General features: G+C 39.9%; 4 protein-coding genes across 16 annotated transcripts; all 4 read right to left on the bottom strand.

The window, feature by feature from the left end:
• Window positions 1-1,824: 1,824 nt before the first annotated feature.
• Window positions 1,825-4,647, bottom strand: LOC115757445 (exopolygalacturonase-like). Its single transcript, XM_030697656.2, has 5 exons — window positions 4,307-4,647; window positions 3,387-3,707; window positions 2,985-3,274; window positions 2,553-2,778; window positions 1,825-2,333 (listed from the first exon to the last, which is right to left on the bottom strand). The coding sequence occupies exons 1-5, from the start codon at window positions 4,499-4,501 to the stop codon at window positions 2,085-2,087; spliced, it is 1,281 nt and encodes a 426-aa protein (XP_030553516.2). The 5' UTR covers window positions 4,502-4,647; the 3' UTR covers window positions 1,825-2,084.
• Window positions 4,648-28,488: 23,841 nt separating this feature from the next.
• On the bottom strand, window positions 28,489-31,781 carry LOC125312540. 10 transcript variants are annotated; one of them, XR_007198912.1, is made up of 6 exons: window positions 31,622-31,781; window positions 31,298-31,494; window positions 30,968-31,177; window positions 30,758-30,850; window positions 29,810-30,483; window positions 28,944-29,721 (listed from the first exon to the last, which is right to left on the bottom strand). XR_007198912.1 is itself a non-coding variant. In XM_048281265.1 (6 exons), exons 1-5 carry the CDS (start codon window positions 31,761-31,763, stop codon window positions 29,829-29,831), a joined length of 678 nt encoding a protein of 225 aa, XP_048137222.1. In that variant the 5' UTR covers window positions 31,764-31,781; the 3' UTR covers window positions 28,944-29,721; window positions 29,810-29,828. The 10 variants fall into 10 exon arrangements, 4 of the variants coding, with proteins under 4 accessions (XP_048137223.1, XP_048137222.1, XP_048137219.1 ...); XR_007198914.1 differs by having other exon boundaries at window positions 29,810-30,287; XR_007198913.1 differs by having other exon boundaries at window positions 29,810-29,965.
• A 28,382-nt stretch (window positions 31,782-60,163) lies between these two features.
• LOC125315642 lies at window positions 60,164-60,870 on the bottom strand. Its single transcript, XM_048281270.1, has 2 exons — window positions 60,832-60,870; window positions 60,164-60,743 (listed from the first exon to the last, which is right to left on the bottom strand). Exon 2 carries the CDS (start codon window positions 60,735-60,737, stop codon window positions 60,393-60,395), a length of 345 nt encoding a protein of 114 aa, XP_048137227.1. The 5' UTR covers window positions 60,738-60,743; window positions 60,832-60,870; the 3' UTR covers window positions 60,164-60,392.
• Window positions 60,871-60,883: 13 nt separating this feature from the next.
• On the bottom strand, window positions 60,884-62,805 carry LOC115731937. Of its 4 annotated transcripts, none has more exons than XM_048281267.1 (4): window positions 62,321-62,805; window positions 61,991-62,200; window positions 61,781-61,873; window positions 60,884-60,987 (listed from the first exon to the last, which is right to left on the bottom strand). In XM_048281267.1, exons 1-4 carry the CDS (start codon window positions 62,360-62,362, stop codon window positions 60,940-60,942), a joined length of 393 nt encoding a protein of 130 aa, XP_048137224.1. In that variant the 5' UTR covers window positions 62,363-62,805; the 3' UTR covers window positions 60,884-60,939. The 4 variants fall into 4 exon arrangements, 3 of the variants coding, with proteins under 3 accessions (XP_048137224.1, XP_048137226.1, XP_048137225.1); XM_048281269.1 differs by having other exon boundaries at window positions 60,909-60,929; XM_048281268.1 differs by lacking the exon at window positions 60,884-60,987 and adding an exon at window positions 61,283-61,309.
• Window positions 62,806-71,903: the final 9,098 nt, after the last annotated feature.

Raw genomic sequence — 71,903 nt, 5'->3', positions numbered from 1 at the left:
CCTGAGCCTGAGGCCGGAGAGGGGAGGGGAAAGGACCTGCTGGAGAGGGAGAGGAACAGAAGAAGGAAAAAAAAATCGAAAAGAAAAGGTAAAGGGAAAAACAAAAATAAAGGAAAAAATACAAAAAATTAAAAGACCAAAATGCCCTTTGGCCAGGCCCTTTTTTGAAACGATTTGTGCATTTCAGGCCCTTATTTGAAACGAGATCCACTTCAGGCCTTTATTTGAGAAAATGAAGGTACTTTGGACCCTTATTTGGAATTTTCCCAGACATTTTCAACCAATGAATATTTGAACAACACCCCACCCCCCAACAAAAAAAGGAATACGACACTAAAGATGACGTGGGCACTGGAGATGTGAAATGAAGAAGAGATGACCAAGCACCATGGTATAGGTATTAGAATAATTTATTGAAAACCCCGTGAACTTTGGCACAATTGCCCCATAGTCCCGAACTTTGAAATGTTATCCTCCCTTAAACTTTGGTTTTTGTTGTTGTTGTTTGTAGTTTTTTAGTCTACACGATCATTAAATGTTACCTAATAATGGGCCTAATTTCCTAAAAAACTCATAAACTTTAAGTCCAATCCCAAATCTATCCCATACTTTTTTTTATCTCAGAAAAAATCCCCCAATTTAGGTGCGGGCCCAAATCTATCTGAACATTTTTTTTGTCTAAAAAAAAAATCTCAAACTTTAGGTACAGTCCCAAATTTACCTTGAATTTTTTTTTTGTCTTAAAAAATCACAAATTTTCAATGTATTTTCAAATCTACCTTGTAGTCAATTCCTAACTTGACGTGACATTTCCACATTAATAAAAGACCCACGTTAGTAAAGTAACATGCAATAGGTACGGAGTGGCGTGACATTTCTACATGGATATTAAATCCATCCCAATAGAGAAAGTCTCCAAAATGAAACCGTTTTAGGATATGAAAAGTAGGGACGACTAACAACGATTTTTGGATAGAGAGCTAATGGAGGAAATTTGAAGTTAGAGTAAAAATTGGTGATTTTTTCTTAGACAAAAAAATTTTAGGGTAGATTTGGGACTGAAATTAAAGTTTAGGGTTTTTTCTGAGACAAAAAAAAGTTTGGTGTAGATTTTGGACTGACCCTAAAATAGGAGGTTTTTTCTAAGATAAAAAAAAAAGTTCAGGGTAAATTTGAGACTTGATCTAAAGTTGGGGTTTTGTTTTTGGGAATTTGGCCCCTGAAAATGGCCCGACTCATTTTTCTTGATCAAAATCTTCTGTTATATCGTTAATGACGTTAAGAAAATAAAGAATGATGCATGATTAAAGGTTATTTGGTCAAGAAAAATGAGTAGTTTTATTTTCAGATAACACTTAATCATGCGGAAGGAAAAACTAGCTGCTATAATAAAAATAAAAAGTTCAAAGGGGGTAATCCCTAAACCCTCAAAATTTGGGGACTATCATACAACGGTGACAAAGTTCAGAGGGGTCTTGAAAGATCATCCCTTAATATTTCGTAGCTTTTTCCTATTTAACATAATTTGTAGCCATTTAAGTAACTTTTTGGAGCCAAGGAGCATTTTCCATTTTATTTGTAAATGCCGCACCTTTTAACACATTAATTTATATTTAATTTCCTCTTCCCTACTTTATGCTTTCTAATTTCACTTACAATTAGATATAAATGTGGAAATAACAATGCTCGTTCGTTGAATGAGGAAAGAGCAACAAATTTCACCCATTTATCATTGAATTGTAAATTGGTGGACAAGAGCAAAAAAATAAAAAAATAAAAAAAATCCAATAACATTATAGAAGCAAAATAATAACATTTTGGCATATTAAACGTGAGTTTTAACAAGTGTTATCTTAACCACATGTGATTAAAAGAGATGTCGCTTTATGCACAGTAGAGAATTAAATTAGTGGGAAGGACAACAATCATTCTTTTCCGCCACATCTTTCTCATGGCATTGCATGAATCATAGTAGTTCAATTTTCTAAACAACCAATCTAGATCCAAAGTTTCCTTTACGCCCCAAGAAACTGCCACCTTCCTCCTCCTCAATCTATACAAATTGAGACGATCCAAAGATAACCCTAATGGCAAGCTGGAGGCTTTTGGATGCCTCCATAGAACAGTCCTTGTGCATAACTACATGCGGAAGTGCCACCGGGAGGCAAAGCTGTCACTGGTCTTCCCACGTAGTCCAGGTTTATGTTGTAGAAATGGATGTTTTGACAGGGAACTTTTTTGCTGCACACCACCTGAACCGAAACGGGTGATGTCGATGTCCCCCTAATGTTGTTGAAGTGAACATCACTGATCTTGACTAGCGATGGATTGACCTACACAATTCAAAAGAAGAAGGAAATAATGTCAAATTTTCTGATATCTGAGTAGACAAGTAGGCAAGGAACAAACTTAAAACGGGAGAGTTTAAAGGAATAGAATTTCGGCCGAGTCGTCGATTTAGGCACTAGCCGAGGGATTGCAAAAACTCAGGTGTTAATCAATGTAGGTTTATTATCACCAGCTCGACTTTGAGAACTCCGAATCAACAGTACCTGGTTCTTGCCATGAGCATTGTACTCTTGGTCTATGATGATAGGATTCTTCACATTGTTCATAACAATGTCCTGAAAAATTAGGCTTGAAGCTTGGCTTGCTATTGCCTTTGGACCTCGCATTGTCTTGATTCTGACTCCATTATCTGTGTTTGAAAGTGTGCAGTTCGTCACAATGACCCCTCTAACATCTGCCTCATTCTCGTACTTGCCAAGGCTGCCAATGCTGTTAGGAAAATGCAAAGGTGAACTCTTTCGTCAGCCCTTCAGAAAGGCACAAGAATCATCTAACTCGGGAACCGCTTCATGGTCTACATACTTGTCTTCTTAATCAAGCGATTCTTGCTATTGTTTGACGCACGACAGTTTCTTCATGCCAATTCAAGAACTAGAACTGAACGTACGTACTCTAGGAATAGTCAGGCCACATACCTTATACCGTGGCCCGGGCCACATGTTACTTTTTTGACGCTAATGTTGGTAGAACCTTGAATCATGCCGATGCAATCGTCCCCGGTTGAGATCTGGGTTCTTGCTATCTTCACCAGGTTGGATCTGCTAATATGGATCCCATCGGTGTTTGGGCTATCTTCAGGCGCGATGATGCGAAGGTTGTACAATCTGATGTTGTTGCACTGGACGACTCCGATGTGAAATCCTTTGGGGTTGACCGAAGAGAGCTTGCGGACGATCGCGTTGCTGACTTTCTGGAACATCAAATTCTACAGGACAGAGGGGGACAAACGGCAAGGATCATTAAGAATTGGGCATATCTATCCTTCCCGTTGTGTTCTTCTTCGTTCTCTTTTCTTGGGTAAGAATTGGGAAACTTACAACTGGGAGGCCAGGACCTTGGTTGCTATCAAGAGAGTGTGGCCAGACAGAAGCACCTTGGCCATCAAGAGTCCCTCCTCCGATCACAATAAGCCCGTGTATGTCGTAGAATTGGATCCAATTGTCGACGTCCATGGGAAAGTCGTCTAATTGGTCTGGCGATGCAGACAGCAGCGTCCCCCTGATCTGGACAACTATGGGCTCTCGGTTTTTACATGGGCCTGTGAAAACAAGCGGGCCCACTAAGAATCTCCCCGCTGGGATCACCATCTTCACTTTCCCTGGCCACTCGCATACCGCTTTCCACGTCCTCTGGAATTGCTGCCCAACCCCCAAAAACAACAAAATTCAAATGATGAACCATAATCACAATAGCAAAACAAATCCTGTTCCCAATATCTGCTCGCTATTTTTAAGGTTCTTGTAATTGCAGTCTGTCCAAACATAGGATATGCCTGGTTGCCTCTAAACTTTTGGAGCTAAAGACAAATGGCTTCCGAAACCGAATTCCACGTCGAAAAAACAAAAGGCGAAGAGGATTGGATTGAAGTGATTCCTACATCCAATAATGCAGGTAGGAATATCATATCATTGCTGCACAGAATTGGAATAATGAGGACTTGATGTGGTACAGCTTTGATTAGGTTCAGATGCTTCTTGATGGCATTTGAAATGAAATTCCTCATTATCCAAAACAAGAAGATGGAATTGAAGGATCTCTCAAACATGCAAACCCTAATCCATCTTTCCTAGCTGCGTCAACAACGTTAAATCTTTCTTTTTCTCGGGATCCTTATCCGAAGGAGAATACTTCAGTTTTATAGGAAAATAAACAAGAGTCTGCAAAAAGGTTGATAAGAAAAAGAGAAAGAAGGAAACTAAATATCTATCCGTCTTTCGGGTATAATGAAGAGCTTCACCATTGAGTTTTCATGTCGTCCATCCGGCTTGGCTCCAAAAGTCAGGACATTAAAGATTTTCTCTCTCGGGTCAGCAATGCCGTTCATAGCTCCATGAGCTCGACGCACCAAGGGGTCGATTGCGCCACGGGCTTCGCAAGAACTAATTACCACCGCTAGACAAATGATTAGAGCCGCTCTTCCTGGAATGGCCATCACTGCCACTCTCTCAAGAAATCAAACAAGAAAAGAAAGACCTTGCGGTGCCGGGGTTCGCCGTTATCCCTTTGTTGGAGTTGTGTTGAAATTTAAGGAAGATCGCCCCCTTTGTTTCTGGGGGCAATAGAGGGAGGGAAGAAGCAATCTTTGTCTTCTGGTTACTATATAGTTGACATTTTGTTGCCCAACTGATTCAACAGTCGCTAAATCTATCTGTAAATCCGAGCAGTTTTGAGCTAATTTAGGCAATGGATTCGTTGGTTTTGGTGTTTTTCTTTATTTATGTTTGAAGTGGTGATGATTTGGTGCCTCTAAAATTGGCTGCTGCTGATCGTTGAAACTCCTCTCCGAGAGGAATTTTTTTTTATTTTTTTTCTTTTTATACCAGAATTAGACCAAACTAAGTTGCATGGACAACCCTATTTATTTGCCGCCAGCTAATGCAAGTAAAAAGGAGAATGAATTAAAGAATAAAATAAATTCTTCTTTTTTCACCTATAAACCTTTCTTGGCAGTGACAACAGTGGCCAAAGAAGTTTTTGTGGGGGTCTTGAGCACTTTTTGGCAATGACAAGAGTGGGGCATCCACAGATTCCGGAGAATCAGATCCTCAGGAGATGTGGTGTGGTCATCGTTGGATCCCAACGAGAGTAAATCACACCGGTCCATCATGTGTCTATAAATATCTTTAATGTGTCACGATATTCTGTGTCGGAGTTAAGGTAAAATGAACATGATTAGATAGAGTTGTAATAGGTGAAAGATTTATGGATGTACCCTAGAGGGTCGCATGACAAGAGAGGCCAAAAAATGGACTCATTTTTTGCTTACCGGATAAGAAGAGAATGTTTCTGTTTTTTTTTTTTGCTAAGTCTACTTTTGCACGAGAATAATGTCATATGCAAGTGCTCAAGGAAAGCTACGACAAATTCTTAGGCAGGCTTATCATGGACTCCGGGAATAGCCTTTAAGATTTCACATAAAAGGTACATTTCGTTGGTTTTAACACACGGTTCAAGGCACATCATTTTTACTCAGTGACATAGGGTGTGTTTGCCCAAGAGCTTTGAGGCTTTAAAGTTCTTTGGACAAATGCGAATGGCATTTGATTCGTTTTTTGAAAAACTTTGGTGAAATGAAACTGCATTTTCAAAGGCCTTTGGCCCCAGGCAGGTTTGAAGGTTCTTTGGAATGCTGCATTTCCATAATGCAAATACATATTTTGTCCTTTCAACTTTGCCCTCACTCAACTTTCATAATTTTAGAAATGTCCTCACAAACCCAAACTTTGCTGGCAAAGGCATCCGTGATCGTCCAAATCAAGTCGCCACCCCCCTACGATGCGAGGTCACGCCACCTAAGGCAAGGCCTGGGTCATGCGTCCTAACTATGTCGCTTGGGTTGTGTGACCTAGGCACCATCACTTGGATTCTGTGACCCAAGGCGATGCAACCTTAAGCGATGTCCGGGTCGCCCGACCGAAGCCTCAAGTGAGATGGTGAGACCTCAAGCGGCCTCACTTAAGGTGGCGCGCCTCAAGTGATGCTGGCAGGCAACTAGATCTTGCTGTCAACGGTTATTGGCCGGCGGCAATTTAGTTTTTCCCAAAAAATAGTTTAAAGATTTTTTTATTGAAAAAAAATAGCAAAAATCTTTTACAAAGTGTAGTTTTCATCAAAATTGCTTTGTGATGTGCTTTTAAAATACAGTTACTAAATGCTATTTACATGTCAAAAAACCTATTTATCTCAGAAGTCTTTGCATTTTTTCAAAATCGAACCACAACCACTACTAAGTTAGCATGAAAACACTGTTTAGGGCCTGTTTGGTAACGTTTACGTTCCTCCGATTCTGTTCCTTAGAATACAAAATAATCATAAACATGTTTGGTAATGCAAATAATTCGATTACGCTTCCAGAGAACACTTTTGGACCAAACTAAGAAACAAAAAAAAGTTGGTTCTTCAAAAAAAGAACACTTTTGAAAATAAAAAGGACAATGATAGTCTTCTCTCACTTACGTCGAGCGCCCGCGAGGTGTGGGCCTAGTCAACTAGACCCGGTCTGGATTTTTTTTATAATAAAATTTTTGAAATTAATAAAAAATAAAATGATTAAAAAATCCAAAAAGTGAAAATTCATAAAAATTCTAAAAAAAATTTGGAAAAATCCAAAAAAAATCTCAAAAATTAGGAGATAGGTCATTTCGACTGGCCAATCCTATTTTTGATGATTTTTCCTTTTGATTTGTCCTAAATAACGATTTTGCTCCCCATGGGAAAATCATTCCGAAAAATCCCAAAACTTAAAAAAAAAAATAATCAAAAAGTAGGAAATGGATCCATTTAATTGGCCAATCTTGTTTTTGATGATTTTGCCTTTCAATTTTTCCTAAGCCCTTCCTGATTTGTTGTCGAAGTACCATGTTGTATCAATGACCATCCGCATAGTATCCAAGGGTAAAACTAAACCACCTATGTAGTAAAGATGGATTTTATTCGTTTTGAGCAATAAAAGATAATCAAAGTCACCTCTTTCATCCTTGGCATATGCATAACCTCAAGAGAAAGCACGGAAAAACAACAATTTTAGCGTATCATTTTTCTAAGGAACAAATCTTAAGCATCCGTATTTTGGCCAAAAAGACATCATGGTGCAAGAAAATCGCAATTGTGAGGTTTGAGGAAAGTCATCAAATGTGATTATCTAATTGTTTGATTAACTAACAAATTGGGAAGATAAATTATTTTCCAGAACATAAATTTTGTGTAGTTATCAAATACGTTTCGTTCAGGAAACAAAAATTTTATGTAGTTACCAAACGCGTTCTAATTATCTAAAACTCATCGAAGAAACAGAATAAAAAATATTAATTCTAATAAGAATCACTTTTTTGGAACAGAAACGTTACCAAGCAGGCCCTTAATAATTTCATCTTTGAACCCTTTGCACTTAGATTTACGCGTGCGTCCTATCGATCAGTTGAGTTCTTATCTAGGTTGCGGGTTTTCCGGTCAAAAAGAAACTCTTGGGCTTTTAAAATCATTTGATAAGAGTTTGTTACATCACAAAGTATTTCAACTTTCTATATAGTACTTAATATATGTAGCATTGATTTACTTTAGGTTTCATGTCTCACTTTCTTAGTGGGATAATTATTCAAAAAAATCGTATACCTATTAAATAACGGCCAATTAGTATTAAATTTTTTGACGATTTGTTAATATAATTTTTTAGCCAATTTTGATTGGAGATGACGGCGGTTCTACGTGGCATAACCTGCATAAGACGGTTATGTCGGTTAATCTTGACATGGGCAATTTTTGCGGTGTTGTTCGAAAATTTCTAAGGGTTTTTTTTTTCTTTTTTTCATTTCCTTTCTTTTTTTCTATTTCTCTTCACTAGTCGCTAGCCACAGACAAGGGTTGCCTCGTTGACCATCCCTCGACAAGATCTGGACATAGGTGACACTCGCCTGTGGCTGGCGACCTCTGCTAGCTATCGTCAAGGCGAGGCGATGGCGGAGAGAAGAAGGAAATTTGGAAAAAGAAAAGAGGAAACAAATGAAAAAAATAAGAATTTAAAAAAAAATTATAAAAATTAGCTACATTAGTGATTTCCGGTCAAAATTGATCGAAGTGACAACATTGTCCAAAATTAAAAAAAAAATCAATTATTTTGAAATGAGTAAGTTACCGAGTTATTTATTGCGGAAAAAAATTACATAAATTTTCAAAAATTCAATTCTTATTGGATTCCAGACCCCGATGCATGGGACACAAGCATCCAGCCCGAGGTGTCCAGGTCAAACTATATTGCTCAGGAGCTAATACTTAGCTCGTATGGCCTGAAAAAGGGAAAAGAACGTTGGGCCAAAAGTATCGTAAGAGGCACACTTGAGATAAATAGATTTTAAATGAGCCAATCCCAATTACAATCTGACCTTGACTTGATCGAACTCACTCATTTGCCAATAGCGAGACTTGCATTTTAGGCTGGCTTCACACCTCAAAATCCCCTAACTTTTTCATAATAACGCCTAAGCTTTGAAAAGTTTGGGCAACTTTGACTTTTCATTCAGTAATTAGTTTTTTCGTCTGCAAAAGCGCTGTGTTACCAGAGAATGTAACTTCATTACAAACACATGACTGGACAGACTCTACTCAAACCACATGACTTGACAGACTCTATCCATAAACAAACTACATACTTGAGATAGCTTCATGTGTTTTTTCTTCACACCGAGCACCATATTACTACAACAAAATAGCTAAAAAGCTAGAAAAATCTAATCAAACCCAACGGTACTCGACGATCTTCATTCCCCGAAACAAGACGGCTGCTTTGTTGCTGTCCACAGCTTCAGCATCAGCATCGACATCATCCTCCACAGGTGGGTAAGGACTGTGCAGATGATGGTAATTACTGTAATAATGGTGATGAAGAGGGACTTCACTCCTGTGGAAAGACAGATAGCCTGGCTGTTGATACTGGTGCGACGGATGGGAAACAACATATTGAGGAAGCCTCTCGGTGATCAAAGGCACTTCGGTCAGACGGTAAACACAGGGTTGGGCCTTCTGCTGCGGTGGCGGCGGCGGCGGCGGAGGAGCATGGTTGGGCCTTCTTCTGTGGCCATAGGTCTTCTCGAGGAGATCGAAGGCTTCCCGTCCTATGTCAGCGAGATTTGCTGGGGGTGCCATTGGCATTCAAGATGAGCTCGTGAAAAAGCTCTCTATAAAGATGTTGGTGTTAGTAGATTTTAAGGTTTGGGCTTGGCTAAGAATGTTAGGGCACCATCCATATTTATAGGCATCAAGGGGAGAGGACTGATTCTCATGGGAACCCGATCGCGCTATCCTCTCCCACACACGTGTAGATAGATTTCAGATTGGACCGTTGATTTAGCATACTATCTGTTGCATGTTAAGAGATAGAAGTCACACAGCCTTAGATACTTTGTTTAGATATTTTAATGACAATAATAGCGTTCCCATCAAGTTGAATCCACCTAAAAAGGCTCATCAATAGATCGGAGTGGGATTTTTTATAAATTAAAAATGATCTTTACTAGTAACTGTCGTGTCTTTTGGTAAAATATCTTGACTGGTATGTCGGATTGTAAACGAATCATTATCCAGTCAAGTCAAATGATTCTCTTAAGTTATCTTGTAACTTGCAAGGAAAGTTAGGAAAGAGTTTATATGAATATATTCCACTCCAAAAGAACATTTCTAGAAACCAATCAGTAGAAGATGTGTCAGAACCTTTACTCTTAATTTTTAGTTGAATCAATTCTCTCATGCACTTTCGAAAAACTTAGAAAAATGAGAAAAATACGCAAATGTTGACACGCGGATACACATAATTTCTCTTGATCATTACAAAATTTATTTAATATTTCAAATTTTGATGAAAACTTTAAAATGTATTTTTTCGCTTTCATTCCACCAAATGACTAGTTAGGACAATATATAATCCTTCAGGAACAATGAAACATATTGGAATAGAAGAAAAATTATATGAGAACATCGAGAAAATGACAATAGAAGTGTCATAACTTTTGTATGACGCTTACTTTAGCAATACAATTTTTTGGAAGATCACTGAAGTGCCACGTACAAAAAATTGATTACTTAACTATCAACTCTGATTTGGGATGTTGGAAATCAACGTGGCAATATTTAAACAATTTTTCCGGTTGGTACTTTAGTAATCCGACAAAAAGTTTTAGTATTAAAGTGAGCGTTGTGCGAAAGTTGTGACACCGTTAGTATCCTTTTCTCAAAAAATTATATGTGTTGATGCCTATTGGGTTAGACAAGTCATGTTAATGTTTTTAAGGATCCCCACATTCGCCACTAGCATACCTATCTCGTCATCAGATGACGTTGGACATGATGAAGATGTGAAAGGATTTTGAATAAGAATAATATCACCAGAGACGGATAATTCCTGGCTTCTTATCCTTAGCTTGCATGAGAAGTGGAATACCCCAACACGGAAATTGTAAAGATCTGCGAGAGCTTAAAATCAGAACAAAAAATGTGCTTTCTTATCACTCTCTAGAAAGCAACCGTAACAGATTGAGACCGGAGAATTCATCCGGCCAATAATTCATTGGAATAAAAAGTTCGGTGGGGTCAAAGTTTGGCCAACCTATAATTCCTTTCCCGCCGCGGCCCTATAACTTATGCAAAGTCCTTTTTGGCCTTGTGCAAGCTTTTTGTGGCATGGTGCAAGGCCCCAAAATCCTGTGCAAAATCCCCCCACCTTATAAAATTTTTTTTTTTGCTTCGATTTTTTGGGAACTTTCCCATTTCTTAATCACTTAGCGGCGTTTGGTTATCCGGATAAAAGTCATGATATGATATAGTGTTGGCTAGCTGTTCGGGATAGAATAGAGTCGGATATAGAGGGATATAATTCGGATTAAAAAATCTTATGAGGAGAGAGTGTGATAGACCCATATAGAATTTCTTATATCAGCTACTTTTAGAAAACATTATATTGATATTTTCCTTCTCTTCTGTTAACAGGCGCGACTCCTCTATTACTAAAGTAGTGACGGTCGAAACGTCTTCTTCTCCGTAGTTCTCTGGTTCACATCGAAACTTTACGGAAGCGGTGAGAGAGTTGAAGCATCATATTTTTCTCATTCACACAGGTAAATAATCATGCTCTCTCTCTCTCTCTCTCTCTCTCTCTCTCTCTCTCTCTCTCTCATATTAAGACTCGCGCACGAAGGCCAAGTGTAGGGATTGACTAAGTGTTGTTGTAGGCACTAAAAATGATTTCAGTGCGGATTTCTTTTTAGTATTCCGGCAATTTCATTTGGAAAGAGTATTTGTATTGGAGTTGGAAACCAAGAAACTGTGAATTGCCGCCATTCCATGGGTGAAGGTTTCTTGAGTTTATGAGCAAGAAGGCATGGGCGTTGATTGGCAATTCGATATGCCGTAACCATGTGCGGTCTTTGCTATGCATGTTTTCAACTGTGAGTTTTAGTACTCTCGAGTTTATATGGTCTGCAATTTTACCTCTTCCAACAACTGAAGCCATTCGACAAGGCCTGTTAATAAGCGGTGGACAATTGGGGTTGATGTGCCCAGTGTGTCATTCAATCGTGGTATTGTTGATTCTTTATATGGGACTCCAACTAGTGTAAATGGGTCGAACCTCTTGTTGGCATGATGATCCAAGATCCTTCGGGACGGACACCAAATACATCTTGCCCGTGCATGTGAGTTTAAATTTGCCTAAGTAAGAAAGTTTGACGGAAAAGAGAGTTCTAGTGGAGATTTCTGTCTCTTTGTAGTAGGATGTTGTCTACTGAAAACAGAATGTCTATGATGATCTACTTGCATTTTAGCTTTTTGCTTATAGACAAATCATAGCTGATTTATGTGTTTGAGGATGGAAACTGAATTGACATATTAAGATTTTTGTTGTGTGGAACAAATGATCAAACAATAAAATAAACATGATAAGAAAATAAATCGGACACCAAATATACGTGATTTGGTTGTAGAGACCTACATTCACGGGAAGAGTAGAAACGAATTTTACTATAGATTAAGTGATACACAGATATTACAAACCACGCTCAAGTCAATCAAACACTCTCGGTGTTTCTCAGCTCCAATTACATTCAATGACATACACAGTGTTTAGCCTTGATTCCTCATTAAATAATCTCTCAATCTCATGAAGGAATTAAACACAAATTCTTACCACAAGAATTTAACTGGTTTCGACACTTGATTACTTGATGTAATATCATGAACAAAATGAAGATCCAATGCCAAACACTCACTTGAAAACTGTGCTTCAAGGACTCTATTTGACCAACCGAGCAACCCACGAATACATATTGAAATACGTATGTACTCTGCCTTACGATCCCAAGCTGAATTCTGAAAGGAATAATTTTGTATATTTTATTTCCTTTTATTCCTTTCTCAGAATCACCGCCACAGTCCAATTCGGTCAGAAATTGGTCACCGAAAGCCAAGTTGACCGAATATTATTTAATTCAAGTCTGCATTGCACTTTCCAATATCAGTCCAAAGATTCTGACAATCAGATTAGTCTGTTACCATATTTCCTCTTCTATTTTTCTTGATCGACAATATAGGAAAACTCAAGAAATATAATTTCCATGGCACCCCGTTGCGGGCATTCACATATGTTCAACTCATCTTGAACTTGATTTCGTTCTTGGACTTAAAATCGGGACATAATTTTAACAGTTTTAGAATTTTGATCAATTCCTTATCTATTTGGTAAAGCTGTTTTCATCTTGGGATGCCTCCTCACTTTGTTCGAAATGTGGTTGCACATGATTGAAATTTTAGTCGGGACCTATTGTCCTCAGAATGTGCTACAAGTAAATATTTTTTGAATAGATATGGGAGTTGCACATTATCAGTCTTATTCTTCGCTTTGGTTCTCAAACTGCATAACTCTCACTTTTGTTACGTAACATTGGTATCTCAGACTTGTCATGTCACGCCCCGATCCCCGAGCCCGTAACATCCCTACTAATTTGCCACAGGCCATGAAGGATAGCGTCCCGGGCACACTATCGACCTATATACCTGCGGCGCATGCGAAAACGTGAACTTCCCGGTCAAAAACCAACGTGGGATAGTAAAGTAGGAAACAGACATGAAAGTCATTCACAAAAGAAAATTTCATTTCATAAAGTCAAAGGCAGATAAGTTTTAACCCTCTTGAGCTACGGAAGATATAAATAACCTCATTTTTCGGGGCGGCTCACTAGAACCTCAAAAAGGTATACGGTCGGGTAAGGTTAAGCCCTCATCTACTCTCAAAATCTGCTCTAACAACCATGCCCTAACATCCATAGGCTCCATCACTTGGGACCTAAAAATGGTTAACAACAATGGTGTGAGAATAATCTCGGTGAGTCAATGCCTAGGCCCGGCTAGAGCGTTGATTCGCTCAGATCAACCTACCAAGCATCCATAAGGCATTAAGCACATAATTCAACTACATGCAACTTATCGGTTCTCGCCCACGCATAATGCAATGCTTAACTCAAATCAACAATCACGGCGGACAAACAACTATCAATGCATCACATCAACTTGCACACATGGGACACCACACGAAGTCCAATTATTAATAGATGAGGCAATATGGCCTGGCACACTAGACAATTGGTGCCTAGCACACTAGATAGATGGTGCTCTAATGGCGGGATCGGGTATCGTCCCATTACTTCGGCGACGATGACTACTATACCAGTGTAATTTCGATCGATACGGTACAACATAGCAGGCATTCCAAAAGGAGCGTCGGTTCGTCACAATCTGCGACCGACATCCGATCAACTCGGCGACATGGATTGACGTGCATTTGACAAGTCATGTACTTCCGATCGACAAGGCACAATCATGTCAAGAACAACCATTAAGTAACCACTCAAGCACATCCGACAACAATCGGTTAATTTCTTATCTTTACACTTAGCTAGATGCTCATACAGTCATGATAAAAGACTCGGCACCAAGCCATTTTCATGTTAAAATATGTAATTTGATTTCACTCGGTTTGCATGAATGTCCAGATTATCCACCAGACTTTACATCTAGAAAACGTGGGACTAACATCCACAATTTTCATCCATAATATCTAACAATCCAACCACAACATCCGGGCAAGCAACAATAAGGACAAATAGCCGGACATGCTCCACAAATCCGACGATACATACTAATCCAATTTCATAAAATTGAACTATCAACAGTCCAATCCAATCAACAATCAAGCGTCCACTCGGTTCTTCCCTATCTCTCGCTCGCGATCAATCAACATAATCAATTCTAATCACTTTCGCGACCCTCTCGTGCCGGCGGGTTTTTTTTTTTTTTTTTTTATAATCGAGGCGAAGAGCGAGGTTAACGAGCCACGCTTTCGACCCGGTTAGCGGTGGATCTTGGCGTGCGGGTCCCTCCCAAGACTCATTACTCGAATCGCGATGTGAAGAAGATTCTTGATATCGGGTATCGACCTTAGTGTGGTCGGGTGACATGTACATAGTGTATATGCATATAGAATCGCCACATATCAATTTTTGGAGGGTATGACCGGGAACCCTATCGAGCGGTTGAGAGAAACCGTTCGATTCTACGAGAACCAGAGATTTGGGTGTGGGGACTTGGTTACGCCGAGATTCGAATCGACGCCCTTTCGGTTACCGAAGTTGAGTAATTTTTCTAATTTAAGAATTCATGTAGATGAAATTTAGGACGAGGTAGGCTCTAACAATTTAAGGTATCATGCGGATGGGAATTTACTAACATATCGCTTACAATCAAGAATATGAAAGCGCAATCAAGATAATCGCAATCAAATCAGTCAATCAATCAAAACGAGCATAACACGTCTAATGTGGCCCTATTGGCCCATAGAAAGACCTACTCGAGTTCCGGGGTGATTCGGAAAATTTTGGGATCAAATGCCAAGAAGGGTAAAATGGTCATTTTGAGAGTTCAGAACCCAAAAGCCACAAAATACGGTTGGGCTAGTTGAATGTGGCAATTTCCCATTTTTTGTGATTTTTCAGAATTTTTTGAATTTTTTCTATTTTTTTGGATTTTTTTATTTATTTTCTAAAAAATGGGAAATTTTTCGGATTAATGTAAATCAACCCTCGGAAGCTCGAAAATTCTCGATCCAGACTATAAGAGTCCCGAATCGACCTAAACATTTTTTAAAAATTTTTTGGGAAAATTTGGGAATTTTTATGAATTTTAGTGATTTTTTGGATTTTTTAGAAATTTTTTATGATTTTTTAATTAATTTTTTATTAATATTCCGGACCGGGTCAGCCTGGTCAACGCCCGATCAACCCGACCCAGACCCGGCTCGGACTCGCTCGACCTAAAAACGACACCGTTCCTATTTATTTCTAATTTTTTGATTTTTTTTAAAACCATTTTCCTTATATCCGAAAATATAGAAATAAACGGACGGCCAGGATCAACCTTGGAATTAATCTCACTGTCAACTCGTTCGAGACTAAAATGATGCCGCATCAACTAATACATGAACAGCCACAATTAAACCTAGACTAATCTCGATTGTTGGCTCGCCCTTGACCAAAACGACGCCGCATCGACCGATGCATGAACGGCCACGATTAAACCTAAGACTCGATCCGGGCCGTTCGTTCCTTTCAAAGCCTAAAACGACACCGCATCTGCCCTATACCCTAAATGACGCGGCACACCACTTATACGAAACAACACCGTTTTTGATTTTCTTTATTTTCTATCTAATATTCGAAAATTAAAAAATCTGATCCACCGATCCACAATCAAACTAGCCTATTTATCATGACTGTTGGATCGGATCCGAGTTAGCTTATTCATGCCAACGGTTAAGGCGACTTAGAAGCGAGTTGGACCAATTGAAGCTTGCCGACTTAGATGCTGACTTGTTGACCTACCACCTCGGCTTCGTCTTCAACCTCTCGATGACGACGCTACCAACGGCCGAGAGACTCCGGCGACGATCCAACAAGGAAACCTTGATGAAATTACACGAAACTAACGCCTATCGACTCGTCTTGACTTCTAGATTAACATAACTCAGAATCAAACAATTCTACGCACTAAATCAACATGAATCGAGCTCGCACGGATCTTAGCTATAGACGATTGATCAAGCGATAGAGAGCATACCAACTCAATTCCTTTACACAAAAGCACGAAAATGAGTTGAGGAAACTTACCTCGAGCTCTGATTGAGCTCGCGAGGGCTACGAACGCCCGGCCGGTGTTCGGCGGATCGCGATCGGGTTGAAGGTTCGACTCGGGCGATTCGAACAAAATCGATGCAAAACAGGAATCGAAATATGCTCGGTGATGTTCTAGAAGCAAAACGCACACATCAATTGCATGAATCATGTTTGTGGAGGCGCGATGCCATGAATGCACAGTAAGGTGGTTCAAAGCTTGACTTACAATTTCTGGAGATCTCGAGCTGATCCGGCCGGTGCGATCGCTTCTCCTTAGCTTAGGCGAACTTCCGGTGACGATCCGCCGCCTCGATTTGGCCTGGATTGGCTGGGCTGAAGTCACGAAGTCTCGGTCTAAAACTCCGGCAATGGTGTTGCGCGAGAGCTTCTCTCTCTAGTTTTCTCTCTCTCTCTCTCTCCCCCCTCTCTCTCTCTCTCTCTCTATTCTATTATATCCACCGAGCGCGAATGAGCCTCTCCCTTTCGCGAAGCTTCCTCAATCCTTTCATACCTGTTTTGAATTTGGGTGCACACGAGCAAGCCTTCGCCGGTTCTCTCACATGTGTGCACATGCACAATTGGGTCACCGGACGGCGACGAAATCGGTTGTGATTTCATCCAAGTCCGTTAGGCCATCCGTCGAGCACAAACGAGCGTGAATTTTACTCTGGTTTGAGAATGTTGACTTTTGCTGCACCGAGACTTTGACTTCTCCGTCCGCCGTGCTTCGACGACCATTGGCCGTGATCTTGGTGGCAATCGATGCGTCTTGACTCGAGGAACAAAACGCCCAAGGTAATTGGTTCAATTAGGCTCGAATTGATCTTCAATTTGATCGCCAAAATCCATCATTCAATCTGCAGAATGGTGCTGGCTCGAGGAAGAAGATGACATCATTACGGACCGGTTCGACCGGTCCGACCAGTGGTCGGATCGGCTTGAACCGGTTCAGACGTGTAAAAATTAATTAAAATCCGTAGGGAATTTTCACAATTAAACCTCAAAATTAAACTTAGGGGCTTAAATATTATCTAGAAATGTGATTTTGCCCAAAAGTTTTCATCAATTTCTATAAAAACCCCAAATTTTTCTAAAATCCCAAATTGGGGAAAAGTTCAATTGAGTGCCCAATTGATCAAATTGGATCAAATTACCCCTGCTAATCGATTCGGAATATATGAAAACCTTATGGGGTAGTCCAATTTTGCTGTGAAAGTCCCTATATTAAAAGTAATTTCAAAAATTAGAAATTCTAGGGACTAAATTGCAAAGATATACTCACCCATCGGTGGCCGCGATGGTTTGAGCCCGGTTCTTTTCACGAGAGGTCCCGGGTTCGAAACTCGTAGGCATCGGTGAGATGCTGCGCTAGCCCTCCCGAGGAATAGTCGTGATCCACCTTTGGTTTGAGCCATAGCTCACCGGTTGCACGGACACATCGGTTACCAAAAAAAACAAATTGCAAAGATATTGGGAATTTTTGTGCAATTCGCGCAATTGGGGGTATGATTGATCAAATTGAAGTTGCAGAGGACTGAAATTGAATGTCTTGACTCAAGATGTGCAAAAATTGCAAATAAAAAGACTCAAATTGTATTTTTTAGGCAAATTCAACCCTTGGTGTTGTGAAGGAACACCTAAAATTGAATTCAATTTTTAATTTTTATTGTGGTCAATATGAAGAGGGAATTAAAAGAAAAATATAGAACATTTTTCTATATTTTTGTGACCACGGGAAGTATTTTTTTTTTATGAATTTTCTTGTATTTTCCTATTTTTTGAAAATATTAAAAAATGTGAAAAATATGAAAAATTATTTCTTGCTCAAAAATGGTTCCTTATGCTTGGCTAAGGCTACCAACTTGATTTTTCAATTTTTTGATTTTTTATGATTTTTTGTGAATTTTATGAAATAAAACTAAGAAACACTTGATCAAAAATCGGGTGTCAACAATCACCAATTAACCGCAGACGACCTAGCTAATCGACTAACTTAACTAATTACGGCCATTTAGCCTAAACCATGTTTCTATCTAATCCGACCGTAATTAAACTACCTAAACACCCTAGCTAGCCAATTAATCTAATTTCGAATACAATTAGCGTCATAACCGAGAGTTAGGGGCTAACTCACTAATTTAAAATTAGCTCGGGCGATCTCTACTCGGGTAGCAATGACAACGAACTAGGCTCGGCCAAGCGGTGACGTTCGGCGACTCGCGATCAACTCGGGCTTCGGGCTTCCAACCGAATCAAGGATGGTCTGCGGGACGTGGCGACACCTCGGGACAGCGGCACGAGGCTCGAGATGGTGGTCGAAACAATGGCGGCCGGCGGTGAACCGTGGTCGGGTAGAAACAGGGCGGTGGCTAGAACAGTGGAAACAAGGTTGTTTTGTGGGGTTTTGGACGGTTCAAGGCTGGGGGAAAGGTCAAGCGGGGTTTGGGGGTCTTCGGGTCGGTCAAAGGTGGTGGCGACGACGGATGGATGCCGTTGGAGGCGGTTGGGCAGCAGCTTAGGTCAAAACAGGGTAAGGGTGACGCCAAAATAGGGGAGGCTGGCCGGGTGGTTCACGGCCTCCATAGGAGATGGCTGGCTTTCGTAAGCCTTGAAGGATGACAGGAGGTTGAGGGCGACGGGCGAGGGTGGTTGGCGAGTGGCGGAGGGGGCTGAAACAACGGCACATAGAGATCGGGGCGGAGCAGAAGCAAAATAGGGCATCGGCTCTGCTAGACTGCTCGCGGCTTCCATAGCGGCTTGCGACGGTCGAGGCGGTAGCCGAGGGTCGGTGGGGTGGCAAGGTGGTGGTTGGGAGTGTCGGCAAGGGCGGATGCAGCTCCAATAACCTACAAACGCCGAAACAGAGCGGGGTCACGAAAGGGATGTTCCACGGCTGTCCGGCGACATGCGGCGGTCGGAATGGTGGTGGTGGTAGCAAGAAGTGGCGGACGGAGGAGGCTGAAGGCAGAGGGAGGCGGCTGTCACACAAAAATCTCCAAAGAAGGAGGAGGAGAGGCTTGGTCGGAGGAGGGGGCTCGCGCAAGGAACAGGAAGAGGAGGGGGAGCGGGCACGCGGAAGAGGGAAAGAGAGGAGGTTGATTTGACTGGTGGTTGGGGGAAAAGACCAAAAGTGGGGCCCACAAGATATTTAAATATCTTGTCCTCCAATGAATGAAAGAGGGGCACAATGGTAAATAAATAATTCGAGACCGAATAGATTTTTGGCTCAATTGACTAAGAATAAAAATTGAATTTTCCTAGGCCAGGCTTGGTCAAGAATAGGCTTGGGCTCGAGGAAATAAATCCTAAAACGCGGCAACTAAGATTTTCGAGACCTAATCTAAACCGAACAACATTTCGGGAACTGTCCAAAATTCATCACTTACGTCCTTGCTATCCAAAATTTTACGCCGACTAAAATCCAATAATTGTCCTTTTTATTGAATTCGGTCTACGACAGACTACGAATTTCCTGGGCATCTCATGTCAACTTTAGTTCGTTTCCTTCGCGTTTGCGTATATCCGGCAATAATCATGGATTGATTACGTGAAAATGTATTGATTTGAAAAAGATATTATTTTGGATGATTTAACTATTATCTAACTTGTTAATTTGTACTTGCCTAGTGTTTTTGCATTTTTGTTGTACTAGAGGAGATGAACCTACATATGTTGCGTTTACCTTACCAAAAAAAACCTACATATGTTGTTTTTGTGTATGATGTACATGATTGTGTTGTCCATTACTGCTGAAAGGCACTATCGTAACCATATATTGAAGCATTGCACATTTGGTAGAAACGATACTCGTTTAGATCACCTTGACAACCTCATTAACAACGGTGACTTGAATTGTATGGAACAACTTAAGATGGATAGACATACATTTATTCTACTATGCGAGTTGGTACATACAATTGGTAGGTTAAAAGAAGATGGACTTGTAATTATAGAAGAACGAGTGGTAATGTTCCTACATGTATTTGCCCATCATGTGAAAATCGCATAATCAAGTTCGGATTTATGAGGTTTGGGGAGACAATAAGTAGGTATTTTAACTAAGTTTTAAGTGCGGTGATAAGAATGCATAGTATTCTTCTTGTCTCGCTGAAACCAATTCCGGATGGATGCATCAACGAGAGTGTTGATATCTAAATTTTGATTTTTAGGAATTCATTCATTTAAGCATAAAATGAGAATTAGTCATAGTTCTCACAACAAAATAATTTCCCATGCATATCATATTTATTTTCCGTTAGTCATGCATTTTCATTCAAGCCATAGGTGAAGCAATTGAACTTAATTTGACATGCGACGTACTCGGACTCGGTTGGAAATTTCCAATCAAGTACAAAAGGAGGTGTGCCGAATTTTACAAGAGTGCTTGGACCTATTTTTCAAACTTAATTCAGCCCATTTTCCTTATTTGAATTATTCAAGGCTTTTAATTAATTAATTATTTAATTAGTTAAGGCTCGATTTGAGCCAAAAGAGCCCGACATAGCCTGAACTCACATAAAATTCAGCTGGCCCAACGAGATTCCAATTTGTGGCTGAAATTTTGAAGAGTTTTAACGAGATCGGACTCTCGAAAATCAAAAATTTTAATCCGAGGTCGATGATGAGTCCTAATTCAACTAGGACTAGAAAATTTTTAGTCTATAAATAGAGAGCTAAGCGAAAGGTTTGAAAAAGGCCACTTCATTGTAATACACGGCCATAGGGGGGCATTCATTAAGTGCGTAGCTACGGGAGAGACACGGGCAGAATTGTTTTCTGATCTCTCTGCACTTCCCGGGTTCCCTCCGTAATTCATGGTATATTCGGTAGTGTTCGCTAGTAAGGGTCATGCGCATACGGTTTTGAGGGCTGCAGAAGAGAAGAGGAGAAAGACGTTGAGAGGTGAGCCGAAGGTTTCTCCACGGACACATCTACTGCAATCATATTGATATGCATGTTACGCCAAAAGGAGGGGGCACATTGAAAAGAAAAGGGGAGTGGATCCTTCTTGAGTATCACATATCTGCGTTGCTCTTTGATTCTTTGACTTTTTATTTTGTCCAGGCCATTCATAGAATTACATGGCACACTCAAAAAATAATAAGAGAAGTGGGGAGCTTGTAAGCCAACACGAGGCGACTTCAAATTCCGCTGCCCATTAGGATGACGGGGCCACATCAGTCCATGCTGTGAAGTTTTCTCTTTTGCAGATCGTCCAATGAAGTCGGTAGAGCACATCCATCTATCGTTGCTTATGTTTCTCTAAGCAACTTTGCTGTTGCCCTAATTGAGAGTCTCCTTGATGTCAAGATCTCACTACGAGCCCTGGGCGAGCCTTCACAATAATCGAAACCTAGTCTTCTCGATGTGCCCAGTAGAGACGTCCACAAGTTAAATGGACATAGGAAAGATGCACGCTTCCACTTGTCCAGCATTGATGCATTGAGTTCCTCCCAGCCCAATCATGTGTGAAGAGTCAAACTGTTGAAGCAATAGGAAGGATTGATTAGACACAAAAAAAGGGTTTCTTTGAACCTTGATCAATATTATTGCTTCCCTTACCGAGAACCGGCGAGCACAACCGGTGGCTTTCCCTCTCATGACGTCAACGATACTCATTGCCAACAGCCAAGCACCACCGTCCCCCACCATCCACATCGCAAACGGCCACCACAAGTCCCGCTGTCCAGCCGCAAAACGGCCTCATTCCGAGGTTGATTCAATCTTATTTTTCATTGTTATTGCAGATCTAACATTGCTACTTATCTTTTGTTAGAGATTGGGTGAATCCGAAACTCATCTTGAGCAAAAAGGGCTATACTAGGCGAGATATACAGCTAGTGCGCGTCATGGAATTTAGTTTGGAAAGGCAATTCTTATCAACTTTCGATTGCCAATTTATGCTTGTTCACTTGGAAACTTGCACTGATGTTCTTGTACTGTCATGAGCATACTTGATTTGCAATGACAGTTGGGAAAATTAAACCTTTTCGACCAAATCCATGGCTAAACCAAAAATTGCTATCTTTAGGATAAAAATTCCGTGTTCCTTGAACAAGACTAATTTGACCATAAAATTAGTTGAATTGCATGCACATCTTTGAGAATTGATTAAATTGATTGGAAAAATCTTTTCTCAAATTTTGTTCAACAATTTTTTTGGATCAAATTGGATGAACTGAAAAATGGAAAAATCTTTGCGGAATAGGAATTAATTTTCGGCATTCTCACTCTCAATGGCCAAATTGCTCATGTGGATAGATGATGCTTGCTTTTGAATTTTATTACTTAATTGGTTGAGTTGCATTATCTTGCATGAAGTCTAATAAACTGAACTTTGTCTAATCTTTGAGGATATTTAAATTGGATAATATCGAATTTGTTGCGGATAAATCCTTTACTTTGAATGCTTATCTCTAGCATGTGGATTGTTAGTGCTTGGTTTTAATCTTATCTTATCTCTCATGAATTTCCTGAATTTATTTTAGTAGAGATAAGATTTGAACTCAGTTGGACAATATCCAATTTTTTAAGGATAATTTTTCTCAAATTAATTCGAACTTTGGATGAGGAAAGGGGGTCCTCACATCACATTTTCAGCCACCCCTTACAAATTTTTGAAAATTAAAATCAATTGGCTTATTTTTATTTTATTTTTAGTCATGTTTGTTTGATTGCTTGCTTGTTATAAAGTTTGCACATTTATAAAAAAACACGCCCATAATATGTGCTTCCATGTGCCTTGTCCCGTCGAAAAATAAATTATATGCCTTAGCCATGATCTTATGGAATAGGATGGTGATTTAGTATAAAATTTTGTGTTTTGTCCCTTTGACCAAAAGGGACGTTGTTGTTTTATACCCCTATCCGTATACTGGCTTGAATCTTTAAGGATGTAGCGGATAAAAATTCTTCTCAAACCTAGATCTTTGGGGATGAGTGAATTTTCGAAAAAAATAGAAATTAAAAGGGATATTATGGGCATTTTTGTTTATTTTTATTCAAGTTTTTTTTAATTGATTTTTTAGTGCTTTTTATTTTTGCCGAAAATACTAAAAAAATCAAACCATTTTCATAATACATGGTCATGTCACATTTTCCTAAATCAATCAATTTACATCGATCAATCAAAAAGGGATTTTTCGTGAAATTGGTACCGAAAGGGCATTAATTTTTTCAATTAATGTAACCAAGTAACCAAACTCATTTTTCTGTGGTATGTAGAAATAAAATAGTTCTCCCGCTATTTTATTAAGATTTCTAATCAACCTTCCATAAAATGATTAGTGGTGGCTCCAATTGAATATTTTTCATGAATTGAACCTAAGTTGTGATTAGATAGGACTTGGGAGAGTCTGAATTAGGTTAGTTGATTTAATTAACCTAATAATCCGTTAGCCTAATTTTTGGTCGCTATAGAGAGATGAAAATGGTTTAAGGTGTGTTTACTCCATTACAAGGTTTAATTTAATACTTTAAAATTAAGATTATTTCATTAATTTCATGTTTCTTGGGTTGCTTAGGAGCACTAGATGGCACATACATTAGGGTATGGATTTTGGAGGTTGATAAACCGAGGTACCGAAATAGAAAGGACGAGGTAGCGACTACTATGTTAGGAGTCTGTTCACGTGACATGAGATTTATATTTGATTTACCTGGATGGAAAGGCTCCGCAGCAGATTCTATAGTACTTCGAGATGCTTTAGTTAAACCAAATAGTCTGAAAATTCTCGTTGGTTAGATAAGCCTTTATAAATTTGTTGCATTCTTTTTCATGTATGTATTCACGATTATAAGACAATTAATAATGTTATTTTTTGTTATTAGGTAATTATTATCTTGTAGATGATGGATACACAAATGGGGAGGGCTTTCTTACTCCATATAGAGATATTTGATACCACCTATCCGAGTGGATAGTAGGTTGTATGCCAAATTTTCTGAGGAGTACTTCAACATGAAGCATTCTCAAGCTAGAAATGTCATAGAAAGATGTTTGGATCTCCTTAAATTACAATGGCTTATTCTCGGGAGTCCATCTTTTTATCTAGTCAATATGCAAGGTCAAATAATCATAGCTTGTTTCCTTATACACAACTTAACAAGAAGAGAAATGGATATTGATCCAATCGCGGCGTAGGTAGATGAAGTTACTAATGCCATTGAAGATGTGGAAACAATTAATATTGTTGAGAGGCCAGACTATTAGATGACATGGAGACAAAATTTGACAGTACATATGTTTAATGAGTGGAATGCAAGTTGAGGACATGAAGGAGTTGTATGATTTGACATTTTTGGAAGAATCATTTGTTTCCCATTGTTGTAAGACTTGAGTTGTAAGTTGTTTTTTTTTTTTATTTCAATTGCTATTAGGCACGTATAATATGGTGTTGGTTTGTCATTATTAAGACACATTCCTTATGTAATACTTGAACTATGGCTAAACTATAGGTTACTTACCTCCTCCAAGGCTCAATTTCGTACCATTTATCTTGCTTTCAAATGAATTAATAATACATGCTTGCTATTTTACAAACTTCGATCCATTAAAAGTGTTGTTCAATAACATAAAGAACAATTTAAATATAGTGGTATTGTGAGCCTAATTTAATTTTTTTTTTTTTGCAACAACTTTTGTAAGTCTAATTAATTGTGCACGTTTTCAACTACACTTGTGCATGATAATGTTATTTGCGTGATAATAAGATTGATATTATTTTGGGGGCACTACATAGGGATATATATGTCATCTATATTTATATACGGTTTCTACCAAATAATGGATATGACAGGATATGAGAATATCCGACTTTCAATTCATGATTCATCGAACAATGGATAGGATATGACAAAATCCATGAAATTTTTACTAATGTTAATACCCTCTGCATTTGGTCTTTCGAATTTCTAGTCAAGATAGCACTGGATATGATGTGATAAGAAAAGAAATGGATATTGATCCAATTAAGGCGCAGTTAGATGAAGTTACTAATACCATTGAAGATGTGGAAACAATTGATGTTGTTGGGCTGTCGGATCAATGGACGACATGGAGACAAAATTTTGCACTACAAATGTTTAATGAATAGAATGCAAGTCGAGGATATGAAGGAGTTGTATGATTTGACGTTTTTAAAATAATCGTTTGATTCCATTGTTATAAGACTTGAGGTGTGAGTTGTTTTTTCCCATTGCTATTAGACATGTATAATATGGTGCTGTTTTGTCATTATTGAGACCCATTTCGTATGTAATATTTGAACCATGGCTAAACTACGGTACCTCTTCCAAGGCTCAATTCCGTACCATTTATCTTGCTTTCAAACGAATTGATAATACTTGCTTGCTATTTTACAAACTTCGATCAATTAGAAGTGTCCGTTAAATAAAGTAAAGAATAATTTAAATATAGTGGTATTATGAGCCTAATTTAATTTTTTTTTTTGCAACAAGGTTTGTAAGTCTAATTAATTGTGCATGTTTTCAAGTATAGTTGTGCATGAGAATGTTATTTGTGTGATAATAATATTGATATTATTTTAGGGGCACTATGTAGGGACATAGATGTCATTTATATTTATATACGGTTTACGCCAAACAATAGATAGGATAAGATACGAAAACATCCGACTTCCAATCTGCAGTTCACCAAACAATGGATATGATATGACAAAATTTATAGATTTCTTATCTTATCATATCTAGTTCTATCATGACTAGAAATACGGATGACCAAATGCGGAGAGGATTAACACTATTAAAAATCCCAGGTCAGTACTCTCAAGATGCATTCACTCCCAAAAGATTTTCATCTTCCCAAAAAATCCTAACCTAGTACTTTACAACACTTTTACCCCAAATTAAATTTCGTCTCGCGAAAAATCCCAAATCGGTATTCCCGACCCAAATCAGCCCTTCATGTCAAATCCCAAATTTGTAATGGAGAATAGGTTTGCGATAATATTTCATGGTACCAATTTAGTATTTTTTTTTTGTCAAATGAAAATTAGTTTGAAGTATATGTGTCATGGGGTACTAATTTTTTGAGCTTTTTTGTGAGCCAATATTAATTTGGGTAAATGTGTGATGAGAAACTAGTTGATAATTTTTAATGGTATATTAATCCCTCACTTCTATCTATGTTTTCGCAAGGGAGTCGCGGAGTTGATGGAGCTCCAAGAACGCAATCTGAGGACCAGGTAGACCCAAAATCTCTCTTTTGAATGAATGATGTACTTTCGCTTATAAAAACTAGAAAATAGTTACTTTGCTGACTGATTCATTTTATGACTATGTATATTTTACTTAGTCATTATCCTACTAAATTTAGGGTTACAAATTTAAGGTTATAAACTGTCATTCTACTGAATAAGCCCAGAAGTTTGTCCAAGTGATATCAAGTGTTGTTATTCCGCTGGATTGAAAGTTGAAGTGATACCAAGTATTTGGGGCTATAATGAAGTGCTTTGCATCACAGATACCCCTCAAATAAAACAAAACCTTATATCATCTACTGAGGGTATCATGTCCAGACGGACCTATAATCTGGAGAGCTTGATGGTTGTCACTCCTGAATCGTGGTTGCACACATGTGATATGTATAACAAATAATTTTGAAATCTATATTGCATATCGCTAAAAATATTCTAGAGAACTCGAGAAGTTGTAGCAGGAGATTTGCCTGGTCTTCTTAGATTATCCACTATCCATTGTACGTTGAAACCATTTGGGCGATGCCCTTGTGGCATCTTCGGCATGGAAGGCATCAATTTGCTTCTTTAATTGCCAACGAGCTTCCTAGGTTTCTCGTCTTACTTCACTCTACAGTAGACCCTTCCATCAGATCTAATACTCTTGCTTCGGCGTGCAATACCTCTTCTGTATGACTCGATCCACATGATGGGATCAACATTTCGGTCATACGAGGTTTTTATCAAAAGAGGTGCGATTCACCTCAGTCCATATTTTCCTCATGTGCATGAAACTGTTTAAGCATACTCATATTGAACATCGGATGTACCTTTGACTTTGATAGGAGCTCCTGCTTATATGCCACCCTCTTGACTCGTTGCAACACTCGAAATGGGCCTTCATATCGACGTATCAACCCCTTGTTCACGATCTCCAAAGGACTCTTGCCCATGGACTTACTATAAGAGAACTGAGCTACATCAATTAGCTTTACGCCTTAGCCTTCTGCATTGTTTTTATATTGTGTCAAACTCCAGTAATGCATTCACCCTCTCCATTTGGCTATCGGTTTGGGATGTAGGCTCGTGGAGAAATTGAGGTCCGACCCTCACGGTTTGAAGAACTCGATCTAGAAATTCCTACCGAAGAGTGAAGCAAGTTGGGAACTTGCGGAAGCTCCTTGGCAATTCAAGAAGCAAATTGATGCCTACAATGCCTAAGATGCGATGAGGGCGTCGCCCAATAAGATGGGGAGATGTCACGGTCTAGAGGTTTTCAATGTATGAACGATCGTGAATGATCCAAGAAGACCAAGTGAACCTCCTATGGTTCTTGAGTTCTCTAGAATATTCTTAGGGATGGACAATATAAGAAATGTACAATATTCCGGAGAATTTTTGTAATTAATGCGGGTAGTTGGTAGTTGGGAAGATAGAAACCCTACTGTTAAATTGAAAGAAGATCTACGGCTGTGATAGTATATATAAGGGCCCCTCCCCTCATTTGTATAATCTCACAAGCACTAGAACTTTCAGAGATTCTCCCTCTAGTGTTTCTCACACTACGGTCCTTGTGATGAGAAAGTCTGACTTGGTAAGCAATTTCTAAGACCACACAGGTAAGGGAATGCCAGATCAACTGGCTCATGAGACTTATATCGTGCCTTAGGGCATGGCTCATGACTTAGACGATTGAGAGCACAAAATGATGTTTGGAGATCTTTCTTGCGTGTTATTATGATGATCATCCTACAATCAAATGAGTTTGTCAAAGTAGACTAAGCATTATGGGCACAAAACCAGCACACAATATCATTTTAGTGATCATTTAAACATCCTGCAGTTAAACCTTCATAATTTGGATTAGAGAGAGATTTAAGAGAAGTTTCGAGCACAGAAAGTAATAAAATTGAAGAACAGAGGGGCTCACAATTAATATGTAAAGCATATCAAAACCTAAAAGAGATACTACCTAACTGCTCTAAAAAGCTAATTCCTTAAAACAGAACGAGCAAGACGTGACCAACCACATTTTCCATCACTTGAAATAAATGCAGAGACGTGGATAGAGGAGCTCCATTCACTAAATTGCAAAATGCATAATGGTGAGGTTCATTGACACACACACAGTCGCCAAAGCAACAAACGAACGCTTCAATAAATAATGAAATGCCGTAAATCCAAATGCAGAGTTCACAAATCACAATCATTGCCGTAACCCACTGAACTCGAGAAATTCGATTGCGAAATAGAAGACTAACTTAAGAGCAAGAAGAAGAAGAAGAAATCCGTTGAGGGGCAAAAAATAGAGGTCCTGTGATGTAATCAGCAAATGGCATTAGGTAATTTAAATAAGCAGTACATCAACAGTGACCATTTCCAAGCATTTGACTGTGCCCCTCAACCACTCTCGAGTGCCAGAACCGGCAACATTTCAACTTGTCTTGAAATTAATGTTACTAGAACACTCCAAGATCAATACAGAGAAGAACAGGACAGCTCAATAGTTCCTATCTCGAAACACTGAAAGAAAGAGAAACAACACAGCAGTGATTAATAAGGGCAATCACTTGTATTCTTCAAAAAGACTGAAAAGAGCAAGGCATAACGCAATAGAAGCAAACCCAAAACATGATGTAATCACAGCTAAAAGGAAAAACATGGTTACATAACGCTACATTTCTACCTCTCTTTCAAGCTCTTCATCAAAGCAATCCGGATACCAAACTCATGTTTCAAGCCTATCCACCAATATTCCCTTTTAATCCACCTTAGTCCCCAATATCCAGGTGACTCAATATTTAGTCAATAAAACACCTTTCACTATGTTGAATTAAATGAAATTAGCTGCATACCATGTCTCATGAATTGCTGACCATGTCCAGATCTTGTGAGACCACTTAAAGTCTGCAGTATGCTGACAATTTCTCTACTCTGTTGGACATCTTTTTCAGTTGGGCCTGTAACTCTTGTACATCTCCATTTGTGGTTTTCAATTGCTCTTTTGCTGCTTTCAATTCTTCCTTTAACTTGTGAATCTCTTCATCTTTTCCATTCTCAGACCTTAACTTCTCCTTTGGATGACAACTAGAGTTGGAGGCCCTGAAGTCTTTTGGGCATGGCCCTATGCCGTAGCATCGGATGCGTCCAGGTTTCTCTTTTCCCAACACCAGAGAAACAACATCTTCATTTAAGGGGGTATCGCTCTTGCAAAGTTCTGGATATACCTCTGCGAGGTCATTCATACTTCCCTGCAGTTTAATAACATGAAGAACTTCTTAAACTACTGATTTTAGTACATATTGGGAGCAATTGTCAGCTGAACTCATAAATACGTACAATAGCCTCTGCAACAGCCTTATCCACCGGCTTCTTGCCCTTCTTTCTTTCGTGACTAAGTATGAACAAATCAACACGATTTAGCTCCCTTCCTAACTCTGCTTCCTATTAACAGAGGCAATTCATTGAATTCGATGTATCATGTGACAGAGCTTGGTTAGTCAGCATAATTGAACGAACCATATCAAAAAGGCATTCATTATTTCCCAATGTCCAGTGAAACAGGAAAAGAAGTCCAAAGATATCAAATTGAAAAAATAATCACGTCCTTCCTTTCTATGATTTTTCCTTGGTGATTGTCATATGACTTGTCATCCACCGAAACCATATGAAAACACACACTAGGAAATTAGCCTTTTTGGGTTTTAATTTTAGACTATTCATTCCAGCTCGCTCTCTATTCTTGATCCGTTCGGCTTCTGCTCATATAACTGTATAAATTCTGTGCATCGTAGTAGCAATATTGTCATTGCCAAGACTGCATAACATTGGTCGATATTAGATGAACTATATTGAATGGTTTTGCAACCATTGTGGTAAGTGTGCACGCATGTATGATGGTTTAAGTTATAGAAATCTGTACAGGTTTCATAATCTCAAGTTTACTTTACAGCTCTAGCCGCTGTATAGATCATTCGTGAATGATGATGGTGGACCTTGCAAGCTAGATAAACCTGAAATCAAGTTATGGATAATTCTAATGTCACTAGAAAATCCAAATCACCAAGCTGGAGGAAGAACAACATATCAATGCAGGTGCTAACAACATAGACAATCATGTTTTCTTCCTATCACAACTGCGGTTAAAACAAGCATATTGTCGGAAAAGTGGCAAAAAACTCTGGACTTATGTGCAAAGATTTACGACAATCTCCTCTAAAGAGAACTATTGATTTCACATTATAAATACCACCTTTAGGGAAACAGAAAGGGGAGACACAAGAGTACCTTTTCTGCTGTTATCCTTGCAAAACTTTTTTTCCCTAAGGTGTGCCGTATCTTCTGTTTTGCTCTATTAGCCTTATTTATGTTGCTCAGCTTCTGCAGCAAATAAAACAACAAAGGTAAATCACAAAACCGGCATTGACTAATCGGGTAGCAAAAGTCCATTTAGGGTGGACAAGTCATATTAAAACAATGCTAGAACGAGATTCATACCTTCCCTTCCTTTGAACTCCAAAAAGCGACAAGCTTTTTCCATTGATCTCTTCTCACCCTTTCCGGAAGATGCTTCAGATGATGTGATAATGGCTGAGAGCTATCGTAGTGAGCAGCTTTTAGATTGCTTTTCCAATTTCTCCATTTAGAGTTTATGGAATGTAGAATCCATTTTTCCATAGCTGGTATACGAGGATAATCAAATTTGGACTACAAAAAAGAAAAATTCATAATGATGTTATATACTTTATAACACGATGAGTGGAATTTTATCTGAAGACTAGCTAACAACCTCTACAATCCGAATCATAGCATGTCTCATATCTTCAGTAATTTGCTTCCAAGTTGTGAACAATGGTGCCAACTCGCCATTTCTAGCAATGGTCCCGAGAAACTCCCGAGCAAACCTCCTTCAACTCCAATAGGCTGCATTTTCTTCCCTAACAGAACCCTGGTGCGTTTCCCAGGAGGAAGATTCCATACACCCGGAAGACGCGTGAACCCGCGCTTTTGTTTTCTAGAGGAATCTATCAGACAGTAAATTCTAAAAATATCAAAAGAAGGATAAAACACTATCAAACCAGACCAATACTTGGACCACATTAGTATATCATGATGCAGAACTTCAGAGCAATATACATAGGTAGGTATTACCTGACGCGTTCACATTTGCAGTCCCTGAATTAGAGTGTAGCTTGCGACCATTGCGTTGTTTCTCAACCTTCTCTTCTAACTCGTAGCTTACCTGCACCACTCGTTTACCCAAACGTTTGATGATGCGTCTTGTGTTTCCCATGGATATAAATCACTGGACAGAAAGCATTGACAATTCAAGTACGAGATCAGCAACTATATTCGAATGTTTATCATCATATTTATTCAAGAATTTTCTGATAAGAACGGACTATGGCCAAAATAAGAAATGCAAAAACAGACCCAAACTCCTTCCGAGGGAGATCCAACACGTTCAAACCCAAACTCAGATCGAATTCTTCGAACGTTAAAAATGTAACTGAGGCATAATATGAACGATGATAGGATATCGAGTTGATTCACGTGTATTCCTCCAATTCCTAACTATCAAGGAGCAGAATACTAAGGTAAAAAAAAGATAGAGAAACCACAGTAAACCCAAGTCAGCGAGTCACTCCGTAGGCACAGGCATTGGTGAAAGGGCGACGAACGGGGAGAGCGAGAGAGAGAGAGCGCTCGAACTTACAGTGAACGACGTCAGCGATGAAGAGAGAAAAAGTAGAGGGAGAGAAGCTGAACCGTTTGGAGTGAAAACTTTTCAGAGTTGTTTCAAGCTCCGAGAGAAGAAAATAAGGGAGTGGCAATACTCAGTTTTGGGAGGCGTGAAAATTAGCTGTGATTTTTTGAAACATGAAATGGCTTCGTAAACTGCAGTACAAATCTATTTTGTTGCAGCTCAGAACTGTTTCTTTTTATTTTTTATTTTTTGGTCGAAAGCTCAGAACTGTTTGAGCAGGTAACTTTGACACGATTTGTTTACATAATAGAATACTTAATTAAATAAAAGATATAATCACAAACAAAAACTACATTGAAAATTATGGGCAAAAGGACACCTTAAATGCTAATTTTTGTGTACGAAGCTCACTTTGGTGCCAATGTTTTTTTTTTTTTTTATCACTTAAGTGCCAAATTGGAGAAAAAACAATCACTATAGTGCCAACGACAAGAAATTCTTGCGACCTCACCGGAGTTGGTACTTAAATAATCATTTTTTTTAAATGACACTTAAGTGATCCAAAAAAAGATCACTGTGGTGCCAAATTGGAGAAAAAACACTCACTTTAGTGCCAACGACGAGAATTTCCCGCAACCTTACCGGAGTCAGCACTTAAATAACCATTTTTCAAAAAAATTGGCATTTAACCGATCCAAAACAATATTAAAACTAAAGTGAGTGCTATACAAAAATATTACCACTTGAGATGTCCTTCCGCCAAAAATTATGTGGGAAATTTATAAGAAAATCTCTTTCCGATTAAGTTATTTTTATCTTGATACTCTGTGTCTATGCTACATATGATTCCCTAAGAAGTTCGTGGGAAATATTAAGGGTAAGCATGGTTCTAGGTATAATCGAGAATGGAGAACCGAATAAGTGGAAATATGGTAGGTACTAAGATATGCATGGTAGGTTTTAAATTTTAAAAATTATGGACCGACTCCGGTAGGCAAGTTCCAAGTGGGAACCCGAAACCTAGAACCCGAAGCAAGTTTTGTTTTTGTTTTTTTTATTCTATGTCTTCATGGAATTAAGTATTCTATGGCGTTTGATGATGAATATGTAATCCGAAATCATTGGTTTGAATTTTCATTCCCAATCAATGACCGAGACGTTTACTTTCTTAATGTTTCATACTCTTTGCGTGTCTAAATATGAGTTATAGTTAGTAGATTGTTACAGTAAATGGTGGTAAATAGATGTAGTAAATCACTGGAATAGTACAATTAAGAATATAGGTAAAACCTAGGTAGACCATAGAGCCTCTAATATGGTAGGTTTCAGATTCCAAAAAATAACAAATCGATTCCGGCGTATAAGTTTTAGAATTTGTTGAAACCTAGAATAGCTCACCCCTAGAAAATATGGGAGTAGGCTGAACCAACTCAATCCGCATTAAGGTTCCGATGGCCGTATTTTCAAACAAACAAATGGGTGGATTGAGTTGGACATTGGCCCAAGCAATCCTGCCCATGCCTGGCCCAAGAAAACTATTGGGCCCAAGTCAAAAGCGGCGCTTGCCCATGCAAGCCAATTTTCTTGGTGAAGTCCGCTGTCCGCTCATTTAGGACTAACCTTCGAGTTGGCCAAATTCATTAATCAGGTCAATTAATCACTTAACAAGCACTTCAAAAACGCTCATTAACATAAAATTCCTCAAATGTTGAAACAAGAATTTTTTATAACCATTTCTTATTGTTGAAACACAATACCTGTGTTCATTGAACAAAATAAGGAAAATTACAAAAATAGTCCTAAATCTATGATAATTGTACCAATTCAGTCTTAAATCATTATTTATTTTATCAATTGAATCCTATACCTTTTACAATTATGTCAATTAGTCAACTTTATCGATCGATGATAGCGTGGACAATTTTAATAATATTTTTTTTATTGTTTTCTCTTTTTATTCCTATTGCTACTATAGCCGGCAAGGGCTTTGTGGCCCCCGCCCAGCCTGGGTGAGGCCATCATGGCCATAGGTGAGGGTAGCCTTGCCATGGCCTTCCCGGCCGCGGGCAAAGGTGGTCTCGCCCGCGGCCGCTCCTCGTGAAGCCCTTGTCGGTGGTTGATGGGCTCTGATGACCTTTGCTAGCCACAACTTGCCTGCCACAATAGTAGAAGGAAAGGAAAAAAAAATAATAAAAAGAGAAAAAATAAAAATAAAAGATAGAAAAAAAATTAAATTTTCAGGAAATATTAAAAAATTATTAAAAAATTATCACGTTAGCGCCAACCGAAAAAGTAGACTGAATTGGCACAATTTCAAGAATTTTAGAACTTAATTGTTAAAAAAAAATTAGGACTGAATTGATAAAATTGAAATAGATTTAGGACTTTTTTGGTTATTTTTTTTATAAGAAAACTTAAATTGTGTACTAGTCAATTAACATAATTCATGTGTATGCGATTCTATAAACCCAGCCGTCGACAAATTGTTTTTCGATGTTTGGGAATCCTTATATGTGAAAGTTGAAAGAGATACTCATGCTTGACTATTTCCTCAAAGCAATAGATGAGAGAGCAGTTTTTTCCAATCCGGCCTCCTTGTTTTTTTCAATAGGCACTTAAGTGATCATTTTATTTTCGAATTGAGCATGGTACTGAAGTTATGACACTTTTAGTGTCCTTTTTCTCGCCATTGTTCAATTTATGTACAAACTTTCCTTGTTACTTGTCGGGTTGAAGAATAAATTTTGTGATATAATTCAAAATGTACAACGTGACTAGCAAAAGAGGTCCCAATCTACGATCTCTCGATATCTATCAATGAGGGGCTGTTGGACAGATCAAAGAATTCATTTTTTTGGGTCTAACTCCCTAGTTCCCTTTTTTTTTTTTTTTTGGTCTTAAACACATCTTTTTCTTCAAAAGGTTCATTTTCTTTATTATGGCATATGTTGTGAATGTATCATGAGCATCAGTTTTAATTTTTTTTTTATGGTAGTTTGAGATAAATTAGTAAGATCAATGATAAAGACAAGCCATCCTTAAAACGAGTCCGGGTATGAGTTATGGATTTTAATGGTATTAACCCAATATCTACAGAAAGTTCAACAATAAATTTAATAATTGGAGCTCTTCGAGCCATTTACAATGCTCAATATGTTTATGAAGGTTGTTCTAGTCCTCTTTTGACCCTGTCTACTTATAGGATAATTTGTTGTTCTTGGAATTAATTACTAGAGATGATCCATTAGCAAGCCTAGGCAGGACCCTCGAACTAAGCTTGAAATACTAGTCAGACCAGGCAACCTTGCGGACATGTCTATCATTTACATAAAAAGAAGGAATGCATAATAATCAAAAGGAAACACGAAAAAAAGGGCCTAGCCTAAAGAGATGATAAGATTAATAAGAATCGACAGGTTATTTAAGTTCTTCATGACAATTTAGTGACCGTTTGGTTGTGTTTGTATAAATTGTTTTTGTGTTTTTCGAAAGAACGAACATTTTTACATGGATGACTATGGATAAAATTAGTTATTCTAAAACAAAACTCAACGTATATATAAGTTAGAAAGTAGAAACTATTTGCTTTTCGTCGATAGAAAAGTTGATTTTGATTAGCTTTGACATTGTATCAACAAGATAAAACTTTGGAGCCAAAAGACTATTTTAACTAAGAACCTATGTCTATTACTTGTTCATCATAAAAGTAATAAATCCTACTGGTGCCTTTGATTTTTTGAGACATGCTATTTGCAAATTAATGGCAGCCGCATATCATTGCCATTCATAGTTATGCCTCTCATATCACATCATGAGAGCTATTAGTGCTTCTGGATTTTTTTTTTGTCTTTGAATAATTAGAATTTTCTTAGGTCGACTAATAAGTAGTGCCTTTCTTGTCTTAAATTAACAAATAAATATTGCAGTGCTTTCGTTAGTTCATAGTAGTTAATATCAATGTCTAGAATTTAATTTATGAACGAAATATTTTACAGAACACCGACATAAACAAAAAGTATGACGGCCATGTATAAAGAACACGAATTGTTTAGTAAAAATGATGTTAAATAACACGTAAATGTTTGGAGTAACCAAATATTATTTTTCACAGTGAATAATTTGAATAAATTGGAAAAAAATTAAATGGTTTTATTATTACAAATTGAAACAATAGTAATAATAACAATAATTGAATCATACTTCTGCAGGTGCTATAATTGAAGAGTAAGATTTGTATTTGTAACTTGGGCATCACACATGGATGAAAACTAATTTAAGATCAATAGAAAATATCAAAATATTGGACACAAAATATTTGAAGAATAGTTTTTCAATCTTTGGTATGGAAAAAAATTAGTAATTTTTACAAAGATGTTGTTAACGAGTGATCTCAAAATACTTGTTGATTTTATATATAATACAAAAGTAATTTGATCTTTAACGTACTAATTAAACATAATACGAGTAATTATATTTTTTTAAATTGAGTGATTAACAAGTATTATTTGGATTCTGTCTCGAGCGTGGAGTTCCATCAAAGCATTTCTCCTGATCTTTGGGCTTCCCCATGAAGCGTCCCTTTTCGAGAAATCAATTGATAGTGCGAGTCATAATGAGAGAGAACTGTCTCGTTGCAAACACTTCGCATTTGAAGGGGCTTTTCGTTATCTCCAAACCTTCACCTTCCATGGAACGAAGATGGCCATGGAGCGGGGCAAGCGTCGCCCTTCTTTCTTCAAGAAGTTGCTCGTAACCCTCTCTCTCTCTCTCAGTTATTTGCACCTTGTTGGTTCAGATGAAGAGGTACCTTTTGATGGTGGGAGGATTTGATTTTTGGCACACTTTTACTGTTTGGCATTTGTCACTGTTTTTGTCAGAATCTTTTCTTAAAAAAAAATCTTTACATTGTCGTGGGTTGCCTTCTTTTTCCCTTTTGTGCAAGTTGAGGAAAGCCGGGGAAGCATCATGTGCTGTTCTGTTCTGTAACTCTTTCTGATTCAGATTGATTTTCTGTTGTCTACTGCGTTGTTGCAGCTCTTGAGCTCTTGAACAGTTCTAATTGCAATTCTTTGACACTATATGAATACATTGATGGCCAAGCTATGCTTGGATCGAAGTTCATTATGCCGAGGGTCTTTTACTCTTTACTTTGATAAGATATTACACTGAGGGCCGACCACAAACTTGAAATGTAAATAGGAGAAGATGTCATATTTTTCTTTCCCTTCGAAATCTAGATGCAGGCAGAAAAATACATGGACTTTCAGTGGATAAGGTTCCACTATAGAGATATATTTGCAATCTCGCTCTACCACCTAGTCTGAAATGGGCAGACATTTTCTTGAACTCTAGCTGAATTTAGGAAATCTAGTGATTCTTCTTTCAAATATATATCTATCTCCACAATGTTTGCTCTAACAAAAACAGGATTCAACTTTTTATCTTATCATTAGAGCCTAATATCACGGACCAGGTTCTCTTATACTTGCGTACCCTTGTGAGTGAAGCTTTGTGGCTCCGGGGTGACGAGTGGGCGATGTGACACTGTCCGGGCGAATTGGTCGCCCCCGAGTGTTGACACCTAAATTTGGACTTTTTCTTTTAATCGTTTATTTTGCATAAAAATCAAGAATTAAACTTTAGTTCCTACAAAAAATAATTAACTTAGTTTTCATATTTATTTTAGCATACATTGCATTCACATTTTCATCGGACCGGCAATGGATAGACTTAATTGAAGGTTTTGAACTTAATTAAGTTAGGCCTTAATTAAAAAAGATCTTGCGATTCGGGGTCTATTTCATAAAGAGTCATAAGTTAGAACCCCCAACTTGACCTAATTTTCATGCTTATGCTTCACAAACAGAGGGGGCTATTCAGAATTGTTATGCACGGATAGAGAGGAGGCCACACAATTGAAAGAGAGGGCATATTGGAGGGCCGCCATGTGGAAGAGGCGTATCCCTCTCCCTCTGGTCATATGGACAATGGAGATTCGGGGCGACAAAAGGGGGAGCTGAGGTTCTCCACGGCTGAATAGAGGGGTAGAGAGAAGACAAGGAAAAAAAGAGAAAAACATCTTTCCTTTGGCTGCACACGACATCTATCAAGGAAAAAGGGAAGTTTTCTTTTCTTGTTTTTGGGTTCTTCGGTTTTGATTTTTACTGTGCAACGCAACGCTGCATATGACGAGTTTCTTTTAGCTTGTGCTTGAAGGTTTCCCGGCGAAGTCTAGCCGTTGCATCCCGTAACACCACCACCACTCCTGATGTGCCATTGCTCCTTCAATTGAGAACGCAAGTTTTGAGATCTGATGAAAAATAGATAAAGTTTGAAGTCAACGAAGGATGCCCATGAGGACGACCTATCTCGGTTTCCACTCCACCAAGCAAACCAACGAACTTCAATGTCAGATTTCGATAACCACCGTGTGCTATTAGCAAGCCCGACGCACAGGCGGAGCCCCACGATGATGAAGCCACGATTCCAACAGCGTGCATCGATCGCCACTGGCGAGCTCCGCATCAAACAGCTTCGCCCCAAAGAACACACCAACATAGGCGGCGCAAATCCAAGCTCGTGCGCGGAACGATCGGAAATTCTGGTTTTGGTCCAAGACCATATTCGGCCATACAAGAGGACGTGTACAGATTATGGAAGATATCACTCAAGGGCACGGTCACAAAAGACAAAAAGCACAGTTGGTGAACAGCATGGGAATTAACGTGATAAAGTGGTGAGATTGGTTTCTTCTCAATTAATTTATAAGGCAAATCTATTTTTCCTTTGGTCCTTGCTTTGCCTTTTTCTCGCTGGCGGGGTCGTCCGTCATCAGGCAATCAAGGTTGACCAAGACAACCAAGCAGTATCTTCATCCCCACGAACCTGTTGCTTCCGTGAGCCATTGAGGAGTTGAGCTTGCGTCCGGAAGTAAAGCAATCGCCAATCCAGTCGTGCGCGTCCCTGCGAAGCTCAGACTCCAAGATTTTCCAGCATCATCCGCGAAATCTCATCCGGGTTCAAACAGGAAAACAAAATCAGAAATCATTTTCAGATTAGGTAAAAATTTGATTCGCCTCGATTTTATTTCCTATTTCGAATGGATGTGAATATTGGGGTGAACCGGGGATAATCTTCGTTTAGGCTAATCTAATCTGAACGTGATAATGGCTTAATTTGAATTTTCGGAATATTGAGAATATCTCATGGTTTGATTCATATTTTTGGAAATCTCAAGCATATCTCAATTGGAAATTCTAAGTATATTTTTAGAATCAAGGAATTATCTTAATTATTCTGAAAATTCTTAGAGATAATCTTTACTATTTTAAAAGATATGTGAATCATTTGTGGATAGGGGCTTATCCCCTTTAAAATTGGGCACCTACCATAGCAAGCCAAAAATCATTTTTTAATATATTTAGTCCGATTCAAATATTTTTGTAATCTACCTTGAGTATAATACATACTCCCTTGTACCTAGCCCCTCGAAATATGTGCATTATGTATGACTATTTGATTTCACCCCCGAAGTACAATGTCATCTGCACAATGAAATTGTTTACCCCATCCCATAACTTTGGGATCGGACCAACAAATTTCATAATATATAAATTCACTATCTAACCCCACCCCTAGGGTACGATGTGAATAAATTGCAAGAGGGTTTTCGGCACGACGGACGTGGTCCTTGAAGGAAGAGTACCCTAGAGAATTCTAGAAGATTCGGGGGTGGACAATATGAGAATTTCTCATCACCGTATTCATCGCGGGTAGATGGTAGTTGGGGAGATGTAATCTCCACCGTTAGATCTAGGAGGAATCTACGGACGATATTTCACGAGAACTTCTACATAAAGGGATCTCCTCCCCCTCGTTGTATCATCTCATTCTCATAAGTAATAGAGTGTACAAAGCTTCTCTCTCTAGAGTCTTGTGAGTTTAGCGGGTTAAGGGCGACTTAGGGAACGGAGTTCCTAAGATCGTACTAGTTGAGCAAGGATCGAGTCTTGAATTGATCGGCCCGTGACAAGTGGTATCAAAGCCAACAACTAGTCCCGAGTAGCCAACATTCATCCAAGAGGCGTGATGGATGCTTCTGGTGTTACCCGTGTAAAAAAATGAGCTGGTCGTGGACAAGCGGAGGGGAAAGGTCAGTAGTGGTAGTGGACAAGTTGAAGAAAGGTCGTCCTAGTTCTAAGGAGGTGATGGGAAACTTGGAGGCCCGTCTAGCGCGAAAGGAACTTGTGCTGGTGGAATTCCAAGGCGCGGTCGGGGATATGGCCAACGACACCGATGGAGACGAGTCGGACAAGAGAGTGCTCGAGGTGGAGGTCTAAGAGCTGAAGTCCGACATGAAGAGCTCCGTGGAGAGGTGTTAGGTACCCTGATGTGCACCGCTGATGAACTACCACAGCAAAACAACGACTTAAAGGCCTTAATAGAGGCTATGCGCGGCGAGCTGGATGCGATTAAGGCGAGACTTGATCAAGTTGAGGTGGCATGCTTGAACGGGGTAATCGCGGTGCAGCCGGCTCCACGAGTGGATGCCCCGAAGCCCAAGGAGTTCGGGGGCTCAACGGTGACCAAAGACATGGATAACTTCCTATCATATATGAATCAGTATTTTGAGTGATAGGGATCACCGATCGGGCATTGAAGGTGAGTACTATTGCTCTATACTTCTTTGAGAATGCCTTAGTTTGGTGGCGTAGTAGATGTGATGATCGGAGAGGTGAGCCGATCACGACCTAGGAGGCGTTCGAAGTGGAATTTTGACGCCGGTTCTATTCGGCTTATATAGAGGAGGAAGCTCGTGACGAGCTTCGTTGGTTAGAACGTAAAGGTGGAGTCCGGGAGTACGTGAAGAAGTTTTCGGAGTTATTGTTGCAGATTCCCTCGATGAATGATAAAGGGGCTTACCATCATTTCATTGGTGGACTGAAGCCACGGGTGAATAACAAGATTAAGCATTGCTACGTAGAGGACCTTGTATCGGCGATGGCCGTGGCCAAATCGATGGTGAAATTCAAAACGACTCTAACGAACAAGGCAGATTCCCACCCGAAGGGAAAGAGTATAGGTGGGGGAGATTGTGGTAAATCCTACCACCCTAGTAAGAGTAAATCATCCTCGGCCCCTCCGAAGGCGAAGGGCAAGTCAAGTGGAAGGATCGCGGGAAGAAGCGATTCCAGGTCAAGTGCTTCATTTGCGATGGGCCGCATTTTGCCCGTGATTGTACGTCGAACGGGCGGATAACGAGCATCATCAAAGAACATGAAGAAGCCAAAAAGAGGAACGAATTGAAGAAGGAGGAATCGCGATTTGAGGCGTTGCAAAACCTCAACAACATCAAGTCTAGGAAAATGGACAAGTCTAGGGCTTGATGTTCGCACAAGTGAAGATCGATGACTCCACGATAAAGGCGTTGGTGGACACTGGAGTATCCGACCTCTTAATCGCGGAGGAAGCTGCAAGGAAGCTAAATCTCAATATCGAGAAAGGGGGTGATTTTCTTAAAACGGTGAACTCCAAATAAATCCCGATGGCCGGCATAGCCAGGGGCGTGGAGCTACACATCGCTCGGTGGACAAGCAAAGAAGACCTAGAGGTAACTCCTATGAATGATTACGATATGGTGATAGGTCTAAAGTTCCTAGATAGGATAAACACTCTGGTTATACCATTTGCCGATTGTATTTGTATTACGGACGATCGGAACCAATGTTTGGTTCCTATGATGCTTGGGTCGAAGAATAAGGTTCTTTCGGCCATGCAACTGCGTAAAAGAGTCAAGAAGCGAGAAGAAACCTTCTTGGCATCCCGAAAGCAGAAGATCCTCAAATCCAAGGGAAGGATGTTCCGATGGAGGTAGTCGAAGTCTTCGAGTCATTCAAGGACGTTATACTCTCGAGCTGCCGAAAACACTACTGCCTTAGAGAGAGGTAGATCACAAGATCGAGTTAGTGCACGATGCATGGCCATCCGCCATGGCTCCATATCGCATGGCCCCCTCGAACCGGAAGAGCTGAGAAAGCAACTCAAGAATTTGCTTGATGCCTATTATATCCGTCCGTCCAAAGCTCCGTTTGGTGCCCCCGTACTATTTCAAATGAAGCAAGGCGGGTCACCGAGAATGTGTATTGACGACCGTGCGCCGAACAAGCCGACAATAAAGAACAAGTACTCGATCCCTCTATAGTAGACTTATTCGACCAATTTGGTGACGCACGTTGGTTCACCAAGCTGGACCTTCAATTGGGTAACTACCAAGTAGGGATTACGGAAGGGGATGAACCGAAGATTACACACATCACACGCTATTGCTCATACGAATTTTTGGTCATGCCATTTGGCTTGACAAACGCCCCAGCAACGTTACGCACGTTGATGAATAACGTCCTTCACCCATTTCTAGATCAATTCGTTGTGGTTTATCTGGACAACATTGTGATATACATCGGGACGTTGGAAGAACACATCAAGCAATCAAGAAAGTCTTCCGGGTTCTTCGAGAGAACGATGAATTGGGATCCCAGCAAGTAATGATGCCATATATGTAAACAATGCACCACAGCTGTCATCTCATTCTCCTGGACGTTGTATCTTCGCTTTATCTCGTTGAGCTTGCGTGACTCGAAAGCCACCGGGTGACCATCTTGCATCAAGACACTTCCAATCGTATAATCAGAAGCGTTAGTCTCTACCTCATATGGCTTCAAGTGGTCCGGCAACGCTAATACGGGCTCCTCCATCATCGCTCTATTCAACCGCTCGAAAGCCCTCCGACATCGTTCCGCCCATTCCTAAGGTTAGTCTTTCTTCAGCATGTCCGTGAACGGAACGGTGATGTTCGAATAGCCCTTGATAAACCGCCGATAGTAATTGGTTAGACCAAGGAAGGAATGAAGCTCAAGTACCTTCTTTGGTGGCTCCCACTCCGTGATCGACTCAATCTTCTTCGAATCCATCGGTGCCCGTCCTTCCCCCACGATCCGCCCAAGGAAAGGCACCACTGGTTGCGCAAATGAACACTTTTCGCGCTTGACAAACAGTTCGTTCTCCCGTAACACTTGGAAGACTTTCTTGATATGCTCGAGGTGTTTCTCCAACGTTTTGCTGTATATGACAATATCGTTTAGATATACTACTACGAATTGATCTAAGAACCGATGGAAGACCTTATTCATCAGCATGCGGAATGTGGCTGGGGCGTTCGTCAAGCCAAAAGACATGACCAAGAATTCGTATGAGCCATATTGTGTGATGCATGTAGTCTTCGGTTCGTCCCCTTCCGCTATCCTTACTTGGCAGTAACTTGATCGAAGATCCAACTTAGAGAGCCGGCGCGCGCTACTAAGCTGGTCGAATAAATCCGCGATCAATGAGATCGGGTACTTGTTCTTTATAGTCAATTTGTTCAATGCCCGGTAATCGATACACAACCTTAATGAACCATCCTGCTTCTTCTGAAAGAGCACCGGGGCACCAAACGGAGCTTTTGATGGGCGGATATAGCCAACATCGAGTAGACTCTTGAGTTGCTTCCTTAACTAATCTAGTTCAAGGGGTGCCATGCGATACGAGGCCATGGCGGGCGATCGTGCTTCAGGTACTAGCTCGATCTTATGATCCACCTTCCTTCGTGGCGGTAGCTTCTTCGGCGGTTCGGGTGTCATGATGTCCTTGAACGACTCGAGGACTTCGCCCACTTCCGTCGGAACATCTCTTACATCGACTTGAGGATCTTCCGTCCTCAAGACAGCCAAAAAGGTTTCTTTTTCCTTCTTGACTCCTTTAGTTAGTTGCATGGCCAAAAAGACCTTACTTTTTGACCCACGAGTCACGGGAACCACACATTGATTCCGATCGCCTAGAATACAAATACAATCGGCAAACAAGATAACCAAAGCATTTATCTTGTCTAGGAATTTCAAACCTATCATCATATCGTAATCATCCATAGGAATTACCTCTAGTCTTCTTTGCTCGTCCATTGGTCGGTGTGTAGCTCCATATCCCTGGCTATGCCAGCCATCGGGACTTCCTTGGAGTTTGCCGTCTTAAGGAAACCACCTCCTCTCTCGACCTTGAGGTTTAGCTTCCTTGCAGCTTCTTCCACGATGAAGAGATCGGACGCTCCAGTGTCCACCAACGCCTTTATCGTGGTATAGTCGATCTTCATTTGTGCGAACATCAAGCCCTTATACTTGTAGATTTTCTTAGACTTGATGGTGTTGAGGATTTGCAACGCCTCGAGTCACGTCTCCTCTTTCTCCAATTCCTCCCTTTTCGTGGCTTCTTCATGTTCTTCGACTATGGCCACGGTCCGGCCTTTCGACGTTCCATCCTTGGCAAAATGTGGGCCTTTGCAAATGAAGCACTTGACTTGGAATAGCTTCTTCCCGCGATCCTTACTGTTCGACTTGTCCTTGCCTTCGGAGGGACCGAGAACGGTTTCCTCATGCTCGGATGGTGAGGCTTGCCACGATCTCCCCCACCCAAGCTCTTCTTTGGACGAAAGTTCGTCTTGCCCGTAGGAGCCGGCTTGAATTCCACCATGGTCTCTACCACAGACATTACTGATGCAAGATCTTCCGCATAATAACGCTTGATCTCGTTCTTGACCCATGGTTTCAATCCACCAACAAATTGATGGTAGGCTTCCCTGTCGTTCATTGAAGGGATTTGCAGCAATAGTTCGGAGAACTTCTTCGCATACTCACAAACTCCACCCTTTTGCTGTAGGCGACGAAGCTCGTCTCAGGCTTCTTCTTCCGCATAGGCTAGATAAAATTGGCATCGAAACTCCGCTTCGAACGCTTCCCGGGACATGATCGGTTCACCTACCCGATTGTTCATCCTATGATGCCACCACACTAAAACATTCTCTATAAGATACATAGCAGCAGTACTAACCTTTGGTTCCTCGTTGGTGACTCCCGTCGCTTGGAAGTCTTGGGTCATGTACCATAGGAAGTTGTCAACGTCCTTGGCCACCCTTGAGCCCTTAAACTCCTTAGGCTTCGGGGCGTCCACTCGTGGGGTTGGTTACACCGTAATTATCCCGTTCACGCGTGCTGCCTCTACCCGGTCAAGTCTCGTCTTGACCGTATCCCGCTCGCCGCACATAGCTTCTACTAAGGCCCGCAAGTCATTGTTCCGTCATCGCAGTTCATCGGTGGTGCACGTCAGAGTGCCCAACACTTCCCCTCAAAGCTCTCCCATGTCGGACTTCAGCTCTTGGACTTCCACCTCGAGTACCCCTTTGTCCGACTCGTCTCCATCGGTGTCATTAGCCATATCCCCGATCGCGCCTTGGACTTCCGCTAGCGTAAGTTCCATTTGCACTAGACGGGTCTCCAAGTTCTCCATAACCTCCTTAGAGTTGGGACGATCTTTCTTCGACTTGTCCACTACCTCTGCAGCCTTTCCCCTTTGTTCGTCCGCGACCTACTCTTCTTGGACACGGATAACACCGGAAGCATCCATCACGCCTCTTGGATGAATGTTGGCTACGGTTGCTTGGATGTTAGCTCTGATACCACTTGTCACGGGCCGATCGATTCAAGACTCAATCCTCGCTCAACCCATGCGGCCTTAGGAACTCCTCTCCCTAAGTCGGCTTTACCCACTCAAACTCATAAGACTTCTAGAGAGAGAAACTAGAGAGAGAAGCTCAGTAAATTCTATAACTCGTGAGAATGAGATGTTACAATAAGGGTGAGAAGGTCATCTTATATACAAGTTCTCGTGAGATATCGTTCGTAGATCCCTCCTAGATCTAACGGTGGAGATTACATCTCTCCAACTACCATCTACCCGCGATAAATATAGTGATGAGAAATTCCTATATCGTCCGCCCTTGGATCTTCTAGAATTCTCTACGGTATTCCATCTTCAAAGACCACGGTCCTTCGTACCAGAAAACCTCTTGGGTGATTCAATTCTCCCGGACCGTGTCAAATGCCCAGCGGAGAGTGTGACGAGGGCATTGCCGGATTGAGTGGGAGAGAATGACATAGTTCGGGAGAATTAAATCACCCAAGTGGGTTTCTAGCACGACGAACCATGGTCATTGAAGGAAGAGTACCCTAGAGAATTCTAGAAGATCCAGGGGCGGGCGATATGGAAATTTCTTGTTACTGTATTTATCGTGGGTAGATGGTAGTTGGGGAGATGTAATCTCCACTGTTAGATCTAGGAGGGATCTACGGACGATATCTCACAAGAACTTGTATATAAGGGGACTTCCTCCTGCTCGTTGTATCATCTCATTTTCACGAGTAATAGAGTATACAGAACTTCTCTCTTTGGAGTCTTGTGAGTTGAGCCGGTTAAGGCTGACTTAGGGAGCGGAGTTCCTAAGGTCGCATGGGTTGAGTGTGGATCAAGTCTTGAATCGATTGGCCTATGGCAATGGCCTAACCATTCGAAGCCATATAAGGTAGAAACCGATGCCTCCGATTATGCTATTGGGGGTTTTTTAATGCATGACGGACATTCTATGGCTTTCAAGTCACGAAAATTGAATGAGACCGAACGGAGTTATATCATTCAAGAAAGGAGATGATATCCGTAGCATATTGTCTTCATACTTAGTGTCTCTTTCTATTGGGTTCAAAGTTTGTCATGAGGACGAACAATGTTGCTTCGAGCTATTTCCAGACGCAAAAAGAAGTTGAGTCCGAAGCAAGTTGTTAGCAGGATTTTCTAGTGGAATTTGACTATGTGCTAGAGTACAAATCGGGGAAAGCCAACTCCTAACTACCCGCGATAATACAGAAACGAGAAATTTCCATAACGCCTGCCCCTCAATCTGTCTAGAATCCTAAAGAGTATTATTCTTTGAAAGACCACGGTCCGTCGTGGCATAAAACTTCGAGGATGATTCAATTCTCCTGGATTGTGTTATTCTCCCCCACCTATTCCGGCAATGCCCTCGTTGCTCTCTCTGCAAGGTAGGCTTCGATATGCTTTTGGAAGTGCCATAGAGACTCGCTAAGTTCCCACCTAGATTTCCTCTCGGGAAGCCCTTTCCATCGGATTAGATACTTCTTCTTTGGCGTGCAATACCGCTTCCGAACAACCCGATTCCCCACGATGTAGTCGATGTCTCGATCGTATGAGGTTTTAGCTCCAAACGGCACCCGTTGCGACTTGCCTCGATCCGGGTCTTCTTTATCCACATGAAATGGTTTAAGTATATTTGCATGGAACACCGGATGAATCTTCAACTTGGTCGGGAGATCCAATTTGTATGTTGCATTGCTGACCCGTTAGACGATGCGGAACGGCCCCTTGTATTGTCGGAGTAGTGCTTTGTGGACGCCCTTGTACCGCACCGGTAACTTGCATAGCACTTAGTCTCCAACTTGATACTCCACGTGTCGTCGCTTCTGATCCGCCTACTTCTTTATGCGTTTCGACTCTTTATAAAGTAAGGTATGAGCAAGATTAGCTTGCTCGTGCCACTCCGTGGTCTACTTATGCGCGGTGGGGCTACTTCCTTTATGCCCTGTTACAATCACGCTTGGTGTGAGCGGTTGTTGCTCCATGACTACCTCGAATGGACTCTTCCCGATTGATTCACTACGTTGTAGATTATAGGCGAATTGGGTTACGTCGATTAGTTTAACCTAATCTCATTGTGTGGCGCTCCATTTTCCCATTCGTTTGCGGATGGAAACTTATAGAGAAATTCAAGTCCATTCCAAACAATTTGAAGAGCTCGGTTCAAAATCTCCGAGTGAACCGAGGGTCTTGATCGCTCACGATGGTTCATTAAACTTCCCAGAGCTTGACGATGTGCTTCATGAACAATTTAGCAACCTCCTCGGTTGGACAATTCTCTCACACCGGCACAAATGTCACATACTTAGAAAAATGATCCATTACGACCATCAACGTCCGATATCCTTCAGACTTGGGCAACCCAACAATAAAATCCATAGAAATGCTCTCCCGTGGACGTTCTGGAACTAGCATCGGCTCCAAGAGACAAGCTGGTGATTTTTGCTCCGGTTTATCATGATGGCACACCAAACACGTTTATACATATGCCTCCACATCATCCCTGCATGTGAGTCTAGAAATGTTGATCCTCTACCAATGCCATAGTGCCATGGACACCAGGATAACCCGCACACTTCGAATCATGACATTCTCACAAGACTGCCTTCTTCGACTTTAGTCGTCACCCCGTGGTATAAAGCAGGTTGTCTTCGCACGGGAACCTTTGAGTTTTGTCCTCCTTAGCATACCTAAGAAGAGCTTTCGCAGCGGGGTCATACATAAACTCCTCATTGATTCTCTCGACCGGAGGATATTTCAATCGACTCACGGTGGCTAACTCCACCTTCCAACTTAGCGCATCGCCCACCGCATTGGACTTCCCTAGTTTATACTCTTGCACAATCAAATCCATCTTCTCTATGTGACCACATATAATAAACTTACACCTAGAGCACCCTATAACAGATACTACTCTGTCCTTTAGTGGCGTAGATATTCCAAAGACTGCTCTCAACCGTTATGAACCCCGATCTAACTAGCTTAACAAACCACTCTGCTTGCGGTACCATACGGGATCCCGCTCACCCCGAAGCAACACTAATGAGTACTCGGGCATACAGCCTTAAAACTTTAATAACAAATACATGCACGGAATTTCAATCCCACAAACTATCCCAAGAACCCAACGCTCCTTATCACTCTAAAACATGACCGGATGGATCAGGTTGACCTTGCTGTAATACCACCTTGGACGGGGATGTCACGCCCCGATCCCCGAGCCTGCGACATCCCTACCAATTCGCCACAGGTCACGAAGGATAGCGTCCCGGGCACACTATCGACCTATACACTTGCGGCGCATGCGAAAACGTGAACTCCCTAATCAACAACCAAAGTGGGATAGTAAAGTAGTAAACAGACATGAAAGTTATTCACAAAAGAAAATTTCATTTCATAAAGTTAAAGACATATGAGTCTTAACTCTACTAAGCTATAGAAGACATAAATAACCCCATTCTTTGGGGCGGCTCACTAGAACCTCAAAAAGTACACGGTTGGGTAAGGTTAAGCCCTCATCTACTCTCAAAATCTGCTCTAACAACCCTGCCCTAACATCCACGGGTTCCATCACTTGGGACCTAAAAATGGTTAACAACGACGGGGTGAGAATAATCTCAATGAGTCAATGTCTAAACCCGACTAGGGCGTTGATTCGCTCAGATTAACCTACCAAGAATCCGCAAAGCATCAAACACATAATTCAACCACATGTAACTTACCGGTCCTCGGCCATGCATAATGCAATGCTTGACTTAAATCAACAGTCACAACAGACAAACAACCGGCAAGGTATCACATCAACTTGCACACATGGGACACCACACGAAGTCCAATTATTAACATATGAGGCTACATGGCTCGATATAGTAGACACTTGGTACTTTACTAATGGGACTAGGCATCGTCCCATTACTTCGGCGATGGCGACTACTATGCCAATGTAATTCCGATTGACACGACACGATATAGTAGGCATTCCAATAGGAGCATCGGTGCATTACAAGTCGCGACCAGCATCCGATCAACCCAATGACACCGATTGACGTGCATCCGACAAGTCGTGCACTTCCGATCGACATGGCACGATCATGTCGGGAACAACCATTAAGTAACCACTCAAGCACATCCGGCAACAATCAGTCAATTTCTTATCTTTATACTTAGCTGAATGTTCATGCAGTCATGATCAAAGACTTGGCACCAGGCCGTTTTCATGCTAAAATATGCGGTTGGATTTCACTCAATTTGCATGAATGCGTAGATTATCCACCAGACTTTGCATCTAGAAAACGTGGGATTGACACCCACAATTTTCATCCACAACATCCAACAATCCAACCACAACATCCGAGCAAGCAACAATCGGGATAAATAGCCAAACATGCTCCACAAATCCAATGATACATACTAATCCAATTTCATAAAATTGAACTATCAACGGTCCAATCCAATCAACAATTAAGTGTCCACTCGGTTCTGCCATATCGCTTGCTCGCGATCAATCAACACAATCAATTCTAATCACCCATTAGCCGCAGATGATCTAGCTAATCGATCGACTTAACTAATTACGGTTATTTAGCCTAAACCACGTTTCTATCTAATCCGACCGTAATTAAACTACCTAAACACCCTAGCTAGCCAATTAATCTAATTCCGAACGCAATTAGCATCCTAACCGAGAGTTAGGGGCTAACTCACTAATTTAAAATTAGCCTAGACAGTCTCAACTCGGGGCGGCGATGACAACGAACTCGACTCGGCTCGGCGGTGACGTTCGGCGACTTGCGGTCAACTCGAGCTCCGGGCTTCCAACTCGGTCAAGGATGGTTTGCGGGATGTGGCAACACCTTGGGGCAGCGACACGAGGTTCGAAACAGAAGCCGGGACAATGGCGGCCGGTGGTGAACAGTGGTCGGGCGAAAATAAGGCAACGGCCGGAACAATGGAAATGGGGCTATTTTGTGGAGTTTTGGGCGGTCCAAGGCTAGAGGAAAGGTCAACTAGGGTTGGAGGTTTTCGGGTTGGTTGGAGGTGGTAGCGATGGCAACTGGACACCGCCGGAGGCGACTAAGCAGTAGCTCGGGGTCAAAATAAGACAGGGGCGACGTTAAAATAGGGGAGGCTGGTCGGGGTGGTTCACGGCCTCCACGGGCGACGACTAGCTTTCGCGAGTTTTGTGGGATAACGGGAGGTTGCGGGCGACGGTTGAGGGTGGTCGGCGAGCAGCGGAAGGGGCCGTAACAATGACACACGAAGATTGGGGTAGAATAGAGGCAGAATAAGGCGTCGACTCTCTTGGGGTGCTCCGCTGCTTCCACGGCGGCTTGTGACGGTCGAGGCAAGAATCGAGGGTTGGTAGGGGTGGTGAGGTGGTAGCTGGGAGCGGAGGCAAGGGCGGGCGCAGCTGCAATAGCCCACAGACGTCGAAATAAAGCATGGGCGCGAGAGGGGTGTTCCACGGCTGTCCGACAACGCACGGCGGTTGGAATGGTGGTCGTGGCGGCTAGAAGTGGTAGAAGGAGGAGGATGAAGGTGGAGGGTGGTGGCTGTCGCACAAAAATCGCCAAAAAAGGAGGAGGAAAGGCTCGATCGGAGGAGGGGGTTCGCATGAGGAACTGGAAGAGGAAGGGGAGCAAGCGCGCGGGAGAGGGAGAGAGGGAGAGAGAGAGAGAGAGAGAGAGAGAGAGAGATGAGAGTGGGGTGGTTGACCGGTTGACTTGACTGGTGGTTGGGGAAAAATACCAAAAGTGGGGCGCACAAGATATTCAATATCTTGTCTTCTAGTGAATGAAAGAGGGGCAAAATGGTAAATCAATAATTCGGGACTAAATGGATTTTTGGCTCAACCGACTGAGAATAAAAATTGAATTTTCCCAGGTTAGGCTTGGTCAAGAATAGGCTCGGGCTTGAGGAAATAAATCCTAAAACGTGGCGACTAAGATTTTCGAGACCTAATCTAAACCGAACAACATTTTGGGAACCGTCCAAAATTTGCCACTTACGTCCTTGCGATCCGAAATTTTACGCCGACTAAAATCCAATAATTGTCCTTTTTATTGAATTCGGTCTCTTACAAACTATGAATTTCCAGGACTTCACATGTCAACTTTAGTTCGTTTCCTTTGTGTTTGCGTATATCCGGCAATAATCATGGATTGATTATGTGAAAATCTATTGATTTGAAAAAGATATTATTTTGGATGATTTAACTATTATCTAACTTGTCAATTTGTACTTGCCCAATGTTTTTGCATTTTTATTGTACTAGAGGAGATGAACCTACATATGTTGTTTTTGTGTATGATGTACATGATTGTGTTGTCCATTACTGCTGAAAGGCACTACCATAACCATATATTGAAGGATTGTACATATGGTAGAAGCCATACTCATTTAGATCACCTTGACAGCCTCATTAACAGCGGTGACTTGAATTGTGTGGAATAACTTAAGATGGATAGACATACATTTATTCTACTATGCGAGTTGGTACATATAATTGGTAGGTTAAAAGAAGATGGACTTGTAATTGTAGAAGAACGAGTGGTAATGTTCCTACATGTACCTGCTCATCATGTGAAAATTGCGTCATCTAGTTCGGATTTATGAGGTTTGGGGTGACAATAAATAGGTATTTTAACTTAGTTTTAAGTGCGGTGATAAGAATGCATAGTATTCTTCTTGTCTCACTGGAACCAATTCCAGATGGATGCATCAACGAGAGTGTTGACACATAAATTTTGATTTTTAGGAATTCATTTATTTAAGCATAAAATGAGAATTAGTCATATTTCTCACAGCAAAATAATTTCCCATGCATAGCATATTTATTTTCTGTTAGTCATGCATTTTCATTCAAGCCATAGGCGAAGCAATTGAACTTAATTTGACATGCGACCATACCGGACTCGGTTGGAAATTTCCAATCAAGCATAACAGGAGGTGTGCCGAATTTTACAAGAGAGCTTAGACCTATTTTTCAAACTTAATTCAGCCCATTTTCCTTATTTGAATTATTCAAGGCTTTTAATTAATTAATTAATTAGTTAAAGCTCGATTTGAGCCCAAAAGAGCCCGGCATAGCCCGAACTCACATAAAATTCGCCTGGCCCAATGAGATTCCAATTTGTGGCTGAAATTTTGAAGAGTTTTAAAGAGATCGGACTCTCAAAAATCAGAATTTTTAATCCAAGGTCGATGATGAGTCTTTATTCAACTAGGACTAGAAAATTCTTAGTCTATAAATAGAGAGCTAAGCCTAAGGTTTGAAAAAGGACACTTCATTGTAATACACGGCCATAGGGGGGCATTCATTAAGTGCGCGGCTACGGGAGAGACACAGGCGGAATTGTTTTCCGATCTCTCTGCACTTCCGAAGTTCCCTCGGTAATTCATGGTATATTCGGTAGTGTTCGCCAATAAGGGTCATGCACACGGTTTTGAGGGCTGCAGAAGAGAAGAGGAGAAAGACATTGAGAGGCGAGTCAAAGGTTTCTCCACGGACACATCTACTGCAACTATATTGATATGCATGTAACGCCAAAAGGAGGGGGCATGTTGAAAAGAAAAGGGGAGTGGATCCTTCTTGAGTATCACATATCTGCGTTGCTCTTTCATTCTTTGATTTTTTATTTTCTCCAGGCCATTCACAGAAGTACATGGCACAATAAAAAAAATAATAGGAAAAGCAGGGAGCTTGTAAGCCAACACGAGGCGACTTCAAATTCCGCTGCCTATCGGGATAACGAGGCCACATTAGTCCATGCTGTGAAGTTCTCTCTTTTGCGGATCATCCAGTGAAGTCAGTAGAGCGCATCCATCTATCGAGGCTTATGTTCCTCTAAGCAACTTCGCCATTGCCCTAACCGAGAGTCTCCTTAACGTCAAGATCTCACTACGAACCTTAGCTGAGCCGATACCATCATTGAAGCCTAGTCTTCTTGGTGTGCTCGGTAGAGACATCCACAAGTCGCATTGACATAGGAAAGATGCACGCTTCCACTTGTCCAGCAATGATGCATTGAGTTCCTCCCAGCCCAATCATGTGTGAAGAGTCAAACTGTTGAAGCAATAGGAAGGATTGATCAGACACAAAAAAAGGGTTTCTTTGAAGCTTGGTCAATATTATTGCTTCCCTTACTGAGAATCGGCGAGCACAACCAGTGGCTTTCCCTCTCATGACGTCAACGACACTCACCGTCAACAGCCAAGCACCACCGTCCCCCTCCATCCACTTCGCAAACGGCCACCGCAAGTCCTGCTGTCTAGCCGCAAAACAACCCCATTCCGAGGTTGATTCAATCTTATTTTTCATTGTTATTGCAAATCTAACATCGCTACTTATCTTTTGTTAGAGATTGGGTAAATCCGGAACTCATCTTGAGCAAAAAGGGCTATCCTAGGCGACATACACAGCTAGTGCGCGTGCTGGAATTTAGCTTGGAAAGGCAATTCTTATCAACTTTTGATTGCCAATTCATTCTTGTTCACTTGGAAACTTGCTTTGATGTTCTTGTAATGTCACGAGCACACTTGATTTGCAATGAAAGTTGGGAAAATTAAACCTTTTCTACCAAATCCATGGGTAAACCGAAAATTGCTATGTTTAGAATGAAAATTCCGTGTTCCTTGAACAAGACTAATTTGATCATAAAATTAGTTGAATTGCATGCACATATTTGAAAATTAATTAAATTGATTGGAAAAATCTTTTCTCGAATTTTGTTCAACAATTTTTTTGGATCAAATTGGACGAACTGAAAAATGGAAAAATCTTTGTGGAACAGGAATTAATTTTCGGCATTCTCACTCTCAATGGCCAAATTGCTCATGTGGATAGATGATGCTTGCTTTTGAATTTTATCACTTAAATTGGTTGAGTTGCGTTATCTTGCGATTTCTTGATGTTATCTCTATGTTATAGATGAAGTCTAATAAACCGAACTTTTGTCTAATCTTTGAGGATATTTAAATTGGATAATATCGAATTTGTTGCGGATAAATCCTTTGCTTTGAATGCTTATCTCTAGCATGTGGATTGGTCTTGTCTTATCTCTCATGAATTTCCTGAATTTATTTGATTAGAGATAAGATTTGAATTCGATTGGACAATATCCAATTTCTTTGAGAATTATCTGAAATATTTTTTTTATTCTTAAGGATAATTTTCTCAAATTAATTCGAACTTTGGATGAGGAAAACAGGGCCCTCACATCACATTTTCGGCCACCCCTTGCAAATTTTCGAAAATTAAAATCAATTGGCTCATTTTTATTTTATTTTTAGTCATGTTTGTTTGATTGCTTGCTTGTTATAAAGTTTGCACATTTATAAACAAACATGCCCATAATATGTGCTCCCATGTGCCTTGTCCCGTCGAAAAATAAATTATATGCCTTGGCCATGATCTTATGAAATAGGATGGTGATTTAATATAAAATTTCGTGTTTTTTCCCTTTGACAAAAGGGACGTTGTTGTTTTATACCCCTATCCGCATACCGGCTTGAATCTTTGAGGATATAGCGGATAAAAATTCTTCTTTAACCCATATCTTTGGGGATGAGTGAATTTTTGAAAAAATTAGAAATTAAAAGGTATATAATGGGTTTTTTTTATTCAAGTTTTTTTTATTGATTTTTGAGTGCTTTTTATTTTCGCCAAAAATACTAAAAAAAAATCAAACCATTTTCGCATAATACATGGTCATGTCACATTTTCCTAAATCAATCAATTTACATCGATCAATCAAAAAGAGATCTTTCATGAAATTGGTACCGAAAGGGTATTAATTTTTCCAATTAATGTAACCAAGTCCCCGAACTCATTTTTCTCTCGTACGCAGAAATAAAATAATTCTCCCGCTATTTTATTAAGATTTCTAGTCAACTTTCCGTGAAATGATTTGTGGTGGCTCTAATTGAATATTTTTCATGAATTGAACCTAAGTTGCGATTAGGTAAAACTTGAGAGGGTCCGAATTAGGTTAGTTAATTTAATTAACTTGATAATCTGTTAGCCTAATTTTTGGTCGCGATAGAGAGATGGAAATGGTTTAAGGTATGTTTACACCATTGCATGGTTTAATTTAATACTTTAAAATTAAGATTATTTCATTAATTTCATGTTTCTTGAGTTGCTTAGGAGCACTAGATGGCACATACATTAGGGTATGGATTTCGGAGGTTGATAAACCGAGGTACCGAAATAGAAAGGACGAGGTAGCGACTAATATGTTAGGAGTTTGTTCACATGACATGAGATTTATATATGATTTACCTGGATGGAAAGGCTCCGCAGCAGATTCTATAATGCTTTGAGATGCTTTAGTTAAACCAAATGGTCTGAAGATTCTCGTTGGTTAGATAAGCCTTTATAAATTTGTTGCATTCTTTTTCATGTATGTATTGACGATTATAAGACAATTAATGATGTTATTATTTGTTATTAGGTAATTATGATCTTGTAGATGATGGATACACGAATGGGGAGGGCTTTCTTGCTCTATATAGAGGTACTTGATACCACTTATCCGAGTGGACAGCAAGTTGTATGCCAAATTTTGCTGAGGAGTACTTCAGCATAAAGCATTCTTAAGCTAGAAATGTCATAGAAAGATGCTTCAATCTCCTTAAATTACAGTGGGCTATTCTTAGGAGTCCATCTTTTTATCCAATCAGTATGCAAGGTCAAATAATCATAGCTTGTTGCCTTATACACAACTTGACAAGAAGAGAAATGGCTATTGATCCAATCGAGGTGTAGTTAGATGAAGTTACTAACGCCATTGAAGATGTGGAAACAATTGATATTGTTGAGAGGCCAGATCATTGGATGACATGGAGACAAAATTTGATAGTACAAATGTTTAATGAGTGGAATGCAAGTCGAGGACATGAAGGAGTTGTATGACTTGACATTTTTGGAAGAATCATTTGTTTCCCATAGTTGTAAGACTTGAGTTGTAAGTTTTTTTTTTTTTTTTTTTTATTTCAATTGCTATTAGGCATGTATAATATGGTGTTGGTTTGTTATTATTGAGACACATTCCTTATGTAATACTTGAACTATGGCTAAACTACAGGTTACTTACCTCCTCGAAGGCTCAATTACATTACCATTTATCTTGCTTTCAAATGAATTAATAATACATGCTTGCTATTTTACAAACTTCGATCCATTAGAAGTGTTGTTCAATAACATAAATAATAATTTAAATATAGTGGTATTGTGAGCCTAATTTAATTTTTTTTTTTGCAACAAGGTTTGTAAGTCTAATTAATTGTGCACGTTTTCAACTACACTTGTGCATGATAATGTTATTTGCGTGAAAATAAGATTGATATTATTTTGGGGGCACTACATAGGGATATATATGTCATCTATATTTATATACAGTTTTTACCAAATAATGGATAGGACATGATATGAGAATATCCGACTTTCAATCCGCAGTTCACTAAACAGTGGATAGGATATGACAAAATCCATGAAATTTTTACTAGTATTAATACCCTATGCGTTTGGTCTTCTGGATTTTGAGTCAAGATAGCACTGGATAGGATGTGATAAGAAAAGAAATGGCTATTGATGCAATTGTGTGATGAGAAACTAGTTGATAATTTTTAATGGTATATTAATCCCTCACTTCTATCTATGTTTTCGCAAGGGAGTCGCGGAGTTGATGGAGCTCCAAGAACGCAATCTGAGGACCAGGTAGACCCAAAATCTCTCTTTGGATGAATGATGCACTTTGGCTCATAAAAATTAGAAAATAGTTACTTTGCCGACTGATTCATTTTATGACTCTGTATATTTTACTGAGTCATTATCCTACTAAATTTAGGGTTACAAATTTTCGTGGTTTACAAATTTAAGGTTATAAACTGTCATTCTACTGAAAAAGCCCAGAAGTTTGTCCAAGTGATATCAAGTGTGGTTATTCGGTTGGATTGAAAGTTGAAGTGATAACAAGTATTTGGGGGCTATAATGAAGTGCTTTGCATCACAGATACCCCTCAAATAAAACAAGACCTTATATCATCTACTGAGGGTATTGTGTCCAGACGGACCTATAATCTGGAGAGCTTGATGGTTGTCACTCCTGAATCGTGGCTGCACACATGTGATATGTATAACAAATAATTTTGAAATCTATATTGCCTATTGCTAAAAATATTCTAGAGAACTCGAGAAGCTCCAGCAGGAGATTCGTCCGGTCTTCTTAGATTATCCACTATCCATTGTATGTTGAAAACATTTGGGCGACGCCCTTGTCGCATCTTCGGCATGGAAGGCATCAATTTGCTTCTTTAATTGTGAACGAGCTTCTGGGGTTTCTCATCTTGCTTTACTCTACAGTAGACCCTTCCATCAGATCTAATACTCTTGCTTCAGCGTGCAATACCTCTTCTGTATGACTCGATCCACATGATGGAATCAACATTTCAGTCATACGAGGTTTTTACCAAAAGAGGTGCGATTCTCCTCAGTCCATATTTTCCTCATGTGCATGAAACTGTTTAAGCATACTCACATTGAACATCGGATGTACCTTTGACTTTGATAGGAGCTCCTGCTTGTATGCCACCCTCTTGACTCGCTGCAACACTCGAAATGGGCCTTCATATCGACGTATCAACCCCCTGTTCACGATCTCCAGAGGACTCTTGCCCATGGGCTTACTATAAGAGAACTGAGCTACATCGATTAGCTTTACGCCTTAGCCTTCTACATTGTTTTCATATTGTGTCAAACTCCAGTAGTGCATTCACCCTCTCCATTTGGCTATTGGTTTGGGATGTAGGCTCGTGGAGAAGTTGAGGTCCGACCCTCACAGTTTGAAGAACTCGATCTAGAATTTCCTACCGAAGAGTGAAGCAAGTTGGGAATTGCGAAAGCTCTTTGGCAAAATTCAAGAAGCAAATTGATGCCTGCAATGCCTAAGATGGGATGATGGCGTCGCCCAATATGATGGGGAGATGTCACGGTCTGGAGGTTTTCAATATACAAAGGACCGTGAATGATCCAAGAAGACAAGGTGAACCTCCTATATTTCTCGAGTTCTCAAGAATATTCTTAGGGATGGACAATATAAGAAATGTACAATATTCCAGAGAATTTTTATAATTAATGCGGGTAGTTGTTAGTTGGGAAGATAGAAACCCTACCATTATATTGGAAGAAGATCTACGGCTGTGATAGTATATATAGGGGCCCCCTTCCCCTCATTTGTATAATCTCACAAGCACTAGAACTTCCAGAGATTCTCCCTCTAGTGTTTCTCACACTACGGTCCTTGTGATGAGAAAGTGTGACTTGGTAAGCAATTTCTAAGACCACACAAGTAAGGGAATGCCAGATCAACTGGCTCATGCGACTTCTATCGTGTCTTAGGGCATGGCTCATGACTTGACTATTGAAAGCACAAAATGATGTTTGGAGATCTTTCTGGCGTGTTATTATGATGGTCATCCTACAATCAAATGAGTTTGTCAAAGTAGACAAAGCATTATGGGCACAAAACCAGCACACAATATCATTTTAGTGATCATTTAAACATCCTACAGTTAAACCTTCATAATTTGGATTAGAGAGAGATTTAAGAGAAGTTTAGATCACAGAAAGTAATAAAATTGAAGGACAGAGGGGCTCACAATTAATATGTAAAGCATATCAAAACCTAAAAGAGATATTACCTAACTGCTCTAAAAAGCTAATTCCTTAAAACAGAACGAGCAAGACGTGGCCAACCACATTTTCCATCACTTGAAAAAAATGCAGCGACGTGGATAGAGGAGCTCCATTCACTAAATTGCAAAATGCATAATGCTGAGGTCCATTGACACACACTCAGTCGCCAAAGCAACAAACAAACGCTTCAATAAATAATGAAATGCCATAAATCCAAATGCAGAGTTCACAAATCACAATCATTGCTGTAACCCACTGAACTCGAGAAATCCATTGCGAAATAGAAGACTAACTTAAAAGCAAGAAGAAGAAGAAGAAGAAGAAGAAGAAGAAATCCATTGAGGGGCAAAAAATAGAGGTCCTGTAATGTAATCAGCGAATGGCATTAGGTAAATTAAATAAGCAGTACATTAACAGTGACCATTTCCAAGCATTTGACTGTGCCCCTCAACCACTCTCGATTGCCAGAACCGGCAACATCTCAACTTGTCTTCAAATTAATGTTACTAGAACACTCCTAGATCAATACAGAGAAGAACAAGAGAGCTCAACAGTTCCTATCTCGAAACACTGAAAGAAAGAGAAACAACACAGCAGTGGTTAATAAAGGCAATCACTTGTACTCTTCAAAAAGACTGAAAAGAGCAAGGCATAACGCAATAGAAGTAAACCCAAAACACAATGTAATCACAGCAAAAAGGAAAAGCATGGTTACATAACGCTACATTTGTAACCCTCTTTCAAGCTATTCATCAAAGCAATCCTGATAGCAAACTCAAGTTTCAAGCCTATCCACCAATATTCCCTTTTAATCCACCTTAGTCCCCAACATCCAGGTGACTCAATATTTAGTCAATAAAACACCTTTCACTATGTTGAATTCAATGAAATTAGCTGCATACCATGTCTCATGAATTGCTGACCATGTCCAGATCTTGTGAGACCACTTAAAGTCTGCAGTATGCTGACAATTTCTCTACTCTGTTGGACATCTTTTTCAGTTGGGCCTGTAACTCTTGTACATCTCCATTTGTGGTTTTCAATTGCTCTTTCGCTGCTTTCAATTCTTCCTTTAACTTGTGAATCTCTTCATCTTTTCCATTCTCAGACCTTAACTTCTCTTTTGGATGACAACTAGAGTTGGAGGCCCCGAAGTCTTTTGGGCATGGCCCTATGCCGTAGCATCGGATGCGTCCAGGTTTCTCTTTTCCCAACACCAGAGAAACAACATCTTCATTTAAGGGGGTATCGCTCTTGCAAAGTTCTGGATATACCTCCGCGAGGTCATTCATACTTCCCTGCAGTTTAATAACATGAAGAACTTCTTAAACTACTGATTTTAGTACTTATTGGGAGCAATTGTCAGCTGAACTCATAAATACGTACAATAGCCTCTGCAACAGCCTTATCCACCGGTTTCTTGCCCTTCTTTCTTTTGTGACTAAGTATGAACAAATCAACACGATTTAGCTCCCTTCCTAACTCTGCTTCCTATTAACAGAGGCAATTCATTGAATTCGACGCATCATGTGACAGAGCTTGGTTAGTCAGCATAATTGAACGAACCATATCAAAAAGGCATTCATTATTTCCCAATGTCCAGTGAAACAGGAAAAGAAGTCCAAAGATATCAAATTGAAAAAATAATCACGTCCTTCCTTTCTATGATTTTTCCTTGATGATTGTCATATGACTTGCCATCCACCGAAACCATATGAAAACACACACTAGGAAATTAGCCTTTTTGGGTTTTAATTTTAGACTATTCATTCCAGCTCGCTCTCTATTCTTGATCCGTTCGGCTTCTGCTCATATAACCGTATAAATTCTGTGCATCGTAGTAGCAATATTGTCATTGCCAAGACTGCATAACATTGGTCGATATTAGATGAACTATATTGAATGGCTTTGCAACCATTGTGGTAAGTGTGCACGCATGTATGATGGTTTAAGTTATAGAAATCTGTACAGGTTTCATAATCTCAAGTTTACTTTACAGCTCTAGCTGCTGTATAGATCATTCATGAATGATGATGGTGGTCCTTGCAAGCTAGATAAACCTGAAATCAAGTTATGGATAATTCTAATGTCACTAGAAAATCCAAATCACCAAGCTGGAGGAAGAACAACATATCAATGCAGGTGCTAACAACATAGACAATCATGTTTTCTTCCTATCACAACTGCGGTTAAAACAAGCTTATTGTTGAAAAAGTGGGAAAAAACTCTGGACTTATGTGCAAAGATATACGACAATCTCCTCTAAAGAGAAAGTATTGATTTCACATTATAAATACCACCTTTAGGGAAACAGAAAGGGGAGACACAAGAGTACCTTTTCTGCTGTTATCCTTGCAAAACTTTTTTTCCCTAAGGTGTGCCGTATCTTCTGTTTTGCTCTATTAGCCTTATTTATGTTGCTCAGCTTCTGCAGCAAATAAAACAACAAAGGTAAATCACAAAACCGGCATTGACTAATCGGGTAACAAAAGTCCATTTTGTGTGGACAAGTCATATTAAAACAATGCTAGAACGAGATTCATACCTTCCCTTCCTTTGAACTCCAAAAAGCGACAAGATTTTTCCATTGATCTCTTCTCACCCTTTCCGGAAGATGCTTCAGATGATATGATAATGGCTGAGAGCTATCGTAGTGAGCAGCTTTTAGATTGCTTTTCCAATTTCTCCATTTAGAGTTTATGGAATGTAGAATCCATTTTTCCATAGCTGGTATACGAGGATAATCAAATTTGGACTACAAAAAAGAAAAATTCATAATGATGTTATATACTTTATAACATGATGAGTGGAATTTTGTCTGAACACTAGCTAACAACCTCTACAATCCGAATCATAGCATGTCTCATATCTTCAGTAATTTGCTTCCAAGTTGTGAACAATGGTGCCAACTCGCCATTTCTAGCAATGGTCCCGAGAAACTCCCCGAGCAAACCTCCTTCAACTCCAATAGGCTGCATTTTCTTCCCTAACAGAACCCTGATGCGTTTCCCAGGAGGAAGATTCCATACACCCGGAAGACGCGTGAACCCGCGCTTTCGTTTTCTAGAGGAATCTATCAGACAGTAAATTCTAAAAATATCAAAAGAAGGATAAAACACTATCAAACCAGACCAATACTTGGACCACATTAGTATATCATGATGCAGAACTTCAGAGCAATATACATAGGTAGGTATTACCTGACGCGTTCACATTTGCAGTCCCTGAATTAGAGTGTAGCTTGCGACCATTGCGTTGTTTCTCAACCTTCTCTTCTAACTCGTAGCTTACCTGCACCACTCGTTTACCCAAACGTTTGATGATGCGTCTTGTGTTTCCCATGGATATAAATCACTGGACAGAAAGCATTGACAATTCAAGTACGAGATCAGCAACTATATTCGAATGTTTATCATCATATTTATTCAAGAATTTTCTGATAAGAACGGACTATGGCCAAAATAAGAAATGCAAAAACAGACCCAAACTCCTCCGAGGGAGATCCAACACGTTCAAACCCAAACTCAGATCGAATTCTTCGAACGTTAAAAATGTAACTGAGGCATAATATGAACGATGATAGGATATCGAGTTGATTCACGTGTATTCCTCCAATTCCTAACTATCAAGGAGCAGAATACTAAGGTAAAAAAAAGATAGAGAAACCACAGTAAACCCAAGTCAGCGAGTCACTCCGTAGGCACAGGCATTGGTGAAAGGGAGACGAACGGGGAGAGCGAGAGAGAGAGAGCGCTTGAACTTACAGTGAACGACGTCAGCGATGAAGAGAGAAAAAGTAGAGGGAGAGAAGCTGAACCGTTTGGAGTGAAAACTTTTCAGAGTTGTTTCAAGCTCCGAGTGAAGAAAATAAGGGAGTGGCAATACTCAGTTTTGGGAGGCGTGAAAATTAGCTGTGATTTTTTGAAACATGAAATGGCTTCGTAAACTGCAGTACAAATCTATTTTGTTGCAGCTCAGAACTGTTTCTTTTTATTTTTGTATTTTTTGGTCGAAAGCTCAGAACTGTTTGAGCAGGTAACTTTGACACGATTTGTTTACATAATAGAATACTTAATTAAATAAAAGACATAATCACAAACAAAAACTACATTGAAAATTATGGGCAAAAGGACACCTTAAATGCTAATATTTGTGTACGAAGCTCACTTTGGTGCCAATATATTTTTTTTTGGTTCACTTAAGTGCCAAATTGGAGAAAAAACAATCACTATAGTGCCAACGACAAGAAATTCCTGCACCTCACCGGAGTTGGCACTTAAATAATCATTTTTTTTAAATGACACTTAAGTGATCCAAAAAAAGATCACTGTGGTGCCAAATTGGAGAAAAAACACTCACTTTAGTGCCAACGACGAGAATTTCCAGCAACCTTACCGGAGTCAGCACTTAAATAACCATTTTTCAAAAAAATTGGCACTTAACCGATCCAAAAAAATATTAAAACTAAAGTGAGTGCCGTACATAAATATTAGCACTTGAGATGTCCTTCTGCCGAAAATTATGTGGGAAATTTATAGGAAAATCTCTTTTTGATTAAGTTATTTTTATCTTGATACTCTGTGTCTATGCTACATATGACTCCCTAAGAAGTTCGTGGGAAATATTAAGGGTAAGCATGGTTCTAGGTATAATCGAGAACGGAGAACCAAATAGGTGGAAATATGGTAGGTACTATGATATGCATGGTAGATTTTAAATTTTAAAAATTATGGAACCGACTCCGGCGGGCAAGTTCCAAGTGGGAACCCGAAACCTAGAACCCGAAGCAAGTGTTGTTTTTGTTTTTTTTATTCTATGTCTTCGTGGAATTAAGTATTCTATGGCGTTTGATGATGAATATGTAATCTGAAATCATTGGTTTGAATTTTCATTCCTAATAAATGACTGAGACGTTTACTTTCTCAATGTTTCATACTCTTTGCGTGTCTAAATATGAGTTATAGTTAGTAGATTGTTACAGTAAATGATGGTAAATAGATGTAGTAAATCACTAGAATAGTACAATTAAAAATACATGTAAAACCTAGGTAGACCATAGAGCCTCTAATATTGTAGGTTTCAGATTCCAAAAAATAACAAATCGATTCCGGCGTATAAGTTCTAGATTTTGTTGAAACCTAGAATAGCTCACCTCTAGAAAATATGGGAGTAGGCTGAACCAACTCAATCCGCGTTAAAGTTCCGATGGCCGTATTTTCAAACAAACAAATGGGTGGATTGAGTTGGACATTGGCCCAAGCAATCCTGCCCATGCCCGGCCCAAGAAAACCATTGGGCCCAAGTCAAAAGCGGCGCTTGCCCATGTAAGCCAATTTTCTTGGCGAAGTCCGCTGTCCGCTCATTTAGGACAAACCTTCGAGTTGGCCAAATCCATTAATTAGGTCAATTAATCACTTAACAAGCACTTCAAAAACGCTCATTAACATAAAATTCCTCAAATGTTGCAACAAGAATTTTTTTTAACCATTTCGTATTGTTGAAACACAATACCTGTGTTCATTGAACAAAATAAGGAAAATTACAAAAATAGTCCTAAATTTATGATAATTGTACCAATTCAGTTCTAAATCATTATTTATTTTATCAATTGAGTCCTATACCTTTTACAATTATGTCAATTCGGTCAACTTTATCGATCGATGATAGCGTGGACAATTTTAATAATATTTTTTTTTATTTTCTCTTTTTATTCCTATTGCTACTATGGTCGGCAAAGGCTTTGTGGCCCCCGCCCAGCCGGGGTGAGGCCATCATGGCCATAGGTGAGGGTAGCTTTGCCATAGCCTTGCCGGCCGTGGGCAAAGGTGGTCTCGCCCGCGGCCGCTCCTTGTGAAGCCCTTGTCGGTGCTTGATGGGCTCCGATGACCTTTGCTAGCCACAACTTGCCTGCCACAATAGTAGTAGGAAAGGAAAAAAAAAAAAAAGAGAAAAAATAAAAATAAAAGATAGAAAAAAAATTAAATTTTCAAGAATTATTAAAAAATTATTAAAAAATTATCACGTTAGCGCCAACCGAAAAAGTAGACCGAATTGGCACAATTTCAAGAATTTTAGAACTTAATTGGTAAAAAAAAAATTAGGACTGAATTGATAAAATTGAAATAGATTTAGGACTTTTTTGGTAATTTTTTTTATAAGAAAACTTAAATTGTGTACTAGTCAATTAACATAATTCATGTGTATGCGATTCTATAAACCCAGCCGTCGACAAATTGTTTTTCGATGTTTGGGAATCCTTATATGTGAAAGTTGAAAGAGATACTCATGCTTGACTATTTCCTCAAAGCTATAGATGAGAGAGCGGTTTTTTCCAATCTGGCCTCCTTGTTTTTTTCAATAGGCACTTAAGTGATCATTTTATTTTTGAATTGAGCATGGTACTGAAGTTATGACACTTTTAGTGTCCTTTTTCTCGCCATTATTCAATTTATGTACAAACTTTCCTTGTTACTTGTCGGGTTGAAGAATAAATTTTGTGATATAATTCAAAAAATGTACAACGCGATCAGCAAAAGAGGTCCCAATCTACGATCTCTCGGTATCTATCAATGGGGGGCTGTTGGACGGATCAAAGAATTCATTTTTTTGGGTCTAACTCCCTGGTTCCCAAATTTTTTTTTTTTGTCTTAAACACATCTTTTTCTTCAAAAGGTTCATTTTCTTTATTATGGCATATGTTGTGAATGTATCATGAGCATCAGTTTTAATTTTTTTTTATGGTAGTTTGAGATAAATTAGTAAGATCAATGATAAAGACAAGCCATCCTTAAAACAAGTCCGGGTATGAGTTATGGATTTTAATGGTATTAACCCAATATCTACAGAAAGTTCAATAATAAATTTAATAATTGGAGCTCTTCAAGCCATTTACAATGCTCAATATGTTTATGAAGGTTGTTCTAGTCCTCTTTTGACCCTGTCTACTTATAGGATAATTTGTTGTTCTTGGAATTAATTAGTAGAGATGATCCATTAGCGAGGCCCGAGCGGGACCCTCGAACTAAGCTTGAAATACTAGTCAGACCTGGCAACCTTGCGGACATGTCTATCATTTACATAAAAAGAAGGAATGCATAATAATCAAAAGGAAACACGAAAAAAAGGGCCTAGCCTAAAGAGATGATAAGATTAATAAGAATCGACAGGTTATTTAAGTTCTTCATGACAATTTAGTGACTGTTTGGTTGTGTTTGTATAAATTGTTTTTGTGTTTTTCGAAAGAACGAACATTTTTACATGGATGACTATGGATAAAATTAGTTATTCTAAAACAAAACTCAACGTATATATAAGTTAGAAAGTAGAAACTATTTGCTTTTCGTCGATAGAAAAGTCGATTTTGATTAGCTTTGACATTGTATCAACAAGATAAAACTTTGGAGCCAAAAGACTATTTTAACTAAGAACCTATGTCTTTTACTTGTTCATCATAAAAGTAATAAATCCTACTGGTGCCTTTGATTTTTTGAGACATGCTATTTGCAAATTAATGGCAGCCGCATATCATTGCCATTCATAGTTATGCCTCTCATATCACATCATGAGAGCTATTAGTGCTTCTGGATTTTTTTGTCTTTGAATAATTAGAATTTTCTTAGGTCGACTAATAAGTAGTGCCTTTCTTGTCTTAAATTAACAAATAAATATTGCAGTGCTTTCGTTAGTTCATAGTAGTTAATATCAATGTCTAGAATTTAATTTATGAACGAAATATTTTACAGAACACCGACATAAACAAAAAGTATGATGGCCATGTATAAAGAACACGAATTGTTTAGTAAAAATGATGTTAAATAACACGTAAATGTTTGGAGTAACCAAATATTATTTTTCACAGTGAATAATTTGAATAAATTGGAAAAAAATTAAATGGTTTTATTATTACAAATTGAAACAATAGTAATAATAATAATAATTGAATCATACTTCTGCAGGTGCTATAATTGAAGAGTAAGATTTGTATTTGTAACTTGGGCATCACACATGGATGAAAACTAATTTAAGATCAATAGAAAATATCAAAATATTGGACACAAAATATTTGAAGAATAGTTTTTCAATCTTTGGTATGGAAAAAAATTAGTAATTTTTACAAAGATGTTGTTAACGAGTGATCTCAAAATACTTGTTGATTTTATATATAATACAAAAGTAATTTGATCTTTAACGTACTAATTAAACATAATACGAGTAATTATATTTTTTTAAATTGAGTGATTAACAAGTATTATTTGGATTCTGTCTCGAGCGTGGAGTTCCATCAAAGCATTTCTCCTGATCTTTGGGCTTCCCCATGAAGCGTCCCTTTTCGAGAAATCAATTGATAGTGCGAGTCATAATGAGAGAGAACTGTCTCGTTGCAAACACTTCGCATTTGAAGGGGCTTTTCGTTATCTCCAAACCTTCACCTTCCATGGAACGAAGATGGCCATGGAGCGGGGCAAGCGTCGCCCTTCTTTCTTCAAGAAGTTGCTCGTAACCCTCTCTCTCTCTCTCAGTTATTTGCACCTTGTTGGTTCAGATGAAGAGGTACCTTTTGATGGTGGGAGGATTTGATTTTTGGCACACTTTTACTGTTTGGCATTTGTCACTGTTTTTGTCAGAATCTTTTCTTAAAAAAAAAATCTTTACATTGTCGTGGGTTGCCTTCTTTTTCCCTTTTGTGCAAGTTGAGGAAAGCCGGGGAAGCATCATGTGCTGTTCTGTTCTGTAACTCTTTCTGATTCAGATTGATTTTCTGTTGTCTACTGCGTTGTTGCAGCTCTTGAGCTCTTGAACAGTTCTAATTGCAATTCTTTGACACTATATGAATACATTGATGGCCAAGCTATGCTTGGATCGAAGTTCATTATGCCGAGGGTCTTTTACTCTTTACTTTGATAAGATATTACACTGAGGGCCGACCACAAACTTGAAATGTAAATAGGAGAAGATGTCATATTTTTCTTTCCCTTCGAAATCTAGATGCAGGCAGAAAAATACATGGACTTTCAGTGGATAAGGTTCCACTATAGAGATATATTTGCAATCTCGCTCTACCACCTAGTCTGAAATGGGCAGACATTTTCTTGAACTCTAGCTGAATTTAGGAAATCTAGTGATTCTTCTTTCAAATATATATCTATCTCCACAATGTTTGCTCTAACAAAAACAGGATTCAACTTTTTATCTTATCATTAGAGCCTAATATCACGGACCAGGTTCTCTTATACTTGCGTACCCTTGTGAGTGAAGCTTTGTGGCTCCGGGGTGACGAGTGGGCGATGTGACACTGTCCGGGCGAATTGGTCGCCCCTGAGTGTTGACACCTAAATTTGGACTTTTTCTTTTAATCGTTTATTTTGCATAAAAATCAAGAATTAAACTTTAGTTCCTACAAAAAATAATTAACTTAGTTTTCATATTTATTTTAGCATACATTGCATTCACATTTTCATCGGACCGGCAATGGATAGACTTAATTGAAGGTTTTGAACTTAATTAAGTTAGGCCTTAATTAAAAAAGATCTTGCGATTCGGGGTCTATTTCATAAAGAGTCATAAGTTAGAACCCCCAACTTGACCTAATTTTCATGCTTATGCTTCACAAACAGAGGGGGCTATTCAGAATTGTTATGCACGGATAGAGAGGAGGCCACACAATTGAAAGAGAGGGCATATTGGAGGGCCGCCAAGTGGAAGAGGCGTATCCCTCTCCCTCTGGTCATATGGACAATGGAGATTCGGGGCGACAAAAGGGGGAGCTGAGGTTCTCCACGGCTGAATAGAGGGGTAGAGAGAAGACAAGGAAAAAAAAGAGAAAAACATCTTTCCTTTGGCTGCACACGACATCTATCAAGGAAAAAGGGAAGTTTTCTTTTCTTGTTTTTGGGTTCTTCGGTTTTGATTTTTACTGTGCAACGCAACGCTGCATATGACGAGTTTCTTTTAGCTTGTGCTTGAAGGTTTCCCGGCGAAGTCTAGCCGTTGCATCCCGTAACACCACCACCACTCCTGATGTGCCATTGCTCCTTCAATTGAGAACGCAAGTTTTGAGATCTGATGAAAAATAGATAAAGTTTGAAGTCAACGAAGGATGCCCATGAGGACGACCTATCTCGGTTTCCACTCCACCAAGCAAACCAACGAACTTCAATGTCAGATTTCGATAACCACCGTGTGCTATTAGCAAGCCCGACGCACAGGCGGAGCCCCACGATGATGAAGCCACGATTCCAACAGCGTGCATCGATCGCCACTGGCGAGCTCCGCATCAAACAGCTTCGCCCCAAAGAACACACCAACATAGGCGGCGCAAATCCAAGCTCGTGCGCGGAACGATCGGAAATTCTGGTTTTGGTCCAAGACCATATTCGGCCATACAAGAGGACGTGTACAGATTATGGAAGATATCACTCAAGGGCACGGTCACAAAAGACAAAAAGCACAGTTGGTGAACAGCATGGGAATTAACGTGATAAAGTGGTGAGATTGGTTTCTTCTCAATTAATTTATAAGGCAAATCTATTTTTCCTTTGGTCCTTGCTTTGCCTTTTTCTCGCTGGCGGGGTCGTCCGTCATCAGGCAATCAAGGTTGACCAAGACAACCAAGCAGTATCTTCATCCCCACGAACCTGTTGCTTCCGTGAGCCATTGAGGAGTTGAGCTTGCGTCCGGAAGTAAAGCAATCGCCAATCCAGTCGTGCGCGTCCCTGCGAAGCTCAGACTCCAAGATTTTCCAGCATCATCCGCGAAATCTCATCCGGGTTCAAACAGGAAAACAAAATCAGAAATCATTTTCAGATTAGGTAAAAATTTGATTCGCCTCGATTTTATTTCCTATTTCGAATGGATGTGAATATTGGGGTGAACCGGGGATAATCTTCGTTTAGGCTAATCTAATCTGAACGTGATAATGGCTTAATTTGAATTTTCGGAATATTGAGAATATCTCATGGTTTGATTCATATTTTTGGAAATCTCAAGCATATCTCAATTGGAAATTCTAAGTATATTTTTAGAATCAAGGAATTATCTTAATTATTCTGAAAATTCTTAGAGATAATCTTTACTATTTTAAAAGATATGTGAATCATTTGTGGATAGGGGCTTATCCCCTTTAAAATTGGGCACCTACCATAGCAAGCCAAAAATCATTTTTTAATATATTTAGTCCGATTCAAATATTTTTGTAATCTACCTTGAGTATAATACATACTCCCTTGTACCTAGCCCCTCGAAATATGTGCATTATGTATGACTATTTGATTTCACCCCCGAAGTACAATGTCATCTGCACAATGAAATTGTTTACCCCATCCCATAACTTTGGGATCGGACCGACAAATTTCATAATATATAAATTCACTATCTAACCCCATCCCTAGGGTACGATGTGAATAAATTGCAAGAGGGTTTCCGGCACGACGGACGTGGTCCTTGAAGGAAGAGTACCCTAGAGAATTCTAGAAGATTCGGGGGTAGACAATATGAGAATTTCTCATCACTGTATTCATCGCGAGTAGATGGTAGTTGGGGAGATGTAATCTCCACCGTTAGATCTAGGAGGAATCTACGGACGATATTTCACGAGAACTTCTACATAAAGGGATCTCCTCCCCCTCGTTGTATCATCTCATTCTCATAAGTAATAGAGTGTACAAAGCTTCTCTCTCTAGAGTCTTGTGAGTTTAGCGGGTTAAGGCTGACTTAGGGAACGGAGTTCCTAAGATCGCACTAGTTGAGCAAGGATCGAGTCTTGAATTGATCGGCCCGTGACAAGTGGTATCAAAGCCAACAACTAGTCCCGAGTAGCCAACATTCATCCAAGAGGCGTGATGGATGCTTCTGGTGTTACCCGTGTAAAAAATGAGCTGGTCGTGGACAAGCGGAGGGGAAAGGCTGTAGTGGTAGTGGACAAGTTGAAGAAAGGTCGTCCTAGTTCTAAGGAGGTGATGGGAAACTTGGAGGCCCGTCTAGCGCGAAAGGAACTTGTGCTGGTGGAATTCCAAGGCGCGGTCGGGGATATGGCCAACGACACCGATGGAGACGAGTCGGACAAGAGAGTGCTCGAGGTGGAGGTCTAAGAGCTGAAGTCCGACATGAAGAGCTCCGTGGAGAGGTGATAGGTACCCTGACGTGCACCGCTGATGAACTACCACAGCAAAACAACGACTTAAAGGCCTTAATAGAGGCTATGCGCGGCGAGCTGGATGCGATTAAGGCGAGACTTGATCAAGTTGAGGTGGCATGCTTGAACGGGGTAATCGCGGTGCAGCCGGCTCCACGAGTGGATGCCCCGAAGCCCAAGGAGTTCGGGGGCTCAACGGTGACCAAAGACATGGATAACTTCCTATCATATATGAATCAGTATTTTGAGTGATAGGGATCACCGATCGGGCATTGAAGGTGAGTACTATTGCTCTATACTTCTTTGAGAATGCCTTAGTTTGGTGGCG

The sequence above is a fragment of the Rhodamnia argentea genome, chromosome 6, assembly GCF_020921035.1.
Source record: "Rhodamnia argentea isolate NSW1041297 chromosome 6, ASM2092103v1, whole genome shotgun sequence".
NCBI classification, from domain to species: Eukaryota; Viridiplantae; Streptophyta; class Magnoliopsida; order Myrtales; family Myrtaceae; genus Rhodamnia; species Rhodamnia argentea.
Note: the sequence above shows the minus strand (reverse complement) of the source record. Positions and strands in the feature narration are given on the sequence as shown.

Excerpts from the sequence above, each read along its gene's own strand:
- LOC115757445 (XM_030697656.2), bottom strand. The coding sequence starts at position 4,501 with ATGGCCATTCCAGGAAGAGCGGCTCTAATCATTTGTCTAGCGGTGGTA. Across the intron at positions 3,708-4,306 it reads GACGACATGAAAACTCAATG|CAATTCCAGAGGACGTGGAA; the intron begins GTGAAGCTCTTC and ends GGGGTTGGGCAG. Across the intron at positions 3,275-3,386 it reads AAGGTCCTGGCCTCCCAGTT|AATTTGATGTTCCAGAAAGT; the intron begins GTAAGTTTCCCA and ends TCTGTCCTGTAG.
- LOC125312540 (XM_048281262.1), bottom strand. The coding sequence starts at position 31,763 with ATGGGAAACACAAGACGCATCATCAAACGTTTGGGTAAACGAGTGGTG. Across the intron at positions 31,495-31,621 it reads TGCAAATGTGAACGCGTCAG|ATTCCTCTAGAAAACAAAAG; the intron begins GTAATACCTACC and ends ACTGTCTGATAG. Across the intron at positions 30,851-30,967 it reads GGAGTTCAAAGGAAGGGAAG|AAGCTGAGCAACATAAATAA; the intron begins GTATGAATCTCG and ends TATTTGCTGCAG.
- LOC125315642 (XM_048281270.1), bottom strand. The coding sequence starts at position 60,737 with ATGAATGACCTCGCGGAGGTATATCCAGAACTTTGCAAGAGCGATACC.
- LOC115731937 (XM_048281267.1), bottom strand. The coding sequence starts at position 62,362 with ATGGCGAGTTGGCACCATTGTTCACAACTTGGAAGCAAATTA. Across the intron at positions 62,201-62,320 it reads CACAACTTGGAAGCAAATTA|TCCAAATTTGATTATCCTCG; the intron begins CTGAAGATATGA and ends TCTTTTTTGTAG. Across the intron at positions 60,988-61,780 it reads CAAGGATAACAGCAGAAAAG|CAAGCTCTGTCACATGATGC; the intron begins GTACTCTTGTGT and ends ATGCTGACTAAC.